At 41.5% G+C, this 63,490-nt stretch overlaps 1 protein-coding gene across 1 annotated transcript; it reads right to left on the minus strand.

Annotated features, from left to right (window-relative positions):
• Positions 1-28,514: 28,514 nt before the first annotated feature.
• On the minus strand, positions 28,515-59,766 carry sf3b3 (splicing factor 3b, subunit 3). Its single transcript, XM_039808894.1, has 27 exons — positions 59,635-59,766; positions 58,832-58,972; positions 56,534-56,689; positions 56,152-56,322; positions 55,128-55,300; positions 54,043-54,184; positions 52,845-52,957; positions 52,334-52,471; positions 51,997-52,100; positions 51,596-51,761; positions 51,383-51,478; positions 48,853-48,925; positions 47,808-47,959; positions 47,225-47,380; positions 46,656-46,811; positions 45,907-46,050; positions 45,182-45,304; positions 44,652-44,806; positions 44,053-44,227; positions 41,072-41,277; positions 39,644-39,800; positions 36,170-36,295; positions 34,685-34,897; positions 34,379-34,477; positions 30,202-30,345; positions 29,927-30,031; positions 28,515-29,829 (listed from the first exon to the last, which is right to left on the minus strand). The coding sequence occupies exons 2-27, from the start codon at positions 58,899-58,901 to the stop codon at positions 29,689-29,691; spliced, it is 3,654 nt and encodes a 1,217-aa protein (XP_039664828.1). The 5' UTR covers positions 58,902-58,972; positions 59,635-59,766; the 3' UTR covers positions 28,515-29,688.
• Between the last annotated feature and the right edge of the window lie 3,724 nt (positions 59,767-63,490).

Here is a 63,490-nt window from a genome sequence, read left to right on the forward strand (position 1 = left end):
TGTGGCTTTGAATTTCTCGTAATCTGATTTCATTCTTTTCCAAAACCAAGTTTACAATGGCATCTTCTTGTACCCTGGTGAACATTTGGCCCCTTCCTCCACCATGGTTGCGTCTCTCAGTCCTTTAGAAATTGTGTATATATATACACACAGTATATATAGCTTGGACAATGCAGCCCAAATATACTTCCCCAACAGTAGAGTAAATTGTACAGGAAACTTGAACAGTTAGTGTATGACATCAGCCATTCATGAAGTAAACAGGTGTCACCCAACTGATACACTATGAAATGGGGTGTACTACATAGTGTGAAAGAAATTTTGGTAACATACCTGTGCTCCAGTCTAAATGTCCGGATGACAGAGGCGACATTAAAACGGCTCAAGTTGGGCTGCACTCTCTGTCCAGTCTGTCGGATTGTCAGCCCATGGTTAATGACATGATCAACTAAGGTTGCTCTGATTTCATTTGAAAGTTGTTGTCTTCTTTGGCCATGAATTCATCTACCAGCTCTACCCCTACCTCTCACTGTTCCTCCCCCTCTTATTCTTACCCTCCCTCGTCCTCTCTGCAATGTCTTCCATTGTTGTTGTAAAAAACCAAAAGGTGCTCACATGTGGTCTTTTCATAGTGCTTACTTCCTGATTGAAGTGGTAACAATTAACCATTGAGGTGTTTGGCCAGGTGGCACATATATTGGCCAATTAGCTCATGTAGTGTCATTTTGAATGGCGGGGTTTTGAAATGGCATGTGACTTTATGTCAGATTGTTGTGTCTTATGCAGAGAACCGTGTTCAGTGCATTTAAAAAGTGCCACTTTGAATTGCAAAATGTGTGTAAAGCAGAAAATGTGTTTAGACTTTTGGAGACTTGAGAAGAGGTTTTGCTCTCTGTGTCAGTTTAAATAATTGTGCTATGCATGTCATTTTAGTGTGTTAGCAATTGGAAAAAAACTGTAACTAAACTATGACTAAAAAAATCATACCAAGGTTATAAAAAAGTCTCTGTCAAAAACATATAAACTCTTGAGAATGGGGATACCAATACCTAAACATAACCATAAACATGTTGAATCATGCTTTAACTGCTACAAACATGTATTGAAGAGCAGATGTTGTACAATGTCAGTAAACATTTTGCTGATAAGTTCAGTATCAACATTTTGCAACTTGGCAGATATGTTAAAGTGATTGTTCGGAGTAGTTTCGCTGGCGCTGTTAGCAGCCGCTGCTCTGAGGAACATTGAACATTTTAGCTTTTTTGGACTACGGTTTTAGTTCATTGTGTTTATTTACCTGCCTGGACTGCATACAAATTTTGTACGTTTGTGCAAGATTTTGGATTCTCCGAGATCTTGTTGCTACCTGGGACTATTGCCGGCGTTGCTGGATTCCTGCTCACCTGTTAAGTGGTTTGAGGCCCGTGCGTCTGTCCTCCCTCAGCTGCGGCAATGATGATCGTTAAACTGACTGTATGGATTACAGTTGTGTGGATTGTTCTTTGCTCAGTTTTCCATCCTGTGCATTCGCTCTATTACTACTCGGCAGCGGAGTTGTTGCAGCTGCGCGTGCATTACGGCGAGCCTCCGTCTGCCTTAAACTTACATCCGGATATTGCCTTCATTCCACGCCGTAAATATGTTCATCGTGGATCTCGTCGGAGTTTTAAAGTTGTCTCCATCCATTTGGTCCACGAACCCCCGTCCTCCAAGGAAACATTTTCGGACTACTGATCACAGTGTCTTAGCCAAGCCAACCAAGGTGACTACCTCTATAAACGCTAAAAACAACCTTTCATTTGGGCTATGGAATATACGATCAATCTCTGAAAAAGGTCCCTTCGTGAATGATCTGCTGCTTGATCATAAGTTCGATTTTCTCTGTCTTACTGAGACTTGGCAAAAAAGTAATGACTTTTATCATCTGAACCACTCTATTCCTCCTGGATATGCTTTTATCTGTAAACCACGCACTGTTGGCCGGGGTGGGGGGCTTGCAGTACTATATAAGGAAAAATGGAAAGTTACTAATCTCCCTGTAACTGATTTTATTTCCTTTGAATCTGTTGCTTTACAAATCAATGGATTCATACCGACTATCATTGCTACTGTATACAGGCCTCCGAAGGCAAATTCTGTATTCCAACAGGAATTTTCAAAATTTTTAACCTCACTTTGTTCATTGTCTCCAAACGTGGTTTTAGTTGGTGATTTTAATATCCATGTGGATAATACAGAAAATGCATGTACTAGAGAGTTTTTATCATGCCTAGATAGTTTTGGACTACCGCAATTTATCAATGTCCCAACTCATTCAAAAGGTCATACTCTTGATTTGGTCTGCTGTTCAGGTGTGTTTCCTGGAAATTGCACTACTTCTGACTTAACTCTGTCAGACCACTTGCTGGTGTCTTTTAATGTCTTTTTATCTGTGTTTAAGCTTAATGTGAGTCGTCCAATCACATTTCGAAATATAAATAATACTGATCCCTCAATTCTTGGGGAATGTTTGTCCAAAATCCCCTACAAAGACCTTTCATGGAATCTTGATGATTTAATCCAGCATTACAATGACAATCTTCAAATGATCCTTGACACTGAAAACCAGGAATGTTTCGTTTGTCAACTCTGCACCCTGGTTTACACTGGATCTTCGTCAGCTAAAAGTCAAGGGGCGCCGATTAGAACGCTTGTATTCCAAGACTGGACTTGTAGTACATAAAGATTTGTATGCTGATCACATGCAAGTTTATAAGACTGCACTTTCCACAGCGAAATCAGATTATTATGCAGGTTTAATTGGATCTGGTGTAGGAAACATAAAAATCTCTATTCTCTGTGGTTAACACTATTTTAAAGCCTCCTGATTGTTCAAACTGACATACTGATTCTACAGAATTGTGTGAAGCATTTATGCACTTTTTTAATAAGAAAATTGAACATATCCACCAGCAATTGGTCTCACCAAACCCTTATTGTAATATACCTCAGTCTAGCTTTGTTCCATCTCTGTTATCTTTATTTTCTGTTTTTAAAATTCCAACAGTTGAGGACATCGGTCTCATTGTACAAAAATCTAAGTCTGTCACTTGTCAACTAGACCGATTACCGACCCACTTGGTTAAAGCTGGTTTATCATTCCTTTCAACTTTAATCACTGACATTATGCATACATCGCTTCTTTCTGGGACTGTCCCTACTGCACTTAAAACCGCTGTTATAACACCTATTCTTAAGAAACCTGGGACAGACACAAACAATTTTGAAAATTTTCGACCTATTTCAAATCTGCCGTTTTTGTCAAAAATCCTAGAAAAAATTGTTGCTCTTCAGCTCCGCGAACATCTCTCTTGCAATTGTTTATATGAGCAGTTTCAATCAGGGTTTCGTGCTCTTCACAGTGTTGAAACTGCCCTTGTAAAGATTTCTAATGATCTATTACTTGCGGCTGATGCTGGTCTTTTATCAATACTTATACTTCTTGATCTTAGTGCGGCATTTGACACCATTTCACATCCTATACTTTTGAGTAGGTTGGAATCTATTGGAATCACTGGTATGGCTTTAAGCTGGTTTCGTTCCTATCTCACAGATCGCATTCAATTTGTACAACTCAAACAGTTTAAATCAAATCCTACTCCTGTTGTCACTGGTGTTCCCCAGGGCTCTGTTCTAGGACCACTTCTGTTTACTATTTACCTTTTACCTATTGGCACTATTTTTAGGAAATATGATATTAAATTTCATTGTTATGCCGATGACACCCAACTTTACCTGTCTTCTAAACCTTCATCAAAGTTTCCCTGCTCCGCTCTTGGTGAGTGCTTAAGTGAATTAAAAAATTGGTTTTCAAGTAATTTTCTAAAATTGAACAGCAGTAAAACAGAAATTCTTCTAGTTGGTACAAAAAATACGATAAGTAAGTCAAATATTTCTTCGATGGTAATAGATAAATGTTCTGTTCCTCTATCGAATCAGGTCACAAGTTTGGGTGTCATTTTTGACACAACATTGTCTTTTGAAGCTCACATTAATAGAATTACCCGTTCTGCATTCTTTCACATTCGCAATATAAATCGTCTGCGTCCTGTCCTTTCACTCAAGAGTACTGCTACACTGGTGCATGCTCTTGTAACATCACGAATCAACTACTGTAATGCTTTGTTTTATGGGCTTCCTTCGAAATCTCTCCATAAATTACAGTTGGTACAAAACACTGCAGCTCGAGTCATTACCAAAACTCGCATTTTTGAACACATTTCTCCTGTTTTACAGAAGTTGCATTGGCTCCCGGTTAAATTCCGTTTAGATTTTAAAGTTTTGCTTTTAACTTACAAAGCACTTAACAATTTGGCTCCTTCATATCTTCAAGATCTTCTTCATATTCATACTCCTTCCCGCACTCTAAGATCTGCTTCTGTACTTACACTTGTTCTGCCATGCACTAGGACAGCTTCTATGGGGTCACGAGCTTTTGGCTATGCTGCTCCCCATTTATGGAACTCTCTTCCTGTGGAAGTTCGAAACAGTTCTAGTCTCTCAGTTTTTAAATCTCGTCTTAAAACGTATCTGTTTAGGCAGGCTTTTATGTGATTAATGTTTGATGCTGTACTGGTTTGATTTTTCTTTTTCTTCTTTAAATGTTTTCTATAAATTTTGTAAGGCGTCCTTGAGTGTCATGAAAGGCGCCTTTAAATAAAATGTATTATTATTATTTACATACACTTCTGGTGTACTTACAAACTTTCCAATCAATCGTTTTATGAGTACATAACCTATTTGTACTACTGTAGACGTTTGGTATCATTTCGGGCATTATTAGTTGGGTAATGTTAAGAGACACTTCGGATCCATTAGCCCCTGCGCTAAGCTATTCAGCTGATAACGCTACGCTATGCTAACTCGTCCAATGTTAGACCCAGGTGAAAAAAGCTTCTGGGGGCGTGTTTGGCTCGAGGTCATGGTGCAAAGGACCCTAGGGTGAAATTACTCCGAACCATCACTTTAATTAACGACCATTTTTCGTTAGGCTGATAGAAAATGTACTCCGAGCAGCATAACGTTTCTTTCAAACGTACTTGCTGTTGCCAATTAGTTAGCAAATTAGATTAATTATAGAATTATTGTCATCAGTCTTCTGTGCTGAATCGCTGCCGTCACATTAAAAGCACCACTTCGCTGACTGAGTCTGTTTAATGGTGTTGCCTGCAGTTAAAGTTAACATAGCCCTACTGAGTCTACCTGCAGTTATGAATCTAACTCAAATCTCATAGCAAAGGTTAGAAATCTGCCTATGTATTATTCTGCTCTAATTGTTATTTCATTTATATTCATTGGCACAGTGAAACAAAAACTTCAGCGCAGGGCAACTGGTGTCACTGTTTGTGACAAATGCCAAATTTTCACTGCATGGTACCGCTTGTTAACAATACTTTTCTGTTTTCTACTAGTACCCCATCAACGTAGGTGGGATTCTTAGCTAATCGTCATAGCTGTGACATCATCTTCAACACGACACAAACACAGTGTGTTCTGGATCCTCTATCGGCAACCAGACCGAGGAACGTCGGTACCTTGTCACAGCATGGTCTGGTGGGCTGCCACTTTTTTTAAATCTGGGTCGAGTAAATACAAAAATGACTGTCCTGTATATCATGAGCTAGTCTCCCTGACCCTGGGTCCTGTCTATCATGAGCTAGTCTCCCTGACCCTGGGTCCTGTATATCATGAGCTAGTCTCCCTGACCCTGGGTCCTGTATACCATGAGCTAATCTCCCTGACCCTGAGTCCTGTCTATCATGAGCTAGTCTCCCTGACTCTGGGTCCTGTCTATCATGAGCTAGTCTCCCTGACCCTGGGTCCTGTATATCATGAGCTAGTCTCCCTGACCCTGGGTCCTGTATACCATGAGCTAATCTCCCTGACCCTGAGTCCTGTCTATCATGAGCTAGTCTCCTGACCCTGGGTCCTGTCTACCATGAGCTAGTCTCCTGACCCTGGGTCCTGTCTATCATGAGCTAGTCTCCCCCCTGCGGTCCTGTATATCATGAGCTAGTCTCCCTGACCCTGGGTCCTGTATACCATGAGCTAATCTCCCTGACCCTGGGTCCTGTCTATCATGAGCTAGTCTCCCTGACTCTGGGTCCTGTCTATCATGAGCTAGTCTCCCTGACCCTGGGTCCTGTATATCATGAGCTAGTCTCCCTGACCCTGGGTCCTGTATACCATGAGCTAATCTCCCTGACCCTGAGTCCTGTCTATCATGAGCTAGTCTCCCTGACCCTGGGTCCTGTCTACCATGAGCTAGTCTCCCTGACCCTGGGTCCTGTTTACCATGAGCTAGTCTCCCTGACCCTGGGTCCTGTTTACCATGAGCTAGTCTCCCTGACCCTGGGTCCTGTCTACCATGAGCTAGTCTCCCTGACCCTGGGTCCTGTATACCATGAGCTAGTCTCCCTGACCTTGGGTCTTGTATACCATGAGCTAGTCTCCCTGCCTGTCTACCATGAGCTATAATCCCTGACCCTGGGTCCTGTCTACCATGAGCTAGTCTCCCTGACCCTGGGTCCTGTCTACCATGAGCTAGTCTCCCTGACCCTGGGTCCTGTATACCATGAGCTAGTCTCCCTGACCCTGGGTCCTGTATACCATGAGCTAGTCTCCCTGACCCTGGGTCTTGTATACCATGAGCTAGTCTCCCTGACCCTGAGTCCTGTATATCATGAGCTAGTCTCCCTGACCCTGGGTCCTGTATACCATGAGCTAGTCTCCCTGACCCTGGGTCCTGTATACCATGAGCTAATCTCCCTGACCCTGAGTCCTGTCTATCATGAGCTAGTCTCCCTGACCCTGGGTCCTGTCTACCATGAGCTAGTCTCCCTGACACTGGGTCCTGTCTACCATGAGCTAGTCTCCCTGATCCTGGGTCCTGTCTACCATGAGCTAGTCTCCCTGGGTCCTGTCTACCATGAGCTAGTCTCCCTGACCCTGGGTCCTGTATACCATGAGCTAGTCTCCCTGACCCTGGGTCCTGTATACCATGAGCTAGTCTCCCTGCCTGTCTACCATGAGCTAGTCTCCCTGACCCTGGGTCCTGTATACCATGAGCTAGTCTCCCTGCCTGTCTACCATGAGCTATAATCCCTGACCCTGGGTCCTGTCTACCATGAGCTAGTCTCCCTGACCCTGGGTCCTGTATACCATGAGCTAGTCTCCCTGACCCTGGGTCCTGTATACCATGAGCTAGTCTCCCTGACTCTGGGTCTTGTATACCATGAGCTAGTCTCCCTGACCCTGGGTCCTGTATACCATGAGCTAGTCTCCCTGACCCTGGGTCCTGTATACCCTGAGCTAGTCTCCCTGACCCTGTATATACTGAGCTAGTCTCCCTGACCCTGGGTCCTGTATATCATGAGCTAGTCTCCCTGACCCTGGGTCCTGTATATCATGAGCTAGTCTCCCTGACCCTGGGTCCTGTATATCATGAGCTAGTCTCCATGACGCTGGGTCCTGTATATACTGAGCTAGTCTCCATGACGCTGGGTCCTGGGTACCGTTGAGCTTAGTCTCCCTAACCCTGTTGTGTTATGTTTTTTTTTCAGTTTTTCTGGCCCCTCTGTAAGTTATTTGTGCTCCACCCTGCTCTGCCCCTCTTCAAATACCCCAAATACCCCAAAGCTAACACATAAAAGAATACATTGATTTAAACAATAAAACAACTAACATATGTTCTCTAAGGAAAGATTTCCCCAATAAACAACTTTAAACATTTATTACAAAGTAAATTCTATATTTTCACAGTTCACAGTTCAGGAGGCAAATTCAGGTGTCAGGATGGAGACACTTACTGTACAATACAAAACTTCATAGTTATTTTAAGAACTTAAAGCTGCACAAATGTATTGGAGTGTTTATCTACCAGCGGAGTGCATCTGTTTCTGGTGGTCATGCTCTCTTTGCACTCACATGGTTTGGTTTTGTGGGCTCAACATGTCTGCCCTACAGGGATTCGTTATAATGGACTCAACTTGTGTTATTTTGAAATAAAGAAAACCTTAAACATTCAGCAGTTTCTTTGTATTGTTGTAAAACTACTTCTTGCTCCCTTGTTACAATGGCACTGCTGCCATATGTTAATGGTGCTCATAGTTCAGGTCAGCCCTTCACTTGGTCTATCAGACCTTTTCCTTTGTCGCCCTTCTGTTAGCCCCAACATCAGTCAGGCCAGTCTGACTCACTGAGACCACAAAATCATTCCTTTGTTTATCCTTTTTCACAACTAAAAGTCCATAAGTTAAAACTAACAATGGCAGCTATAACACTGAAAGTGGATTATTATATAAAATGATTGCTAGCTTCTGGGTAACACCAATTTTACAACCTAACTTTAATAAAAATAAATGGAACTGGCGCATCACTACCAACCAAAAACACATGTGAAAGGCATTTCAATCCAAAATAATTATGACAGTGGGTGACTGTAACAGATCTCATGCTAGCTGTGTGTGTCTATTTAGTGCATAAAAGAGTGAGTTGTGGGTCCAAGATTGCTATTCTGACCTCAAGCTTTTGAAAATGTTTAGTTTAGTTTATTATGCCTGTGGGGACATTAGGTTGCAGTAAAAATCACATCACAAGGCATTTTGACAATATAAAGACAAGAAAACCAGACAAAGAATTCTGTAATTTTTAGACATATTAGACAATACACTACACATAATATATATAGACCATGGCCCTCATGCATGGAGGGAAGAGGAGGGTTCCAGACCAGCTGGGGGGAAAAAAATTACCTTGTTACCACAGGACCTTCATTAACTATTAACGGTCCCTTGACATGGTGCTCTTTGGATGCTTTTATATAGACCTTAGTGGTCCCCTAATACTGTATCTGAAGTCTCTTTCCCGAAATTCGGCCTTGGTGCAGAATTACAGCCACTAGAGCCAGTCCCACATTGAGCTTTCCTTAGGATGTGCCATTTCTGTGTCTGCAGCTATTGAGGAGAAGAGAGGGGGGTGGGGGGGGGGGGCAAGGTGGAGGGTGGGGGTGTGGCCTTAACCAACTGCCACTTTGCTCGTTTGAAAGCCATGATGTCTCTCTTTCTCATGGTCGGGCCAAATTCTCTGGGCGGGCAAAGCAGAGAAAGGGGAGGTAACCTTGCTCCTTATGACCTCATAAGGAGAAGATTCCAGATCGGCCCATCTGAGCTTTCATTTTCTCAAAGGCAGAGCAGGATACCCAGGGCTCGGTTTACACCTATCACCATTTCTAACCACTGGGGGACCATAGGCAGGCTGGGGGAACGTGCCATGGGACTTTTAAGGTAGTGCAGCAACATCAGAATTAGCCACCTAAAAGCTACATCATCTGGAAAGTAAACTTTTACGGACACTCATACCAGCGTTAACATTTGCCAGATTGTGGTTATGTGCGTGTTGACAGGAGCTGGACTGCTGTGCCTGTCTTAACTCTGCATGTAATGTTTCACTGGAATCCTCGCAGTATTTCGCTGGGTCTGACCCTGGACTAACAGTATGCATGCTCACACATCCCTCCCCTGGGACGTTCGGGTACATGTGGCACGTCCTTAATAAAAGACGCACAACTCTGCTCTAAACCACATGATCTAAGGACAATTGATCAAAGGGGTAATCTATACTGGAGGGAAAGTGCCTTTAACCTGACGAGCCAGATGGTTTGTTACACAGAAACATCTGAGGAGCCGTCGTTGGAAACCGTTTGGAAAAGGGCATGCACTTTAAAAAATGACATGGCAGGTGATTGGATGAACCATCCGTCTTTCATGCCTGCCACTGTTGTTTTGGACGAACAGTCGCGGCCGTCACACACATTGCCAGTAGCTCCTCAACCGGACGCTGATTGGTTCGGTGAGCTGGTAGTTTAAAGTTTTTCTTGAAGCTTGACAAGATGGATTTTCATGTGATATGTGATCCCGCGATTCTCGCGTGATATTGTGAGAATCCAGCTGCGATGCAAGGTGAAAGTCCCTACCAATGTCTGCCAACTTCTCAAGACAAAGTTAGGGTTTCTGCAGATATTTTTCATATTCACATCTGTTTTGACAAAATATCAAAGATTTTTAAAACTTTTGATGTGTTTTCATAAATTGTTGCCAGTGATCGATCAAGGAACTTTAAAGGGAGATTATGATTTGTTATTATAATCAGTTATAAGAAAAAGAAAAATAAGTGAAAGAAATTGAATGTCACGTAAACTGGCTTTACAGGATGCTCCATAGTCCTGAGCAGGGCCTGAAGTTAACTTTTTTGGCCACCAGCCACTGTGGCAGGTGGATATTACTGTAAAATCCACTTTTTACCAGACAATCTTTTTTTAAATACAGCAAACGCACAAGCATTGTTATTTAACTTGTTAAGAATATAAATTGAAGTGCTATCAGGTTATTAATGAAATCAATACTCTAATATAAAAAACCAAACAACTAATGAATCACTCAATTCTCATTGGCTACCCGCATATGTTGCAGGTAGATTGACAGATTCACTCGCCAATGGCAAAATTCACCTGCATTTGGAGCATGGTTGGGTGTTAATTTTAAGGCCCTGGTCCTGAGACAGGCATCTCTCTAATAAATCAGGATATCTTTGTGTGTGTGTGTGTGTGTGTGTGTGTGTGTGTGTGTGTGTGTGTGTGTGTGTGTGTGTGTGTGTGTGTGTGTGTGTGTATATGTGTGTGGTGTGTCTTTGAAATATCTTATGAACCGTTTATTCAATCTACTTCACACTTGGTTTCCTGGGTACTGTCACGGAAGGAGCAGGAGTCAGGATGGAGGTAAGTGAAGTTGAACTTTATTATACAAAATCCAACATGAGGAACAGAGAGCAGGTCCACAGGCAGCACTCCAACAGGTAGGAAATGAGAGCGAGTCTAAAAGTCGTGACACAAGCGTACACATAGACGTACCTCGACATATAGACATACAAGACCAGACAACGAATGAATGTGCCTCTGCTGCTTATAAAGATGGTGGACTGATGAGGTGCAGGTGGTGAACTGATGACGTGGCTTAACAACGTGCAGGTGTGAGTGATCAGTGCCGATGGACTGCAGGTGTGAACAATGAGTGCTGATGACAGTGAATGGGAAAACAAATTGAAAGTCCATGACAACCAACTGAAAATCCATGAAAACCAACTGAAAGTCCATGTAAACCTGACAGGTACACAATAAACTTGGGGTTTGGAATTTGGAGCAGGTTGGACAGCATTGGATATTGGATATTAATAAACTATGAATTAAACTAAACGACCACACAATAAAGGTTGAGGGAAAAAAGTCTTCCATGTCTACCCTTCACAATAAAAATCCAGCTTAAATTCAATCAGAGCATTTCGCTAAGAGGAAACTCAATAAAAAGGCATTTATGCCGACACTAGACATCAAACAAAAGCCAGACACTATATGGTATTAGGTTGCTGTGAGCTTCTAAGCAGACGGCAGAACATAACGTCATCTCTGAGCTGACTGGGTAGAGAGAGCAGTCTTCCTCCGTCTCACTCAGACTCACCCTGGGTCCAGTTGTTTAAGTGTACTGCTAACTTATAACACTAATAACATTAGGCTACATTCGACAAAATACCCCCTGCGAATCAAATCCATACTTCAACGTTAACCGCCAATAAGCCACTTCAACGTTAAGCCTGTATGGAAATGACAACCCGGTCTCACTCCAGGTCGTGAAATAGTCACGTTATTTTGATTCATTGATTGTGTACAGGTCACGATTTTGACGATTATTTTATGTACACGTCATGAATTTTGAACGTGTACAGGTCACGATTTTCGAACCTGCTCTGGGGCCACAACAACAGGATGGACCGCCACGTGTGGGACGCGATCCCCAGGCGCATCCCCAGGCGCAGGGGCACACAACAACGGGGAAACGAAACGCCACACGCTGGCCACAACAACGGGACGGGCCGCCACTCGCGGGAGGCGATCCCAGGGCGCAGGGGCACACAGCAACGGGGAAATGAAACGCCACAACAACGGGATTGGTTGTGGTTAGGAAAAGAACGGGGAAAGGAACCCTCACACGCGGGACACGCCGATAACAGCAGACAGTTGTTAATAAGAGAATAACGAGGAAAGGAACTGCAACACGCGGGACGCGATCGCAGACTTTCGCCTTATCAATACTACTCGTTACCGTCATCGTTCTGTGATCACGAAATATGCTTCCCATTGAAATACATTGCTTTAAAATTCGTAATCACCACACGAAAAAAACGACATTATCGTGTCCTGTCCATGACTCAATAGATTCAATAACATGACCATATCACAAACTGCCAGGAGACCGGGCTGGGAAATGAACACCTAAGCTGAAGTGTAGTTAAACAAATCCAAAAATCTTTATTTTCATTGCCTTTCATTGGGAACTACCAGACAAATCGACACTGCCAAGCCTCCTACTCACCAACACCAGATCGATCACACACAAAATGGATGAGGTACAAATACACACAGAACTGCTGCATGATATTTTGTCTGAACACCACTTATTACGGATGGCAGCTAGCAGCTAGCAGCTAGCAGCTAACAGGGCGAGCTAGCTACCAGCAGAATCGAGACAGGGTAGCTTGGTGAATTAAAACAATGTCTGAGTTGAAAACGCATCTTGTTGTCACAGAAGGGCCCTGTTCATGTTGCACAGACATTTTAATTGCATTTTGTGACTGTTAAGAGGCACAAAGGCACTCTAAAACCTGCCCCGACAACTTTAGCTCAGTGGAAGCTTGTACACGGAGCTGCAGCTACTCCGTGTTGCCTGTCCCAATTCGGGTCGGGTTTTTTTTTCAAACGAAAGTACACGCATATTTATAGCGATCAAGATTAACATAAAAATTTGCCAGAATTCTCCTTTAAAGCCATTCAACAGCTGGGGGAAAAATCCAGCCTCCTGTGTCCTAATAATAATAATAATTGACTAGCCTGTATAATTTTGTGTTTATTTATCTTGTGATTCAGCATGGACAAAATGATATAAAGGCCCAATCTCAGCGAGCTTTAGAACATTTTTGTATCAGAGCATTTGATCTTGGTTGTTTCTACTCCGACTTGACGTTGCAAATAAATAACACATGTATCTACTCAAAGCAACACACACATGCACACAGCTGCAGGGCCGGCTGTCTTCACTTGCATTTCTCAGGAAGGCACAAACTAATCCATCTCTGAAAAGAAAGACCATGTGCAGAAAAAACATGACACGCTTCAACAAGTTTGATTTTTAGACTTTGGTTTTGAAAAGAGTTTTGACCACAAGTCCCTGCAGAGCAGCAAATACTTGTGGTCAATCTTTGATTCCTTCAACCAGAAGAAGTGAACAAAATGTGGCATTCTGTCCTCAAAGGTTGATCTGTTTCAGACCACTAAGTGGTTACTGCTGAAGTGCATTGGATTATTTAAAAAAATAAAAATAAAATAAAAACTCGCTCCCTCCAGAATGAAGTTAAAATTAAATTTTATTAGCTGATCCCCATGCAGTCAGAGCATATTTTGAGGCATCCAGGCACCCATACACACACACACACACACCGTGTGTTACCTAATTTGTTTGCCACCGGTACATTCACTCGTGACCCTGAGCACACAGGTCCATGTGCAAAACATTAGGCAGGTCCAAAACACAATGTTTGATTTCTGTAGGGTGCAGCCATCTGTGGAAATATTATCTGTCAAACAGTGAATGCTCTGACTGCCAGCAACTTTTGATCTTAGCAATTCGGATTCTCAGTGGCAGACTGAAAACTCACAACTGTGAGACATTCTGCACTGCACACAGTGATGAAAATGGATTCGGGTGGCCCGGGTTGGCTCATTGGGTAGCGCAGGCGCACATATACTGAGAGGTTTATGCCTCAACGCAGAGGTCCAGGGTTTGAAGCCGACCTGTGACAATTTCCTGCATGTCTTCCCCCTCTCTCTCCCCTTTCTCACCTAGCTGTCCTGTCAAAATTAAAGGTGGAAAAAGCTAAAAAAAAAAAAGCTTTAAAATGTTTTTATTATTCATTTTAATTAAATTATTATTTATTATGTATTTGGGCCCCCTCAGTTCTTGGTATTTGTTCATTTCCCATTTTCTCATTCTGTTATAAGTTACATACTGTTCACAGACAGTTCCAACTTTCAGTTTGAAATATTGCCATCACTCAGGAGACTGTATACAGTAGTTCTAGATTGACTGAAATGTTTCCTCATGTTGCTTTTCACTTTTGCAAACAGTAAATAAATGTGGGGCGGCCTCTGGCTCGCCTAGTGGGGGCATTCGCTCCATCTTGGCTGGGTCCTGCAGCAGCGCGGGTTTGGGTCTGACCTGCTGCCCTTTGCTGCGTGTCATCCCCCATATCTTTCCCCCTTTCATGTCTATCCACTGTCACTGTCTAAATAAAAGGAAAATGATCTTAAAAATAAAAAAACAGGAAATAAATGTGTTTTTAGTCATCAATACAGTACCACTGATTCCTACGGTGGCTCAGAAGCGCACAACAGAAAACAAAATGATGCTTCATTAAACAGTTTTATAAAAACAGACCTATCACAAACCATAAAACACAGATCAGAAAACATTTTAAAGGGATACGCCACCGTTTGTTGAAATAGGGCTCATCAGGGTCTCCCCTAGCTGTAGATAGGTGGGCCAACGCATTTTTTTGTGCATGCATTGTTTTGGTCAGGTGCACCGTCAGCACCACCACTAGTTAGCTTAGCGTAGTGAATGGAATCCTATGTTGCCGGTTAGAATGTTGTGAGTAAAAGTGAACCAACAAAAGACAAAAAAACAACCTAATTACTTGCACTGAGACAAAAAATGCATTGGCCCACCTATCTACAGCCAGGGTAGACCGTGATAAGCCCTATTTCAACAAACGGTGGCGTATTCCTTTAAATAGGATGAACATAAAAGGGAAACAACCAAGACAACCAATCAATCATCTTTTTAAATGTTAGATAAGATAAGAGATAAGATAAACCTTTATTGTCATTGCACAGAGACCACCGTGTTGATCATCGTCTTCTCCTTCTGCCAGACACAACTTCTTTATCTCTGTTCGTTCTCTCAGTGTGCCTGTCTCTCTCACATGTGGGCCCAGCTCCCTCTTAATCTGTTTGTTATCAGAATGGGACGGTTTTTCTGAGGTTCTGTGCTATAAAGCAAGTTCCACATACCCAGGATATCTTTACGTTATCTGGCTTCACTAAGCCTAAAAACTGCAGTCATGCTATCCCCGATTTTCCACCAGTTGTGTGCTGCGTTCCGGCTGCCCCGTGGTTTTGTTTCCGTCCTCCGCCACGCGGCACACAACAAAAGGAGCGTCTCAGAAGCGGAGCGTCTTGCTGCCCGACTCACAGACTTTATTGTCTCTACAAGTTCAGGGTTCTTATACGGAGCTTGATGAGAAAGAGGTGTGCAAGGTTGTGATTGCTGAGCCACGCCCCTGCTGAGAAGCACGCACACGCACGCACACACACACACACACACACACACATACACACACACAGGGAAACAAACACAAGAAACACTGGGGAAATCTAGGTGACAGAAAAGGCTGTGACAAATCGATTATAAAAATAATCATTAGTTGCATCTCTAATTTAGAACGATCTGTCATGTCATCTTGTCATATCATTCACACTAAGACACATTAAGTGAGGATCTGATGTCACACACGGGGGTGGGGGGGGAATCAAAAGTTACCGAAGATACCGAAACAGAAACAGAAATCCCAAATAAACCAACTTTTATCTGACATGAGTCAATTAACACAGTATCTTCAAAGAAGACAAAGCCGCAGAGGGCTCTGTCCATGGTGCTGACCGTGTCAGAGTGTGGACAGTATGCCATGACAAAGCAACTACAGTATCCAGCGATAGGCTCTTTTCATGACAGCCACCTAGACATGCTACAGCAGGAGAGTAATTAATAATGACTGCGTTCCATGTAGTGTCCCAGGTCCGATGGCTTGTGAATCATGATTAACTCGAAAGGCCTAATGGGACACTTTGATGGAGACAAGCCGTCATTAATTAATTAATTAATTAATTAGCCACGTCAAAGCTGTTCTTGCTCTGATAAGTCAAAATGTCTGCTGTGGAACGTCTTATATAACCTTTATAACATCACCAACTGCATGGAAAGTTGATACAAACAGGGCGAACGCAGAGCAAGAGAGCACTGACAGAAATCCTTATTCAGACTAACAGCAGTTACTGTTCGGGGATCAACATTTGGAATTCTTTACCTACTGAACACAAACTGGATCCTGACTGGGATTTTGAAATAAGGCATGGTTGAATCATGCTGATTGAAGACAGAGGCTATCTTCTGCTGCTGCCACACACACACACACACACATGCAGGGGCACACACACACACACACACACACACTCAGACTTGGTTAATGGCGTGGACCTATACACTGCCTATAAAGTCTATGCTGCATTTAATGTTAAAGGGCAACTATTATGTAGCATTTTCAGGATTATACTTGCATATTGTGTTTGTACTAGAACATATTTACATGCTTGAATGTTGAATGTGGAAGTGCCTTAAACCTGCATACTATCTGAATTCCAGCAGGGGGCAACACTTGCGGTTGCAAAAGGAGTTTGGTTTATGAGAAAGTGACCCACTTCTCACTTGATTTATTACCTCAGTAAACATTTTCATAATGAGTTTATGGTCTCAATCGCTAGTTTTAAGTCTTCTGCAATACAGAATGATGTTCATTTTTTGAATTATGGTCTCGTTGATTTTAAAATCGGCTACAATGCAGGGGGTGTTTCAGGGCGTTATTGCCAGTGAAAGTGTGTACCGTAACGTAGAGTGTAAGGGCTCCTCTCTCACTCCTCCCTCTCGTCTAAAATCGTCACATCCACGACCAGGACGGCTGCGCCCGTAACCGTAAACTCGACGACTCATAGCAGATCTCCACAAACCAATGGGTGACGTCACACATGCTCTGTCCATTTAATATACAGTCTATGCTTAATAGTTAGCAGTATGTTAGCGTTAGATTGTAGTGGAATGAAGCAGCACTTTCTACCGTTAAAAATCACAGATAAAGGCTTCTGAACCAAACACTACAAAATCTGACATGTTTCAGCAGTAATGCGACCCGAAATTGGGGAGAATTTAACAAAAATAGCAGCCAAGGTGACATTGTTTACTGCTGTTAGCATGTTAGTTACATGGGACAATGTTAACTCCAGGCAGATGACCAATCATAGCAGGCCGGCTTAGAGTTTAGACTTAGAGTTGCGTAAGACTTAGCCGAGAGTAGAAAAAACTGTTGATCAGAATAGTTGGAAATCTGAATGTTTTAGCTCACAGGGATTTGTCTAAAATATGTTTATATGAAGTTTTGGCCACGTTTAACATGAAAATCCAACATTATAACATTGTAGATTTGACAGAAGACATGGAAAAGCATAATATGTGACCTTTAAAGTGCTCATATTATGCTTTTGGGCTTTTTCCCTTTCTTTTATATATATAATAAGATTTAATAAAAGAAAGGACTGGCCAAAAACAGAATTTATATATTTGAGAGTGTAAATGAAATAAAAATAAGTTGGAAGATAACCTGTGACAGTGGCATGCTTACGGGTTAATTCTCATACTTACAGGTATTATAATTGAAATTCAATAAATCCCATAGGGCTATAACAGCTCAGTTAAGTTGTCTATGAGCTGCAGCAATCCTGGCTTCCTGGATCTGCTGTTTCTTACTTCTTATTTAATGGATCTTTAGTTTAGCGAGGAGAGACTCTACCCAACGGTAGCCATTATTAAAACAACACAAATTAAGAACCCTGTTGGCTCAGTCAGCCATGGTATGCATGTGTGGTATATTTCTTTTGATGTCCTGAGTTTCAATGCATTCTTGGTTCTTTGTTACATGTCGACTATCTCTTTACCAGATCCTTCTAACGCTGGAAAGCTGTCCAAAAAGAACAAAGATAAGAGGCTGGAATCGGGACAGGGGTTTCATTTTTTTTGTTGAGAGAAATCCACCTTAAAGCGGTTTTGAGCCGTTCCCAGCATGCACAGGGCAGAGAGCAAGGCAACATCTTGGTCACGTTTACCCGTCAATCACAGGATTGCTCACTTTGATATGAGCTTTTGAAAGTCTGACTCAAATTTCTTTGGGGCTGTTGGAGGAAAAGACCCAGCAGGCAAAACACAAAAAGAACACGCTAACTGCACACAGAAACGACCGTTATAATAGCTGTTATAATCTGTCTGTTATAATAGCTTTTATCTGTTATAATAGCTGTTATAATAGCTTTTATCTTCTCTCAGAGGTAGATTCTAAGTGTAGTGCAATACATTTAAATCATCTTAGTATGGAGCCCCACGTGTTTAATATTAACTATATTAATTATATTTTAGAGTTTGGGGTGCACTCATAGACTGTATAATATTAATGGACAGAGCATGTGTGACGTCACCCATTGGTTTGTGGAGATCTGCTATGAGTCGTCGAGTTTGCCGTTACGGGCGCAGCCGTCCTGGTCGCGGATGTGAAGACTTTAGACGAGAGGGAGGAGTGAGAGAGGAGCCCTTACACTCTACGTTACGGTACACACTTTCACTGGCAATCATATCATAGCCACACCCTGAAACACCCCCTGCTTTATCGCTGATTTTAAAATCAACGAGACCATAATTCAAAAAATGAACATCACTCTTTGTTGCAGAAGACTTCAAACTAGCGATTGAGACCATAAACTCATTATGAAAATGTTTACTGGGGTAATAAATCAAGTGAGAAGTGGGTCACTTTCTCCTAGACTTCTACAGAAACCAAACTCCTTTTGCAACCGCACGTGTCGCCCCCTGCTGGAATTCAGATAGTATGCAGGTTTAAGGCACTTCCGCATTTGTAGCACTTCGCTGAACCGGATCCATTAATATTATACAGTCTATGGGTGCACTGCACCCCAAAGAGACACTATCTGGATACTTATCTGAACAACTTGGCCGTGACATTAACTGTCAGCGTATTGTCACCACGAGCAACAGATACAGCTCATTTAAAGTGTGCTCGAGTTGAGTGCAACGAAGTTGCGGAGTTGTATAAACCAGAACTGTGGCCTGAAGGATCTGTTGTGAGGCGACATTATGAGCCATGCAAAGTGGGAGTGATGGGGGCTAGCACAGTTAGGCCTATTTTCTGCTATAAGAGCACAGAATGCAGATACAACAGCACTGCCCAACTAAATTGTATGTGGGTTGGTTCATATAACTGTTGCGGCCTGCGTATGGGCAATTGTGCAGGTGACAGAAGCCGGCATATAGTGGTGGATAACCTGTTGCAAAACTGTGACATTTTATGTTTACAAGAAACTTTTTTACCAAAAGAATGATTTGGGGAAACTGAACTCTTATAGTGACGGTGAGTCCACTACAGACCTATGTATGGGAAATGTAAGAGGAAGGATAGCAGGAGGCGTGGCTATCCTTTGGCATGAAAAACTGGACTCTGTGATTACAGTAGTGTCATCAGGGTGGAAGTTGACTGGTTTATTGCCGTCCAGATAACAATTAACAATAAGGAGGTTAGTATTCTGAATGTATATACACCATACGAGTCACATCAAAATGAAGATGAATCCTTGAGTAGACTGGCTTTCATAAACTTTTATTTCCGATAACCATCCTACAAGTTGTTTATGTGGTGGGAGATATGAATGCTGACCTTTCAGCCAGGAGTTCACTCTTTGCTAAGCATTTGCTACAGTTCTGTGACGATAATAATCTATTATGATGATGAATAACCTATTATTTTCCCATTTTCTTTTCATATGTCAGGGCAAGTGCTATCTGATAACGGATCAAATGTCAGATGATGATGACATGTACAAGCAGCGCCGCATGTTATATATACAAGCGAACATGCTCGCCAGGAAGTTGTCATGGTGTTCTGATACTGTCAAGATAAACCTCTTTAGAGCGCATTGTACTGCTTTTTACACTGCCCCCTTGTGGGTCAAGTTTAAAAAGGCAAGCTTCAATAATCTACGGGTTGCTTATAATGATTGGTTGCGCATACTACCCAAGCTGGAGTCAATACTATCTCTGCTTTACTGAGGAATCTAATGTATAAGTGCTGTGCGATACCAGTCACCCTCATGGAATACTGGTATAGCTGTCTTTTTTTAATTTGTGTCTGTTCTTTTGTATCTATTAATAAAAAGCTATCTATCTATTTAACACCCTGCTGCCCCCATGCTCATACTAACAAACCTGCATACTGTAAGGCAATTTATGGTTTTAGTAACAGTAGTTACGTTTTTTTTCTTCTTATTTCTCTTTTTATAATTTGTTTGATTTATACTGTCTCCTCCTGTTGCTCTCTATGCCCTCCATATTTGTCACATAGAAAGCCCCTTCTCACACACACACACACACACACACACACACACACACACACACAAACACACACACACACACACACACACACACACATGTAACAGGTAAAAACAATAGTAGTGTCTCTGACACGGCTGGTAAAAATGGGATCCTGGGTGGTTGATGAAATGCCATCAATTATCAGAGTTACAGGTGCTTGAATAGTTATGTAATCATGTCTTCTCATTTGCATAAAGGTGGATTTATTTGGTAGAAATGTCATTCATTCACATAATGATTGGTTCCTCCTGAAACAGGGCAGTTTGAGCCCAGCGGTAGCTCCACCACGTTGTGTTCATGTGTGTCGAACTGTTGGAAAGAGCAGAACTGAACATGTAATGTGACTGGAGCACTTTAATGCACATTGAGGCCTGTTTGCAGGGCTCTCCTTTGTTACTTCTGATATAGAAATGTAGCTTAAACGTTACCATGTTAGATCAGTCCCTTCTGCTCTGTCCAGTTTGTGTGTCCAGTCTGACTACAAGCCCATAGGAAAACCCAAAATTTCAATTCAATTTTATTTATAGTATCAAAGCATAACAAGTTATCTCAAGACACTTTACAGATAGAATAGGTCAAGACCACACAACAATTTACAACAATTTACAACAATTCCAGTAATTCCCCCAAGAGCAAGCATTTAGTGCGACAGTGGTGAGGAAAAACTCCCTTTTAGGGAGAAACCTGGGACAGCCCCAGGCTCTTGGTAGGCGGTGTCTGACGGTGCCAGTTGGGGGTTTGATGAACAGTGGCAGTAATAGTCACAATAAAGATTACAGAACTATGACTAGAAATAGTAGTTGTTGTAGTTCATGGTGTAGCAGGGCACTGCAGGGCGTTACAGGGCGTAGCAGGGCACTGCAGGGCATAGCAGGACGTAGCAGGGCTTAGCAGGACGTAGCAGGGCATCCTCCCAATGCGGGGGTATTTTGTATCGCTCTAATTGTTAGTCAAGGTGAGGGTTATGGTCAAGTGTGGTCTGGATCAACAGAAGCACATTTCCAGGATAATTGCCTGACAAACGGCGTGTGAGCCACGTGCCAGACGTCCCTCACTTTACGCTCTCTGAAAAATGGCAAGTGCTGAAGAAAATTTTGGATCGTGCAACAAGGCAGGTCTGCTTGGTTGTTTCAGGGGAATGAATGATCGTAAAGATTTAAAAAGTCAAATGTTTACGGCATTTACTAACTACGACGTTTTTGGGGACCGATTGGTGGCATTGCTGTGGACAAAGTTACACACTGCGATACACTAGTAAGAGCAAATGAAGTTAAACCATGTATCCAGCTAATTTGATGTAATGCTATTTTTGAGGGTTACAAATTTAGTCTTTCCTCATTAATATCTTGGTTTCTTTGTTTTCTTTTCCCTTTTGTGAAGCAGTTTTTGAGGGTTACAAATGTGGGTCATTTCTTTGTTTCTTTACTTATATTTAGTTTTTATTTAATTCTTCTTTGAGGTGGATAGATTTAATCGATAGGAACATAGGCTAGACATATTTAAGATTTTGCTTCAGCCTAAGCCTTTTCAGTCACTATTTACTTTCTTAGTTGACTTCTAAATAGCTCCACCAAAACAAGTTCCTTCCAGAGACCATTTTGCCGAGCCACCGTCGCTGTGCGGAGCTTTAGACGATTGTGATTGGTTTAAAGAAAAGCTAACAGGGGCGCTCTGGTAGCTCACCTGGTTGAGCATGCGCCCCGTGTACCAAGGCTCAGTCCTTACACAGCGGTCCAGGGTTGGATTGCAACCTGTGGCCCTTTGCTGCATGTTGTCCCCCCTCTCCCCCCTATTTTCCTGTCTTAAGCTGTCCTATGCCCTAGGCCAGGGGTCTTCGTTTTTTTAAGCCAAGGACCCCTTAACTGAAATAGAGACGGCTCAGAGACCCCCTACTACATATATTGTATAAAATGAAGTTGCATATTAATCTGGTCCTACAATAACTTTCAGGGTAGCCTAAAGCATTTATAGATACCTTTTTTTCATAGAATACTAAGCTATTCAAATAGCCTTAAAATTGTTGGCATGATTTTATAAATCATGTTTTAATGTTAGGCCGTGTTTACACGAAGGGAAGACGCAGATATTTTCCTGAGGTTTGGCCTCTCATTTACACGAAAAACCAGGTTTTATCACAGAAAACGATTATTTCTAAAAACTCCAGCCAAAATGGAGATTTTGGAAAACTTAGTTTGCACGTTTGCATGTAAACTGAGACAAACAGAGGTTTAGGCAGCCGAGAGAGAGAAAGAGGACGTGATTGGTTGCTGTTGTCGCTATTTTTGGGATTCTGATTGGCTAACGTGGGCTTGAGCTTCTCGTTACACTGCCACCTACAGGTCTGGCGTGCTCTTGACTGCATTGCCGGCATATATACACAGGTACATGTAAACGAACACTTTTCTGAACGCGGAGAGGTTGAAATGTCCATTTATGAAAATAGCCGGCCACGTGTAAACGTAGCATTAAACACACATGTAGAACAGTCAATCCTTTGGGATGAACTGTATCTGTGGATGGCTACCTTAGTGACTACATTATTGGCCAGTAAGCCTATCATCAGTGGAGATTTATATTTTCTAATAATATGTTGGAATCATGTTAAGACTTTTTCTTTTTTCTTTTTTTACTTTCAAAAATGAACAATAATTTGGAGACTCTGAGGACCCCCTAGGGGTCCCGGACCCCCTGTTGAAGATCCCTGCCCTAGGCCAAAAAATAATAATAAAAAAGAACCAGAACAACCCAGAACAGTTTCTCTCCTACCCCAGAATGTATGTGTGGTGTATCTCCAAAGTGCTGGGGACATACTGTAGGTCTGGCAATGTGAGACTAGGGCAAGGGTCATGGGCTAAAAGTCCCAACCCTGGCCAAAAGTTCCAAACACAACAGGGAGTCTTAGTGGGACATCTCACATGCAAAACTCGTTGTAACAACAGGGCTGTTGGGCAAATGCTCCTTTCAAACAGATCCATCCAAGTTGTAGGACAATTTGATGAATTGTAATTGTGTCAGCCGTGTATATTGGTATTTTTTGCATCACGTGTCAGTACTCCATTTTAGTCATCGCTTCATAACTTGAGCATTTTCAAACCGTGTGACACTTGCCATTAATGTTAGCGGTTTCTGTTGATGATTATGACAAGGTGAACTAACAGCAAACACCATGGTGGGGCCACAATGCCAAATGTCATTTAAAATGTTATGTGCTCAAGAAATATTGTTGAAAATACACATTTTGAATGCGTAAGAAGGTCATTTGTGTTACTTAGTCGGTGATGACCAATAGTGTAATTCCATTCTGAGCTGCTGATTTAATAATAATGTTTTATAGCACTTTCCAAAATCCACATTACAAAAGTGCTTCACAAAACAGCAAAATAAAATAAAATAAACAGGTTTTTAAAACAAAAAACATAAAGACTATTAGGTGTATAAAACCCGTACAGTGCAGGTAAGAATGGTAAAACATTTAAAAAAGAAATAAAATGTTTATCTGATGTATTATCTTGCTAGCAGGCACATTTTGTTAGAAATTAATGTATTGGGTGCCTGGGTAGCTCACCTGGTAGAGCATGTGCCCACATATAGAGGTTTACTCCTCGACGCAGCGGCCATGGGTTCGACTCTGACCTGTGGCCTTTTGCTGCGTGTCATTTCCCCTTTCATCTCTCTGTCCGTGCTATAAAAATAAAGGCCTAAAAAATGCCCCAAAAATAATCTTAAAAAAAAAAGATTTATTAGCTGACTACAGCCTTGCTAGCCACTCTGTGAGGCTTTAATTGGGCACAGCGTTGCCTTGAGTTAAATGGTAACACTAGATGAAAGTTGAGGGATCACCAAAGTTACTTTTTTTTAGACATGCATGATATTACTGCCAACAATTAAATCTGAGAGTGGAGGTACAATAGCGCTCGATGGTGTTTTTTGCCTCCAATGGTGCCTTCCAGGCAGCTAACCCTAACCTTAACCTTAAACATAACCATTGCCGCGCTGCCTGGAAGGAGACGTTGGGGGGGCAAAAAACACCAAAGACCTACAATAGCCTAGAAATCTAGACGCACCCTAGCGGCAGCAAATTTTATTTGCAGCCAGGGTCAGTCTAGCAACTCTCCGTTGGCTTGCGAGCTGGAAAAACCAAACTCCGGTCAGGCCAATCACATCGTGTATAGAGTCGGTGGGCGGGATTATGGCTGCTGCTGCTGGCGAACAGCGGTCTTCTGGAAGACTTGGAGTTAAAGGAATACGCCACCGTTTGTTGAAATAGTTCTTATCACGGTCTACCCTGGCTGTAGATAGGTGGGCCAACGCATTTTTTGTCTCAGTGCAAGTAATTAGGTGTTTTTTTGTCTTTTGTCTAACTGGCAACATAGGATTCCATTCACTACGCTAAGCTAACTAGCGGCGGCGCTGCCGGTGTTGCACCGGACTAAAACAGTGCATGCGCAAAAAATGCGTTGGCCCACCTATCTACAGCCAGGGGAGACCGTGATAAGCCCTATTTCAACAAACGGTGGCGTATCCCTTTAAGCTTTTCTTTGAGAAAAGAACAAAGAACGGCACTGATGTCATTATTAAAAAAAAGGAAGATGTGTTCAGAGTTTTGCCGACCGGATACAGCAAAAGTTTAATCTAACAACTAGCTCTGCTACCTTCTTCGTTGCTCTGGTTGGTTGTAGTGCTATCCTATTGCGTGCAGAGGGAATTTGAAAGCCAACCGTTTATCCCGCCCCTCGGATTGAGCCCTGCCAATGTTGAGTTCCCAGACCCAACATCTTGATGTGGGTCTGGCCTGTCAGGCTAGCGGTACAATAGTCCTATTTGTGATATTTTTTATTTAAGCACTGGCCAATTTGACTGATGTTTTTGGTCACTGATGTAACTTGATTGTATATTGCTGGTGTCCAGTAAAAATCAGGGTTGACAATGAATCTCCTCAACCCATAAAGAAGCATTTTATCTATCAGTTTGTCTGAACACTTATTGACAAGCCCCAAATATGGAAATACACGTCTTTCACTGGCCGACAATAAGTAAAAAAAATCCACGCTACCACCTCCCTTGCTTTCAGGCAGAATTCACTAGTCACAATTGTAAGTTAGAAAAAAAATAATCCTTAAATTAAGCAATAGCTCCTCAAAAAGCACAAACAAGCAGAAGGCAAAAGAGTATAATTATATTTCATCATAATCAAGTTATGCAGACATTGCAACTTAAGCAGAAACCAAAGTAGAACCAAGATTTCATCAACCCTCACTTGGTGGGAAAAGTACGTAGGAAGTACTGAAGCACAGACACTGTCGTAACGATAAAGCCACAGTCAAGATGAAATGCTTTGAGCATCTGTAAAAAAAAATAAATAAATAAAGATTTATGTAGGTGTCAGAGGAATGTGTGACAAATGAGCTACTGAAATGGACTATGGAGTCATGACCCCTGATGGTCATGCAGTTTAAATGAGTAACACATCTGAAGTGGATAGCAGCGATGGTGGCACCAACTTCTCTGATCAAGATGTAGTAGCATCACCACGGAAGTTCCCTTTTGCCATGCTGTGTACCGAAACCTATATTAATTTAAAAAAGTTGCAGTGTGGCTTTAAAAATAATTCATGTTTGGACAAGGAATTGCACAGCACAAGCAGAGAGTTTGTTATTCCGTTATTCTACTGTGTGACAAAAACCAAACCATTAGTTAAATCAGTTTAGAGTCAGAGCAGAGGCAACACAGTTAGTAGCCAACATTGGCTCATTATTACCGATAAATCATTGCTGGTGTATATATGGCCAGATATGCAATAAAAGTATAAATTGCTGTTTCTACTGTGAAGGTTTTAGAGGCTGTCTTCTTAGGTGTTTGACTTTTTAAATGTAACATGTACTTTAACTGTCATCTCTGATACTCTTCCATTGTTTACATGAGTAAAAGCTATTTGGCCGGTATGTTATCAGATTTTTTTTTAAATTGATACTTTTGATATGTTAGGTGGAAAAGTTATGTTCATTTTATATATATATATATATATATATATATATATATATATATATATATGGCTTATTTTTCACATTTTGCAATAAAAAAAAAAGTAAATAAAAACCAATCCATCCACTTACCTCCTCACATCACAAGGTTGTACACTACTGCAATTTTTAGGACGGTCATACCCTCCAAAATAAAGTAGTTTTGAATTGAACTGCTAAGTTAGCATGTGAAACCAGTCATTTCCCTGGATGGGTATTCTTATAGATGCAGATGTCTTTTTTTTTTCTGTGCCCTATCGACTTCTCTCCTCAAATTAGCAGCACGTCCTCTGGAAATTCACTGCAGGGCACCATGTTGTTGTTTTTAAAAAGCTGCCCATGTGGTTGTTGTTCTATAAAACAATGCCATTGTTCTAAGAGGGATGGTTTAGTCTGACAAGTTCTCTGCTATTCTCCCACAGCAGCAAAACCTGCTGTGCAGAAGCACTGAGCCAGATGAAGCTGAGTGTTTGTCAGTGTGACAAATCACTATCCTCGTCTTTAGGCCTTAAAACGTTGTGGGGTCTGCATCTCACCAAATGTGGGAAAGTGAGAGAGAAAGTGAGAGAGCGAGCACATCAGTGATCGAGGGAACTAGAGTGAATGATGACGGAGGGAGCCCCGAACACAGCAGTGAATCAGAGAAATAGAACATTATTTCTGGATTGTTTCACGATGGTTATGCTCTAAAGCACAAATTAAAACCACCCACACCTCAGCGGGAAGGTATTATGAGCTAACACAGAGCTTCATCTGTCCATTTAAACTTCTGAGAAGCTGATGGGCAAAGTGGAAGTTAGGAATAAGAATAGGGTGCACAACCTGCCCACTGTTGGGGGTTACACACCCACACGGGGCCCCCCCAACGCTCTTAGCTGACACACAAACATCCCACGCTCAGCAAAATAAGAAAACATCCAGGCAGAGGGCAGGGTCCACCACACCACCACACACTTTTAGTGGGTCATAAGTGTTGATTGAGAGGGATTATTTGCGTATTAGTCTATACATTATACCTTTAAAGTGGCCATATTATGCTAATTTTCAGGTTCATAATTGTATTTAGAGGTTGTATCAGAATAAGTTTACATGGTTTAATTTTCAAAAAACACCATATTTTTGTTGTACTGCACATTACGTTACTTAGCTGACACTTTTATCCAAAGAGACTTACAATTGCTATTTATGTCAGAGGTTGCACGCCTCTGGAGCAACTAGGAGTTAAGTGTCTTGCTCAGGGACACATTGGTTTATGTATCGCAGTGGGAATTGAACCCAGATCTCCCACACCAAAGGCATAGGTCATATCCACTGCGCCGTCACCACCCACATTGCTGCAGCTCCTCTTTTCACCCTGTGTGTTGAGCTCTGTTTTAGCTACAGAGTGAGACATCTCACTGCTGTAACATCTTTGTTGGCAGTCGCACATGCGCAGTAGCTAGGTAAGGATCACATCAGCTAGCGGTTTGTTTCTCCAACTTCGGTCAGTACAAGGCAGGATTAGCCGGGAAACTTCTAAACGAGGGCGCACTTCCAACTTTGTGTGGAATACCTGCAGAACAGGGACATGGAAGTAGTTCTTTTATAGATTATGGTGAACTAGTGTGTGTTGTAGCAGTGTTTTGCCATTCAGAACGAGCTAGCATGCTACGGTTAGCCACCTGATTTCGGGTAGTGACGTAAAAAGCCCTGCCGATTTTGACCAGCTCACCCGGAGACTGAAAGCAGGACACATTCAGAAACCGTATCTCACTTGGGTTTTCCCCCCCAAGTTTGTATGCGTGTGAAAGCACCAGAGACACAAAATAATAATAATAATAATAATAATAATAATAATAATAATAATAATAATAATAATATGGGCACTTTAAGCTATATAACGTTTATTCCTATGCTAACACCATGACAAAATCACAAAACCTAATACTGGACCTCTGATGTGTTAATTATTGAGAAAAATGCAGTCATGAATCCTTTGGCTGAGTGATGGTTCTGCACACACACAGTGGCAGGAAATGACACAAACACATGGTATTATAAAGCACAAAAAACAACTTTATTTACAAAAACAGACCACTGCCCCCATCCCAAAAACCCCGAAATTCAGTGACTACTGAGGAATGCTATGTCTGTGCCTGTGGCTGAGGTTGGGAATTTACAGGACTGAGAAGAACACCACCCAGTGCAAACCTTCAGTGTTCTTCCACCCACTTATTTAGTCTGAGTTCAGCCGGCGTCTAATGCCACAGTGTGGCAACACTGCTTCGACTGTGGCCTGAGGCTTCGAGTGGGTTAGTCGGTGGCTTCTGTTTGCTTCCCAGTTGCAAGTAAGCAATATGCTTTAATGAGCCTGGGGCCAACATGTTGTCAGACAGACAGGTAGGGCGAGGGGCTAGGATTTAACAATACCATTGTGGACTATGGTATATGCATCATAACATAATCGTAATCAATACACATTAAACAAATCATACCATACAAAAACATGCTCATTTAATTTAGCTAAGATCAAAGATAGAGGACACACAAACTGAAATACACCTTCTTACTAAATAAAAACACTAAAAATATTCTCAGCCTCAAGTGTCTTCTGTCCAGGAAGCCTGACTTCTACCGTCCGTAACTACCCTCCCCTTCTTGGGGTCAGCATGTGTGTGTTCTCTTAGGGTGCAGAGTTATTCGTCACACATTTTGGTGTGCGTGTGAATTCTGTTCACACAGCTGCAATCTTGCAATGTAAGAGCGCTGAACTGCCATGTTTCCATGTAATGCTGTCGCTGTGTGTGTGCGGTTTCTGCTGAAAACAGCACAGGGGAGGTGTGAAAAATGTAAGAAAATTCTCAGTAAGTGAGTCGGCAAGTACGTACGGGGGATTACGGCAATGTTGTGTGGGTGTATGTTCACACACTTAGTTTTGATTCCAGGTATTTACGTTGGCAAAGAGGCGCATGTGACTTGCATCATAACTGGGCAACGTATGGGAAATAACAAGCATGTGACAGCTTGTGGTATGTTTCCATGTATTAAGGATTGTGTCTGCCCACAGTCAACCATATAACAATCCATAAGTGTTCGTCAATCTGTGTCCTGAACAGAGGCATACTGCGGAAAAGAAGGATTTGTATATGTGTGTGTGTGTGTTTGCATGTGTGAAATATTACTCATGAGTGTGTCTCCGTGCACCCCTGCTGCATGAAGGTGTACGCCTAGAAGGCGTAGCGAGTGCGAATGTCCTCCAGTTTCTTAGAGACCTCGGGTGGCGTTCTGTCCAGCTCTTCCGCCACACTTTTCTGCTTGTGAGGGTCCATACTGTTAAACTGCTCACAGAGATCTCCGTCAATCACATTCTGGAGAGAAAAAACCGAGACGACAAAAAACAAATTTATGAAATATTGATTTCTAATAGTCTGCGATGCTAAATATCCACATCTGAAAAATACCAACCTTCACTGGGAAGTAGTAGGATCTAAAGCTGAGATGGTCTCTGCCGCACAGTGGAGGGAACTCAGAGCGCATATGCATCTCTAAATGCTGGAAGAAGTCATGGTCCTGAACAAAAAGACAAGGAATAGAGCGAGACATGAGGAAAAACGAAATTGAGAGGTGTGTGTGTGTGTGTGTGTGTGTGTGTGTCTGTCTCTGTGTGTGTGTGTGTGTGTGTGTGTGTGTGTGTGTGTGTGTGTGTGTGTGTGTGTGTGTGTGTGTGTGTGTGTGTTTACCTCATGCGAGGTGAATGGGACCAGTATGCCGATGCCTCCAGACAGAGTGGTGTAGACCATGGACTCTGAACCCCCGGGGATCAGAGTGGTTTTCTGGAGGGACAACACCGTCTCTCCTACGTGGTAGTTCATTATCACCTCAGCCTGGAGAGACAGTGAGGGGAGAGAAAGACGTCAGCCAGACACAAACAGATGATATATCTATATAGATAATAGTTTAGTGTGTAATGGTAACTGTATTTGTATATTTAGGACACTAAGTACGCCATGACCCAAACAATTACTGTCAAAGTAGTCTATGTCTAGTATTCACCCTCACGGAACAGAAATTCCTGAGCGCCCATTTTAAAGAACATCTAACTGCGTGTCAATCACTGCTCATGCACACACACATGTCTTCTGATCGGGCCGGTCACTTCCGGATGAGGTGGTTAGAGGCATTTTTATTCTGATTGGGCTATTATTCTGATTAGTGGAATATGAGGGCCTGTGGCAGCCTAATGGAAAATCTCAAGGAGCTCAGTGAAGGAGGAATCAGGTCAGATCATATGATAAGACAGCAGATGGGTCATTGAAGCCATGCAGGTCCCAAGATCCTCCTAACAGCTGCATGTACGTATAAAGTACATGAACAGTGGCCTCTGTACACAGGTCACAAAGAAGACACAGTCATACTCTGCTTAGAGGAAATTTGTCCGGATTGTCAAATCTAATAATCATCAAAAAACCGTTTTGCCAATAATTAGAGGTCATATGGGAGGTCAGGATGTACCCTGGATACAAAGGCAGCATTCGGGGGCAATAAAACCACAGTACTGGTCTGAGTAAACCGCATTCAGGACATACATGACACTGATGCCATGAGACCAAGAATACACGCCAGAAAGACAACTGAGTAGAGCTTAGATCGGGCCCAAAAAAATCAAGCCCGACCCTAACCGAGCCTGTGCACGTTGCGTCCAAGCCCCGCCCGACACATTAACTGGAATTATGAGTCCGATTTAAACCCGACATTTTTTTTAATACATGTGCTGTTATAACTGACGTTCTCAACTACAATTCAGAATAGTTTGAACTACAGAAATCTGTTTAGAAGGGGTATACTTGGAGAAGTAACAAAAGAGGACATTGATGCTGACTATCATCTTTTCTGCCATGGCGAGCCTGCTTCATGTGTCCGTTCATCGTCCCCGTTTTTTTTTGCTGTCATAGGCGAGCAGCGTGCTGCACTTAATGCGCTCGACGAAGCCAACACATGTTGTCACTGCCCACGACTTGTTTAAAATGTTTCCATACCTCCGACTTTCCTCCAAACTTGCTCAAAAGGTAGGCTAATTCTCCTGGTTTTCTTTTTTTTCTTTACATCTTCAAGCTCCATGGTGCACTTAAGCTCAAGCAGCCCAAGCAGGCCCGGTGTGATGCGTGCTAGTGGAGGAGACGCTGTGCATGATTATGGCATTGCTTTCTCCTCGACCAATTAGGCTAATAAAGTAAGGTTTAAAAAACAAAACAAAAACACAAATGCTTGATCAAGGGCCCGGCCCAAGGATAGTGGCGGGAAATGTCCAGTTCGGGCTTGGGCTGAGAATCTAACCTCTACAACTGAGACAGAAATGTACAGAACTCCGCTTCCCTCTGGTGTGAAACAACAGGTCTGGATGAGAGCAACAACGTCGTCTCCTGAGAGGGATTAATGAGCCCTTCTCAAGATTAAACATAAACCCCATAGCACAGATATGAGACAAAGGGCTGAACCGAATGCCACTTTTTTACATTCAAAGCATCTATAAAAGTATTTTTTTTCCCTGAATCAAGGTTCATACGCATTTTAACCAATACCTTTCCATGACTTTTTGGCAAATTTCCATGGCTATGTGTTCTTGAAAATGTCAGTCGACATTATACAATAAGAATAAAAATCTGTGTTAAAGTTTACCCTCAGTAACTATAAAATGATTGACAATTTATGTAGTTCATAGTGGGATTCATAATATCGCTCCCCAAATAGATGTGAAAATACATTTATTAATGACATATTATTATGCTGTGTTAAAAAGAAATTCCATGAACTTTTCCAAAACTTTCTGGGTCTATTTATCTTTCCAAAACCTTTCCAGGCCTGGAATTTGCATTTTTCAAATTCCATAACTTTTCCAGGTTTTTTCAAATAAGGCTTTGAATGTCTGTCATCATGTTTTATGACATCACCCGAAATGTTTGTTTTTTTTAAACCTCAATTTGGTTATAGAAATGTCATTTATGGTGCCGTTAGATTGCTTCTAGACCAGCCCGTTAATACAGGTGCGTGCCTCTCTCTGTGTGAGGCAAGCAGGAGAGCAAACGCTTTTTTTGACCGCAGTGAAAATGTTGTTTATGATTGGCTAAAACGCCAACAAATGTGGGTTGAAGCAGAATAATTCGTTAGATAGAAATACGTTGAGAATTTTGGAAATGATTACGTCTATCTTTTTTCCCTACATTTTGAGTTTTGGACTTTACACTCTGGAGTTATTGGAAATGTTTTGATCACAAGAGTCGGAAATGAATGAATAGACATGCGATAAAGAAAAAAGAGAAGCTGGCCAGCATTTAAATGTTAATTTAGAAGTTGAATGTCAATGTTATGAATGAAGCTTTTTGTTTCCTAAGTGCTGAGGAAAGTAAGGCTAATGGAGCCTTGGGGAAGGGAAGGACTCCCCGTTAGACAGCTTAAAACATCATGACAGAAATCACTTACACACACACACAGATGTTTGGGGTTAAGACAGTCAGTCTTTGCCTTTTACTCAACAGACAGCTCTGTCTCCCTGACCTTGATCTTTTGAGATACATTAATCAAATAAAAGTGGAATGCATCTAATTTAATTTAAGACCGCATTTAGCTCACAGCAATGTATGGATAATTAAGTTCATCCAGCCAGATCTCTCTCTCTCTCTTTTTTTTTTTTTTTTTTTTTTTTTTTTTTTTTTTTTTTTTTTTTTTTTTTTCGAATTCTCAATCAACGTGCACTGAGACAGAAATAGCTGACAAACATTGTATCACAATGACAACTGGGAGCAACTCATGTCTAAATTTGAGGGACTTTCCCAGTCTATCTGCTACCTAAACAGTTTTTGACCAGAATTTAAATATGGGATGAGTGTGTGTGTGTGTGTATACACACTTGCATCTGTGAGTAGGTTAAACTTGTGGTTGAGGATGTTATGCACTTTGTGTATGTGCATGTGTGTTGTGTCTCTGTGTGTCGGCAGTTGGAGGTCAGAACAGTGGAGGAGGCAGAAGAGTGCACAGGCCTGACTTTTTTGGCGGTAGCAGGAGCCGGCCTGAATCATTCAAACCAGCGCCGCCTGGGCTCAACATCAAAACTCACTTTTGTTCTCTACATTCCTGTCGCGCACAAAAACGCTGAGGAATAGACCATTGGTGGCCTAGTCTCGTGCTTGATTGGCTTTTATATCATCATTAGGTCCAAAATTGTGTTTGTGATCTGTACTTTTTGTAATCAATGCATCCTTACATAATGTTTGATTTTCATGGTGATTTTTCTATTTCTGGCCCCAACCCTCAGCACTGGCCTGAACCTGGACAAAACATGCTAAGGCTGACATGTTCTGTCAGGATGATGTCAAGTTGAAGACCTCTACACCGCAACAACATATGCTGGCATGACCGGTGAAATAGAGAAAGCATTTTATTCGGGGAATCTGTATCTCTGGTTCCTACAGTATGCTAGAGGTTTCTTTTTATGTTGTTAAAAACCACAGACTAGAGCTGGGCAATATATCGATATTGTGATATGAGACTAGATAGTCATATCGTAATATGGCATATGTAAGTGTTGTCTTTTCCTGGTTTTAAAGGCTGCATTACAGCAAAGTGATGTCATTTTCTGAACTTACCAGACTGTTGTAAATGTCCACATTACTGATGATTATTTAGCAAAAATCTCATTGTGTAAATATTTTGTGAAAGCACCAATAGTCAACACTACAATATTGTTACGGTATTGATAGAGGTATTTGGTCAAAAATATCGTGATATTTGATTTTCTCCGTATCACCCAGCCCTACCACAGACAAATAAAAGGGAAAAAAATTTAGATTGATGTAAGCGTGACCTGTTTGCAGAATTTCGGAAGCCTCACAGGGCAGACGGTTTGACGAATGACGGTTTTACCTTCTGTGATGCTCCATTAAGGAGGCCTCTGTCCCATAAAGCTTTGTTCCCTGTGGGGTCTTCATCCACATCATCGCTGGTGTTGGGGGGAAGACGCACCTGAGAAAATGAAATAGAAAATGAAGACATGAAGACATGAATTTCTTTAGCTCGTCAGTCCTACTGGGCTCCAGAAGTTGTTTTTTTGGGGTTACGATCACTGTTGATGTTTTTGAGTCAAATGCTACAAAGAGGTAATTGTGCCTACTCTCTGCAGTTTAAGTCAGGTATTCGCACACACCCAACACTTCGTGTCCCCAGACTTACGATGCTGATGTTCCCAAACTTGTCAGCAGAGGCCATGGTGTCGTAGTCGAGCAGACAGGCCGTGGTCACCCAGCGGGGATAGGTGTCATCGGCAAAGATGATGAGCTGGTTCTCGTTGCGTCGGTAACGAACCCAGAACAGGCTCTCCTGAACGTCCGTCACAATCACACGCTGGCCAATGGTATAGATGCCAGTCACCAGGTTGGGAACGTGCTAAATAGGAGAGCAATAAAGTCCACTCAAAAGTCATGACACATGTATACTGTGGAGGGAAATTTCATTTGTTTGGACAAAGGAAAACACAATGTGATGTAGCCCTGTTCGGCGAGCTGCAGTTTGCAGCACTGTTCATTGTTCCTGTTGGTTATTTTTGAAGGACATAACCAATAAGGGAGGAACCAAACCGGTAAGAAAAACAAGTACAAGCCTCAGCTGGGTACAGTCCACCCAGTCCACAACTGCCGCACATACACGTGTGTGTATGTGGGATCAATTAAAATGCCAATCATGAATCTGGTTTACAATAGAACAGTTGGGCAGAAAGAGAGCTGTACATCAACCATGCTTTTACAGGTAGCCTGCTCAGTTTTCTTTGTATAACAAAATAAATAAAAAAAATATCCGTAAGACCTCAAAAACATGGCAAAATCACATCTTGCCTCAAATATTTGCAAAGCCTGTTTATTTTTATTAAACAGACCATAAACCAGCAATGTCAACGTCACATTGCTATATCTTTATTTTTTAACAGCACATTTTCACCACCAGCTCAGAAACTCTAAAATGTATATCTTGACAACTGTGTCAACTATGTCAATGACATAACCGTTAACTCCTAAACACAAAGCCTCAGCAAACAAAAAGGGACACACCCTTACACTGATGCACATGGATGTGACCTTCAGTTATCATACTGATATTTGGAGAAAAAAATACCCAGGCTGAAGGTAGTTTATTCTTTGTAGAAAAGCAGGCACTTTGATAGACAGATCATTATTTCTGTCCTTACAGGACCGTGCACCTTCGCTGCGATTCATTTTAAATTGACATGCTGCAGAATTAAGGAAGAGGCGGAAGAGCAGGAGACTCATTATTTAATTAAACAATTCAACTTATTGAAACCAGGGCGGCCGTGCATGGTCAGAAAAGCACATCTTTGCAGAAGGGAAAAGCCAGAGTTCCAGGTTATTTATCTACAAATGAACTGAGGTTACCCACAGACTGTAGTTTACTGGCTTAAATAGCTTCTTAAAAAAAAAAGAAGTAGTACAGCTTTGGATTTACCTGTAATAGAGTTTCTTTTATCACATTAAGTTAAGAGAAATGTGGTTAATACAGGTAGATTTGAGATTGAGAAACCTAATTTGACCACACTGGCTTCTGAGCAGCTTTGCTTAACACACAATGTGACTGTCACATTCACATCAAGACCTCACAGAACACATTAGGTGCCTAGAATTGTGTGTGTTTGGGTTCTGGTCTTACCTTGTTTTCACACTTGCGAAGCAGCTTCTTTTTGCCCAGGTCGTAGATTCTCAGCAGTTTCCCAACTCCCACCAGGACTCGTCCCTGGAACGGAGCAATGGCCAAAGGCACGTCCTCTACTGGGGTCTGCCAATCAAAACACAGAAATAATTAACCCCAGCTAATCAGATCATTTTAGGTAACACTTACACTTACTTGTATTAGGTTGAGATGCAGCAGCTTTGATTAAACAGTAACTGATCACATTTCTTAAGAGGTAGAAGAGCCCCCCCACCACCACCCTTAAGGTCATAACTGTGATTCAAGAAGGCGTTAATGCCCTGACACACCAAGCCGATGGCCCGACGCTAGTGGCGGCTGACAGTGGCTCTGCCTCTCTTCGGCCCACGTCGCCTTTGTCTTTGCCAAAAAATTAGCACTGGAACTCACCGCAGAGACTACAGCCGACGGCCAAGTACCACGTACCTTCTGCGCCTGCGTGAGAGGATATCATTCTCCATACCAGCAGGCGGCTGTAATCTATTTGTCATTCTACAAGGGAAACCGGATTACTCTGCTATGATACCCACAACAAAGACAGTTTGCTCAAGCAGCAGCAGAACCGAACAGAGCCTGCGGTCCCTCTTCTTCACTCCCCGCTGGGAAGACTTTAAGGTAATTTGTAATAGAAGTTAAACGGACAAACATGCAGCAATCTTTTTTTAATTATGTGAGTCTCAGACTGTGGCAACAAATTTCTTTGGAAAAGGACAATAAAGAATCCGTCTATGTACCAAATTATACTAAATTACTAAATTCTTAAAATCAGATTTTAAAGAAAGAAATGAAAATCAAAAAGCAAAGGTGAAATTTAATTTAAAAACCATTACCTTGAATTTTAGACATAAATATAAAAGATTGGATATCATGACAATTACCATAGATCTTAACAAATCCAGCAGTTTATTTTTAAGGTAGGTATTAAAAAAGCATTTGCCACATTTTAGTAAATATTTTTTAAACAAGATTACTGTGGTCACAAGTTCAAATGTGTCTGGAGAATCACTTAGAGTGCCTTGTTACAGTAGGTTTTGCCTTGTCTAAGTGTCTATTGATCAATATGGATGAGGTCCAGGTGAGCAGAGAAGCCCATTCAAGACCGCACTCTTTGCTTTTTTCTAAGGCCTTTACACAGGCCCGACATAACCGGCATGTTTAGAGGTGAAAAGAAAGATGGTGAAAAGATGGTAAGACGGTAAAAAAGGATGGTACTCCATTTTGGTCACTGTGTAGCTGATCCCTTACAACCTACTCACTTCAGATTGGAGGTTAACCTTTTCACATTAGCTCCGATTCAACAGTGAAGAAGACATTCTTCCGGTTGGCAAAAGTAACATTTTGGATCTTGTTTAGGGCATGCAAATCTTTTGAGTTATCTGTGAAGAGGGTTTAAAAAAATAAATAAATAAAAATTAAAAAAAATACTCTTCCATTAAGGCTGCAGTGGGAGGTCTTTCAAATGTACTTTTTTACTGATGCAAATGCTGTTCTGTCTGAGAGAGGTTAACTTTTAAAAATGTTTTGACACGTTTCGACCTTTATCAGACAGATGACAGGGTGAGGCATACTGGAAACGGGGCAGGAGAGAGAGGGGTATGACATACAACTAAGGTCACAAGATATGATGATTTAAGGTTGCCTACTTCTGTAGACTTTTACTGCCCCATTACCAAAAGTCGCCTCAGTGACAGTTTGACACTGGGATAATTTTTCGGCCATCAGATCGCAAACTGAGTCACGGTTTCTTTTTTTCCTTTTACATCCGTTTAACACAATAATAATCAACAATAGCTCTCTACACATCGCCAGTGTCTGCCAATGTTGACTGTAGCATGCACACGAAAATACATGTGTATTCTGTGTGACAGTGTTTGTGGTCAGATATTGGTCTGTAGTCATAAATGTGTTAACATATTGTACCCGAGTGTGTCAATGTGGGTATGAATGATTTGGGTAAAAAAAGTTTAGACCAGATAGACTCATCTAAAATATCTGATCTGGTTAAGTGGTTGGGAAATTCCTCTAACGTAAAAAGAAGTGGCTGACACCACTCATGACTCACTTCCCTTGTTAATCCACATCAGGTAACAAACGCATGTGGGCGGATTCACCCTGATGGCGTCCACCCTGTTTGAGTTTCTGGGGAATTGCCCGGAGAGAAGAGCGTGGTGCCAGGGGCAGTAACATCTGTGTTTAAAGGTGCAATATGTAATACTGACAGCTAGTGTTTAAAATAGTTACTGCAGTACAAATTCAGAATACCGGAGAGAGTCGTCGCCCCCAGCCCCCTCCTCCCCAGACGGGAAGTTCACGGAGGTTGCCAGGCTGAGACAGCAGCATCCACAACAATGTTGCTAGACGCTTGTCTCACATAGCCAGACATGACTCTACAGCACAGCCGAGTAGCTAACGTTAGACGCTGGCTATACTGACAGTCATAAAAGCCTGTGCTCACGTGGAGCTCTGTACCCAACTGACGCACTTTTTTTGCCTTAGAATTATGGTAGGAACCGCTTAAAACAACAACCTCGCCGTCCTCTCAACCCGACGGACAGACACACTTCCTCGACTCAGAGTTACGGTAGGAACAGCTAAAAATAACACTACCTTGCCGTCCTCTCCACCCGACTTTATTGGCTTAGAATTACGGCAACAATCGCTAAACACACGGCAAACTCACGATCCTCTCTTCACGATTTACAGCCCACCCATCCCTTGACTTAAAATAAATCACCATTGTCAGCTATGGCCGCTGAACAGGCTACACGTTGTAAACAGCCGTGGCCCGCATGCCTGGTCCTCCGGTAACATTAGCAGGGTTATCATGGCGGCGTTAGCCAGGACCAGTCGGGATCACTTTACTGGCTGTGTCTCAATTGTTTTTGCAAATAACGAACTCGGGTAATCTAGCTAGCTATATAATTCAATGTGAGTCCACCAAAGAAACATTTATAAACAGGTGTCTGACATCAGTATGTCAGTCACATTGGCTACATTTAATGTTCACGCCCTTGCACTGTGCAGTTTTTGCTTTAAATCACAGAACTGTCACTTTAACTTTGAAACCAGGATTAGCTGAAATCGCCCAGTTGCAGATCTACAGGTTGTGGATCTGCAGTACCAGTCCAACCTGCTTCACCTATTAGCAAGATACATAATAACAACGTATAAGCATGCACTTCAGGCAAAGAAAGAACAGCAGCTGCGATTGTTTTGCACTTGCGCCATCTGCAGTCAATAAATGTTAAGTTGTCCACTTTGTGTTGCCGGCTGTATGTGAATGAGTGAGTTTGAAAGTAACTTTGTAAGTAAGTTGCAATCTAGTGGTTTGCATGTAAAAATTATTGTATACAAGAAAAAATATTGACAAAAAGAGAAGTTCTCTTTACAGCAGCGTACAGATTTCATTCAAGTTCAGTTTAGTGTCAAACCTACTTTGTGAACGAACTCCAGTTTCTCCCCTCCACTGATGAGCCGATAGGTGTAGATAAAGCCGCCGCTCACTGATCTAGGGTTGAGAATCATGTCTCTGGCAACACCCACCAGAACATACCAATCATCTCCTGTGTTGGGGAAACGACACACCGCAACGCTGAAAAATATCAAACGCATGAAAGGTAAAGACAGGAGTTGTGAGATATGGGCTCGTGCCATTTTTTGAAAAACAGTTAAAAAGATAGAGAATTAAGAACAAATGATAAAAGATGTCCCACACAGAAATGAAACGACAGAAATATTTCCTCAGAGCATCAGTACCACTAAAACGTTACACATTTGATGTTCAACATGTATAAGAAATTAAAGGGATAATTATAATAATACGCTATTTCTGTTGCAACTATGTTTAGTGTGCTTGCTGTCAGTGCAGGGAGGCAGTTACTGCAGGAAAGGAAAATGATAAAGTCGTGCAACTGTATGATCGACTGACTATTAGGGATGTAACGGTGAACCAGGATACACCACAAACGCACCACAGCTGTGCCTCTCCAGACGAGCTTTTGCCGCGCTGCCCACTTAGGCAGCCGCCGGGATGAGACAATAGGATGATAACCAATTGGGCGGCTCAGACCATAATTGCGGAGATAAATGGTCCTCTGGCGATCTAGTTTCTGGTCTATCTTCTCCACGAGCAAATCGGGCAAGAAAACACACTGAAATCTATAATAAACTATATAAATATATAATGACATAAATCATCCGATTCTGCACTTTTGCTTTTTACTTTGATACCAAATCCTCCGCCATCATCCTGTCAGTCTTGGCCTGCTACTCTGTGCTGTGACTCTGCTGTACAGAGCAGAGCAGACACTTTCACGTGGGCACTGATCAAGGGGGTAAGCGAGTCTCCATAACGCATACCTCCTATGGAGCCATTGTTCACTGTCACTTTGACAGCGAATAACTTTACATCTGAAGCGTTTAAAGACTATTTGTCCATTGTTTATTTCTAAAGAAACACGACAATGCGTAAAAGGCTCCATTACCTTGTATCTCACGTTATGGCTCCGTAGCAGACGCTTTTGTAAAAATAGGCTAACAATTGTGTCATAACCACGCAACTTACTGTCTCATAATAGACAAATTACCGTACAGTACAGGAGAAGCTCGCAGGCAGTTTCGACTTACATTACCTGTTTTAGTTTAATTACTAATGTTAACTAGCATTTTAGTTATAAAATTTATATAAATTTGTGAAAATGAGTTGGAAACCCCTGCCCTAGACGATATGGCAACGAGCCTTATTTTTGGTTTGATTTACACCCTTTCCTTTTTGCTACCCATCTGCCTTTTCATTTATTGATCATCTGACCGTGATTATGTACTTTTCCAGTTGTACAGAGCCATGGAAATGAACCTGCTTACCTGAAGGCGGCTTCATTCTGTTCCAGCTGCACCTGGTCCAGTGTTGAACCCTGTATGGGATTGACCAGACGCACCAGCGAGGCCCACTGTCCCGCTCCAGCTTTAGGTGCACCAAATATGGCTTCTGGGAGATTCTCGTTGAGAAAGGCAGCGGCCATCTCAGCAGCCAATTCTCTTTCATCCTCACCAGCGGCCTCCACCATCTCCTACAAAGGCAGCAGCAACAAAGAACACAGCAGGTTAGCTGAAAGGGATACCACAGCATTTTGACCAACAGCGTGCTCGTAAAGTCTTTGGCGCATGTGGTGACCCCCAAGCGCGACAGACAGCCTTTATAAGTTAGAGATTTTCAGAGGGAAGAAAAGCAATGACAGAGTCAGCAGGAAAAGTTTTAGGCTATGTGATTAATACAATCAAACTGTAACCTGACCTTGGTTTTTCAGCATTTTTAAAACTATGATTCAATGGTTGGTGCTTTTGCTTCAGCCTAAGCCTTTTCAGTCACTATTTACTGTTTGAGTTTACCACGATATGTTTATAATTATTGTTTTATGACTACTGAATGAACAACAACTACTACTACTGCTGCTGCTTTTGAGGATGCCCCTGACCGTAACACTTCCCAGGAGTGTATAAATGTCTGGCTAAGCAGGTTATTGAAGGGGACGTGGACAGAGTCATGTCTCGTCATGCCATGCACGCGGCTACACTGCTACACACAGATCCTGGATCCTTGAAATTAAACTTGCAGGTAAAAAACTAAAATCGTTAACTTAAACACGGTATCTCTTTTCTTCAAACATTGATTTGGTAATAACAATGGTGAGATAGAATACTTCTATCCATTTGTCTTTTTAAACCCCATTTTCATTACTGTTCTTTTGTTTTGAGTGACATGTTTTTTTCCTTCCGCCTTGCTGAATTAGCCTGATCAAGCAGTTAATGACAGTCCAATTCTGTTTAAACTCTTGGTTTAGGTTTACAGCGGCTACAGGTCTTAAGTGGGCTACTGCGCACACCATGACTCACACTGAAACTATGGCAGGCACCAAAAAGAATTACCAGTTTCAAAAATCTGAATTTTTGAGGTTCATATAAAAATAAAACAGGGAAACACCCTCAACAATACAAAACACATAGGCCAGTGTCTTTTCCCTACTTATGTAAACTTGTGTAATACCGCAAAGAACAGTGTTAAAAAAAACTGGCCCTATCTGCTGACCCCTACTCTTAGCCCAATCAATCTTCATAAAGGAGGTCTGGCTTACAGCATGCATCAAAGGCCCTGCCACAGACACTAGGCCATTTATTGGCCATTATTACTTTGTGTCGTCTGACTCCGTTAACCCTCTGGGGTCTGAGGGTATTTTGAGAGACACAGATGATTTGGCATGCTCTGATATTATTAACTCAATTTGAACAAATGTAAGCAGTACCATTTATTTATTTTTTTTATTAAGCACAAGTTCGGCAACAATGATATCCAAGTAGAATGTATTTCATGATTGTACTTTTTTTTAATAACTAGTAAAGTGTAAGTGTGCTGGAATTTGTGAAAAAAACATTATCTTAAACAATGTGACAAACAGTTTTGGTCACTTGAGGTGATTTTGTGAATGTACAAACCACATACACTTTTATCCGCTCCATTGCTTAATACAACAAATTTGCAATCTAAAAATCTATGTCTGTTGTTTAGTGACCAAGAGTTGGCGGTGGGAGGGGTAATGGCTCGTTTCACTGAATATGCAAAAGGGGCAAACGGAAGACGCCATTGAAGCCATTCATCAATCTACAGACTTTTGCCGGCGGGTGAGTGAGGATTTAGTTCAATTAACTTTAACTTGAGTTTAGTAAACTGCTGTCTGTGTATCGGTCAGTTAGGGCTGGGCAATATATCGAAATGATAGATATCATAATAGGAGACTAGATACCCTCTTAGATTTTGAATGTCGTAATATGTCTTTTCCTGGTTTTAAAGGCTGCATTACTGTAAAGTAATACACTTTTCTAAAATTACCAGTCTGTTCTAGCTGTTCTATTATTTTGCCTTTACCCACTTAGTCATTTTATCTACATTATTGATGATTATTTATTCTAAAATATGTAAATATTTTGTAACAGCACCTATTGTCAACGCTACAATATTCTCGCAATGTCGATATCGAGGTATTTGGTAAAAACAATTGTGATATCGGATTTTCTTCATATTGCCCAGCCCGACACTCAGCCAGCCGCTATGCACTCTGCTGCTGCTGACAGACGGCAGAGACGTTTACAGAAAATAGTTGCAGCAGAGTTGCTAGCCCTCACATGGTCAAACTTTCCATTTCGATGCTGATAAGGTTAGGTGATAGTTCAGGCCAGGCGCCAGGATGAAGTCAGGGAGGCCATGACATGTTTTTCTGTCTATTGATTTCAGTACCTGGGACAGTGCCACACCTCGGCCTACGCACACGCACCCCCAGCCCCTCCCTCCCTTACCTTCTCAATCATTCTATCCACATTACTGGTGATTATTTATCTCAACTCTCATTGTGTAAATATTTTTTGAAAGCACCAATTGTCAACCCTACAATATCGCCACAACATCGGTAGGGGTATTTGGTCAAAATTATTATATTTGATTTTTTCCAAATCGCTCAGCTCTAATTTGAATACTGGTTGGACGTAGTTTACCATGGCAACGATCAAAGCTTCAAAGCATCCAGGTCAGCCCTAGTATAGTTTGATAGAACCAAGCATGCCTCACAGGAAACTCACAGAATGATAGTGGACCACTCTTCAAAAAAGGGACAAAAGCAAAGTGTCTGCTACAAATGATCAAGTCCTTCTTTTTAAGCTTTAAACTGGGAGCATAATAATAGCTCTGACAACAGATCATCTCTCTGCTCTAATAAATGTATTACTGTCAGATACCAGAGTTCAGTTTTGCTAGTAGGATCATTACACCATAATTCCCCTGGCATTGCACTTCATACCTCAGCCATTTGTTGCTTTCTCTGGGCTTTGGTTGCCTCAGTGTATGCATTGTGGTCCGTCTCGATCAAAATGAGGTTGTTGGTCTCCGGATGGATTACAAATTTCCTGGGAGTGTACTGCAGAGGAAAGGCCACCTGGTTGAAGACGGCTCCTAATTTCTCCAAAGCCAAGATTCTGCCAGACAGATAATGGGAAGAAAAAGAGGAGAAGGGAGAGACGGTTACAAATCATTTTTAACTTGGAGGGGTACAGCTGAGCTGCGAAGTTGGATCTATGCTTCTCCACTGAGCTGAACTGTCTGTTCCAGACATTTAACTTGTTGTTGACTGTAAGACCAACATCATGACAGAAGGTGTAGTACAATATAAGGAAATGTGGTGCATTCATTATATACAGCTTTATTTGTATTATATAACACAAGTTTGTATTTACTGATGCGAATACAGAGCAAATGCTGGAAGGTTTGCACTTGAAATGGCTTTACTACAAAAGTACTACTGAACAGCCACTGCACAGCTGAAATAATTGTGTTTATATTTTTCACTATAAATTCATGGCTGAGGATCACAATTACAATGTGTATTTACAGTATCCATACCTCAGTGTGTTGGTAGAAATGGCCACTATGCCCTCAGGGCACTGCTCGGAGGCAAAGCCAGAGGCGTACTCCAGAGTCTCATATGACAGAGGGGTCAGATGGAAACGAGACTGGTAAGAGTAGCTCAGCCAGGAGCGACTGGACATTGCCAGCACCTGTCAGTGAGTAGAGACACCGACAATTCCTGATTAATTACATGATTATTTGACGTTTAAAAAGGGAACACCACCTAAATGGGGATTTTTGTCTTTATGGACTTGGCCTTAGACCATAGGAATAACATTTGTGAATGTGGAAAACTGGCGTAGTTCCCCTTTAAAATGACAAAAACTACAATGTCCTTAGAGCTTAAAATTTTAAGATTCCGTTCTTTGTCTGATCACCAGCTAAAAATAATTGTATTATCATACTTATGAGAGCAAACTGATGATGTATCATTTTGTAAATAAGTTGGTGTTATTTCAGCATTATTTGAAATAATTTGTGTTTGTGTATTAATTGTATAAAAATGTTGACTATGAGTTACATACAGCTTCCTGTCCCTGCATCCGGACTCTGAAGAGTTTGACAGGTCGCGACCCCAGGTAGCGCGTTCTGGTATCTGACAGATCACCTGTCACTGGGTCCAGCACAGTCCTCAGCAGCACACCGTTCTGAGAAAGTGGATCAAAACACACACACACACTAGTTGATGAGTTAATTTAAATAAATAAAAAAATTTTAAAAAATGGACATCCGGCCGAAAGCAATCTTGGAAGTGGAAGGTCGTGGATATAGGCTACTCTGTTTATGATATTTCAGCTGTGCTATCAAACATGCTGTCATTGTGCTAACAGAGTACGGTTACCTTTTTCAACAGAGCTGCTTCACTACACTTGTTAGATAATGTGACAAACGTATAACAATAACCACACGCTGATAGTGGCATTGGCAATGCATAAGCCCAAGTAGTGTAGTAAATATTAATAAGCTGAAATTGAGCATTAAATATTCAAATATATCATAAATAAAAAAAAACGGATAAAAATTCTAATGGTATTATAGAAGTAGATTAATGGCTCTTCATTGTAATGACCAAGCGTGCTTGTGTTACATGCATTTACTCTAAGATAGTAGTAGTAGATTAGATCTATCAGAGTAAGTAGTAGATCAATCTGAGCCGATGCAAACATTTAGTGTGGCTATATCTGTCTTATGTGCGCATTTACAGGGGTGTGATTTAAAAACAATCAGTTAGGTGAATGACAAAGAATACCTGAAGCCCTATGTTGAGGTAAAGGAAGCCGATGGTTCCCTTTTCTCCAAGTTCATCCTGTTTCTCGACCCCTCCCATCTCAACAATACACAGACTCTCTGGCTGGGCTGGCAAGGCCTGCATACTCAGCGGCTGCAGGCAGTCCTAAACGTGATAGAGATTCAGAGGGAAGACTATTTCAACGTACAGAAAGTTGCCAACAACCAAAACAGTCTCACTTACACATATACACATGATTATGTAGTTTAGTTATAACAGGTTCTCTCCCTTTAATACATTAAGTGGTATGGACATTGGAAATCAACCATCTACTTGCTTTGGTTAATTAAAAGCTTTTTGGAACAATCAACCAGTGAATGTCAGTACCGATTCCACATGATTAAGTAGATGTGGTATTTACTGAAGCCGTCTGATGGAATTTCCATCCAACATTCAAGTGCACCTCTTTTTTTTTACCTAAACATTAAGCTGCACCTCACGAGTCCTAACTTAATCCTTGTTTGCAGCAAAATTGTCATATATTTTGAAAATAGGTTATATTATCATTCAATTAATTCTGTATTTTTTTTCACTTGAAAAGGACAACACCACTAGCAAGACTGCTAAGTCTGAGGCAATAGTATGAATACAACAGTACTTCAACTGACAGTAACATTACATTCCCCACATTGTAATGTGTCAGGGTGCTGGCTGTTGGTTTATGTGCTGAGTGGTCTATTTAATTTACAAACTAGTGTTTCTTTTCATACCGAAGGGTCCAGGGAGATGATTCGGACAGTGTTGTCAACAAGTCCCACGGCCAGGAATCGCGAGCGTTGCTCGCCAGGTGGAACATTGGCCAGGCTCATACAAACCACATCTGCAGACATCTCCTTTCGCTCTGTGTACTCATTCAGCTGGCCAGACTAGAGAGGAAGGAGACAAAGAAAGGAGCAGTATTACTAATACTGTCCTGTGTTTATTATGGTACCAGAGATTGATTTAGTTTGTCTTTAATATTCCTTTTGTCACATTTAAATGTGTCACTTTGTTCTGCAAATACAAATTATGTAAAGCTCAATGTTTCATTTTTGCAGAGCGTGTTGTAGACCTTACTTTAATTGTGCAGTTATATCTAAGGTTGTAGTTTTTCAAGTATTGAGTGTTTCATGTGACTCACTAAATGAAGACATTCCGTTCACCGGTGTGAAAATGTTGTAAAAACACAGACAGACCCTGAAATTCTTTTTGAGATTCCATTGATTCCATCTGTGACTTGTAAAAAAATGAAGTTGAAGTTACATAAGATATGAAATACTGTAACTATCTACTTTCTTACCGGGTCCATCTCAAAGTAGACCAGCTCCCCTCCAGTGAGTGCAATAACAACCTGACGCTGGTTCACAGCGCAGCGGACAATGGTTTTTTTGCCAGGAGTCTTCCACTCATTCACACGCTTGTCAGCTCGGATGTGGCGAATACCGTCTGGGTACACCTGTATAGAGAAGCAGAGGGAAAATGGGTTAGAAAGTAAGTAGTAGGATGGTGTAATTGTTGATTGCTTTATTATAATCTTATATAATAGGTCTTAGTAAATAGGGGAGGGAAACAACTTGGCTGAATAAGATTCCATAGAAAACATTTGAATGGCATGAGAGCTATGGCGCTTGTAGCCTACTACTATAATGCACCACTTTCTCACACTTTGAAAAGATCCAATCCAGAGAAAGTTTCAGAGCGAGCGTGTCAACGTAACCATAAAAACTCACTACAACTGAACTCCCACCACTGCGGCGTCCTCCTGCCTGCCCCATACCTACTGACGAGAGGAGAGGGAGAGACCCCGTGCTGTGGGCGCAAAAACGCTTAGGGGCTGCGCCTAGGCTTTATAATGGCAGGGAAAACCCTGACATTGCACCCACCTGCACTAGGGCGTCTTCACCGAGCAGTGAGCAGGAGAGAGTAGGCGTTGTTCCCAGAAATCCAGAATCTGTCACTTCCTCTACAGTCTCCCCGATGGACAGAACCAGAGTAGCGTTAACGAAAGATACGATGATGTAGGCATCAAACTCATCTGATGAAAAAAAGGAATAGACAAACAAAGACAAAGAAGCACTGATTAGAAAAATAACGCTGATGGGAGTTGTGCTGAGGCTGAATTTGATGAATAAAGTAAGCAATGAGCAGAGATGGGCCTAATTTCCACTGCATGGTTTGGCTCAACATCATCTTCAACGCAACATTGACTGTTGCTCCATGAATCCTTTCATTGCCACATAAACAGAGGAACATCTGCACTTTATCAATTGACCACGCCAGGGTTTTGCGGGCTGCCATATTTAACATCTGGGTCGAGCGTATAAAAAAAATTGCAGGTGCTATTGGCAGGAGCTTGACTATGAGTCATAACATGCCGGTAACATGCAGTGGAAATGAGCCAATAGAGACCGCAAAGACAAACTCATGGTAAAGACACTACATAAGCAGGTTGATTTTGTAGGAAATTAGCACTGGCCACTAAAAGCATAATTCACATTAATAAAGTAAAACTTGTAATACACACCTACTTTCGGTGACATTTATCTAAAAAAAACCTTTAATGTGTTTCCCACAGTCAGATGGGGTCTTGCACATCTGCTTAAAGCCTTGCACAGGTTTATATTTATGACAATGGGAAAGTTGTTCAACCAGAGGAGAATTGAGCAGCATTGTTTAAATACAAGGCGTAGTACTATGTGTGATTTCACAGTTTAAACAAAGTGAAGTTGATGTGACTAAATTGGTTTGCACTCAATACATAACATATGCTGAATTATTACATTTAACAAAAGTAACATGACCTGAAGATTCTTGTCCCGATGCATGGTTTGAACCTGAACTGCAAAATGTAAATTTGCTTTAAGAGAGGTTGGAAAAAAACAACCTCTCTTAAAGCAAATTTACATTTTGAAACAGGAAAAGCATTACCTTCCACATGTCTGCGTACTGTCCACACAGCGTTGGGGTTACCGGGCAGCTCAGACACAGCCATCTCGGATACCTGATCGAGACGGATAGGGAAGGAAGTAGAGAAAGAACAAAATACAAAAAAAAGGAAGAAAAGAGGATTTAATGTTTATAAAATATCACATTTAATGCAATAATTAAAACAGCTTATCCCTACAGTAGGGATGGAACGTTTTGCGTAAAAAATAAATAAAAACATAAATAATAATAATAATAATAATAATAATAATTAGGGATGAGCGAGTACAGCATTATCTGTATCTGTTTACCATATGAATTATCTGTATCTGTATCTGTACTCGGACTGAGCGGGGCCTAACCCGGAAGTGGGCGGGATTTAACCCGGAAGTGGGTCGGGTTGTCTTGAAATGGGCGGGGCTTTGATCGGTATGTTATTTTAAGCATGCAATTGATATGGGTTGATCAGAAATTGTTATATTTATTGCTGATTAGAAAACTATTTACATGACAGCATCAGCATTGAGCTTCAGATCAATGGTTTTGATCACAATAACAAACGAACTATATACAGAACAAGTTTTGCAACAATGAATACAACACATGCATTTGCAATTATGAAGTAAAATGTAATGAACAAGAGTTTTCATACTCAACATAACTTTCTTTTTTAACTTTTAATTGTTTTATGATCAGTGTGATTATTTTTTTTTTTTGGTTCTTTTTTTTAATTTTTTTATTTCCACACCAGGTATGTGTGTGTGTGTGTGTGTGAGAGTAAGAGAGAGACAGAGAGAGAGAGAGAGAGAGAGAGAGAGAGAGAGAGAGAGAGAGAGAGAGAGAGAGAGAGAGAAAGAGAGAGAGAGAAAGAGAGAGAGTTTGTGTGTGTGTGTGAGTGTGTAGCTTAATTTGTAAAATTATTTATACAACTACCTTTATTTTTTTTATAAAATACAGCAAGAAAGTGTCAGACACTCAGTGCGTAAAGTCAAAAAAACTGGTTAGAACCAGCTGACGGTTTAAAAAAAAACAACCTCCGATGACAGGCAGAGAGAGGGAGAGAGAGTGTGCATGTGTGTTTAGCGAATTAATTTGTAATATAATTTTATACCACTACTTCCTTTTCTTATGAAATACAGCAAGAAAGTGTCAGACACTGTGCGTGAAGTAAAAAAAAAACTCCGCCAGCTGACGGTTTAAAAAAGAACAAAAATCTCCGACAGGCAGAGACACAACGCGAGACACATTCTACCAAGCACCATGTCTGAACAAACCCCACGTTTACCAGAACTCTACTGGTTAATAAGTAAGTACTACAAACCGAAGTAAAAAACAGAGAGAGCGATCTGTTCTCTTCTCAGTGTTCAGTGTGTGAGTGAGCAGAGCGGGACACACAGCAACACAATAAATCTGTATGTGTGTAGGGGAGGGGCGCTGTGACTACTAGCATATCACAGAACGCAGAGACAGTCAGCTACCCAATGAGGATTTTTATTCAATCCGAGCACAGATATTGACTCGTATTACTCGTATAATACTCGTACTCGGCAAAAGTGCTTTATCCGTACCGGATACTCGTTTCAGCCGAGTATCCGGCTCAACTCTAATAATAATAATAATAATAATAATAATAATAAAAAGTCCGAACTGTTGGTTCGGGCACATATGGTTCAGTTTAGCATCACATATTTCAGTCAAAAATGCTTGCTTAGGGAAAAGACGTTATTGGGGGGAAAAAGCCTAGCACTGATAAGCCAGTAAAACTTCTCAGTCCCTCCGTCGCTCCGAAACGGACATAAAAATTAGGTGACTTAGTTACTTATTATATATTTAAGTACTTTAAAAACGTTAATATATTGTTAAATTTAAATAATTTTCAATTTAAAAAAATAAAAAAATATAAAAAAACTATAAAAGAGCCTCTCTTTGATGCCATTTTTTTGTTTTTCAATCATCGGTTTAGGACTCTGAATTTTTTTTTTAAAGTACCGGTTCGGCATCGGAATCGTAAAAATCCAAATGATACCCAACCCTGTCAGTCAGTCTTGGTCTGCTGTATGGGAGCATTACATTATGCATACGCATTACACATATATTTAGTGTTACACATGAAACTGATTGCAGATTGTCATTCGTGTGTGTCCATATTGACATTTGATAGTGTTTCCTTGAGTATATAAACATAATCTAACTGAAGCATTTTGAGCTCAGAACACCTAACTGGAGAAAAACCATTTTCTCTAAAAGCTCTGCTGCAGGTCTTGTAGGATCTGTACTGTACCAGAAATGTCTACCAACCAGGCATACAACCAGTAATTGTTTGGTGCCATGACTGCAAGCAGCGAGTGACGAAAGCTTAAAGTGGTTGACGGTGTGTGATATGAAAACACCAGATTCTGTTTGTGCTGAAATCAGAGTGATTGACAGAATCTTCAGCTTTTATTCAGAGAAGAGACATGAACAAACTCATCACTTTTCAGCCAGCAGTGTCTTTGCCTGCATGCATGTTATGTTGTTAAGTGCGTGTGTGTACCTCCAATCCATGTCTAAGGACCCTCAGAGTAGACCGGGGTCCTCGTCCGCAGGCAACATACAACTGTGGTGTATCTTCATTGGCCAAATCAGCAATCTGTTCAAAACATAAAGATAAATCAAATTAGGCTTTTTTTATTACAGAAATACTGCTCCCAGGTATATGGGAGGCCCAATTGTTTGGGCACAGGTGCACGCAAACACACACACTGACCTGACAGGACATGATGGGTGATAAGTTCTCCTGTTCGTCCACCAGCACAAGATTTTTGAGGGGGCGGGGCTGGAAGAAGAAGGTGTCTCCCTCTTCCAGTGGCATTGCAGAGGAGAACTCAGGCTCCTCGTCATCATCACCCAAGTGGGCGATCTGGTAAAGGTAACTAAGGGAAACAAAGTAGGTAGAACTCCATGAGGAAAAAAAGAACAGAAGAAATAAAAGCAGGCAGGAATTCTGAGCAGGGCTTTGGAGATATTTTTACACCAATTGAAGGTTTTGAAGCCCAGAAAGAAACGTACAAAATGGTTGAAAGTTGTATTCCCTCAAATAGAAATTACAAATACAAAATAACATAAGGATGGAAGAAGATTTGATGCTGACAAATGACAAAGACTTACTGGTTTCCAAATTCTGAAGACACAAACAAGAAGCCCGTCTTCAGGACACACATGGCTGTTGCCACAGGGATCGTGTCAAAGTATTTCAGCCTGATTTCTGTGACCTGTGAAACAACACACCACTTTTAAATACACAATTTCAACTATGACATTAAGTTGATAAATAATCCACAGAACATTAACCAATGCATGGCTGCTTTTCTGTTTTACATTAGAACTGGGTGCTATTACCAGTACACAGCACTGTTTCAATGTGAACTTAATAAAGAATTGTCATGTCACATAAAGACAATACCACAGAGGCAGGACCCTCCACCCAGCTTTTAGTTTTGCTCACCATTTCTTCATCCGTTTCCAGGGTAACCTTAAAGATGTCTCCCTGCTCAGTTTGGGCCAGGAAGAAGAACATGGACTTGGTCTTGTGAGTAGCTGAGCAGACAAATATCATGCCACGCTCCGGGTCATCCAGGTCATTCTGCAGGATGGGATAGATAAGGAAAGGGAGCAGTATTAACATAAACGTGCAGAGAAAAAAGTGACCCGACACAAACGCACATTAAAAAAAGTGGAGTGGGTGTAATGACTAATTGTAACGCAGCTTCCAAATAAAAAAAAAAAAAACACTTCCATTTTAAATCATAGTACTGGATTAAAACATTTATGCTCATTAAATTATAGCTTAAATCCTTATAGCCAAGAGAAGTGTCACATTTTGTTGCCATGCTCGTAGGAAGCTGGAGTTAAAGACACTCAGAATGCCAGCGTGGGAAGTGTGCGGTAAATTTGACTGTGTGAAACAAGTATAAAGCTTTGTTTTTCCATGCTGTATTTCTGTATCAAGGACTTACCCTGCGCCGTGGGATGGGACAGCGAATGTCAGGCTGGTCTCCAAAATTCTTGTAAGTGATGTAGTTTTCAGAACAGATCAGAACGCCACTCGGCCCATCTGCACCACCAGGAACTAGACAGAGAGGAGCGTTTAATGGGATGGTTTTTTTTAGAATTATGACTGCAGTGAAAGGAGTTGCTATCCAAATGCGAGATGGGTTCTTGTTTTCCAAACCAAGGTTCCCCCTTTCTACTTTATCTTGCTCTTCATTGTGTGTTTCTGCGTTGGTAAACTTGTGATCAGAGGTGTTCATCTTTCTCCATTGTTAGTCAGAGAAGAGACATGACAAACTCATCATATCAACAACACTTTGATGTGGGTAATTATGCTTTATAATCTAGAGGGCTGCATTGGGATTGGGTCCGGAGCTCTGAGGCTCCGTCCACCATCCTCCAGCTCCTTCCTCCCCCTCTCACAGCAGCAAGCACCTGCCTTCTTTTTCTGCATCTTTTCCCTATTAGCCTAAAATTACGCGTTTTCTCATGCAGGACGGGAGAAGACACAAAAATCAATGCATCTCTATTATTGTGCGGGCATAAATTCTCAGAGTTTTGCGGGTGTGGGCGGGAGTGGACATACACATTGCGGGAGCGGGCGGTAATGGTCAGAAATTCGGTGGGATGAAGAAAACAGTCCGGCGCAGGGCTCTATTATAATCTAACAAACCATTCTGTGTTACCTTACCATGTATATAGGTTCTTCTGAAAACTAATTCAATCCTTAAAACATAGCTTATTTTAAATTTAATTTTCACTGTTCATTACATTACATGTCATTTAGCTGACGCATTTATCCAAAGCGACTTACAATTGCTATATATGTCAGAGCACGCCTCCGGAGCAACTATGGGTTAAGTGTCTTGCTCAGGGACACATTGGTTGATGTATCGTAGTGGGAATCGAACCCAGGTCTCCCACACCAAAGGCATGTCTCATATCCACTGCGCCATCACCACCCAAATACACTGTCAAAATACAATTAGTATCTTGACATACCAGCCTCTGCTCTGCTCCACTTTTGACAGTCTCCAACCAATGAGTGAAAGCTGTGTACTTGCCAGTTTTCGTTCCCGACAACTACCGGAGCAACTAATAACTGATGCATGCAACTATTGTCCCACCCTTGGAGTGTGCGACCACATGTGCCCAACTGCTTACCAGTGATGAGGAAATTCCCATGCTCTTCCAAAGCCTCGCTGTACTTGCGGACCACGTGATTCAAGCCGAGGTCCAGCTCGTAAAAGGTGAGCGTCTGTTGCGTGTTGGCGGCAGCTTCTCCTGTCGGGTCATTGTCGGCTTCCTGGAAAGAGCCAAGTGTCAACAAATAGGATCAGAGGTTTTCAAAACGAGTCTCATGTTAGGTACAGCATAACCTAAGGCCGGCTGCACACTGGCTGTGTGGCATGAGTGTGTCAGCTGCGTGGCGTGTCCGTGTTTATTTCGGCTCCCATGTTAACAGGTTAGAGCTTGCACACTGCCTGCGTGACACGCTTGTCTCAGGCGGGGCTCAAGCCGCGCCAAAAACGGGTGTATGCTATAAATAGAACCGACGCCTATTTTTCACGTGACACACAAGCGTGTTGGAAGCGTTTCCAGGAAAAATAGAAGAGGAAAAGTTGTTTATGTCATTTTGACATAAATTTATATTAATAAATGACATTTTGATGTTTGAAAGTCTCTAGGTTTTGAGATAAATGCAGATATACTTATCGATTTTCAAATACTGTACCTGTCAATACAGAACAAAATATTCTGTAGCCTATTTGCCGTCAATACTGCCAACGTTGTCTTTGCTGTAATCAAATCAGTATATATTTATGTTTAACATGAAATATACTACTGCTTGAGTGCAGTAATCAATGGGAAACATACATATGCGCAGACAAGGCTAGCAGCAGACACGTTTCTGGTGTGTAAAGACATAGAAAATGCCACGCAGCCGCAGGCAACAGAAACACCACGCTCAGACCACGCAGCCAGCTCCCATCTTGCCTAAGACACGATGGGAGTGGTGGCAACTTTAAACTAATTAAACAATAACAAAAAAGGTAAAAAAATAAAAAAAATGCTTACAGCATCAGGTTTGACAACATTTGTTACCTATGCTGCTTGAAAATGTTACTTATGTGCTGAGATCAGAGAGGTTAAATCTTTCTCCAGTGATAGTCAGAGAAGAGACATGACAAACTCATCACATCTCCGACACAAGCCCCTGTGCATCGTCTTAAAGGCATAACCCTTACCTCATAGTCCATCTCGAGGCAGGCAAACATGGGATTTTCAAAGCCGACATCGACTCCCACTACATGGTAGACCAACGTGTTTGCTTTATGGGCTTCCAGTGGAGAGGAGATGGTCAATCTTGCAGCTGCATCTCTGTTCAGAATATAAACCAGCTTCTGTTTCTCAATGGCTCCTAAACCGGGACAAAATGCATTCAAAATACTTAATTTCATCTCACTTGTGGTAATGTCATTTTAATATACATGGCTGTCCTTTAAGTATAAAACATTTAAAGGATACAATATACATAATATATTAATAATAGACTTTTTTTAAGATTGCATCATCATTCTTAGGAATTCTGGAAAGGCCTGATGCAGTCTGCAATAAATCCTACCTTCATATTTTTAAAATTTACAGCAAAACAACTACTCAAACTGTACCTGCACTAATATCCAAATTCACTTTAGCAACATTAGCACATCAAAGTGGGTTGCAATACACATTAGTCTTCAACCCTTTCTTAAGGTCCACATGCCTCTACTTACAATTCCTGTTTCTGTAAAAGAAAAACAGAGACCCAGCCCAATACAAAATATTTGTAATGAATAATTAAAAGTACTTAATGTTAAGCACATCTTAGCGCAATTACATACATTTTGTGCATTCAGAGTGTACTAAACTGCACTACATACAATAAACTGTTTCTAACGTATGTAAGAAAAAGGCGTTGGACAAAAGATCAGAGTAAGGGCGCCCGGGTGGCTCGGTTGGTGGAGCGGGTGCCCATATATAGAGGTTTACTCCTCGACGCAGCGGGCCCAGGTTCGACTCCGACCTGCGGCCCTTTGCAGCATGTCATTCCCCATCTATCTCCCCTTTCATTTCTTCAGCTGTCCTGTCAATAAAGCCACCCCTCCCAAAAAAAAGGATCAGAGTAAAATGGCGAAACATTTTATGGTGTTCTGGAGGTGTACGAATGGGACGTCATCAGTTTTTCGGGGCAGCTGGATTCATACAACCATTTCAACTCTTTGACATTACCTATCATAACAGCTCTGCCTTTTGGGTCGACAGCAAGGAACTGTCCGGGGACGATTCGCCGGCAGCCGCTCTTTCCAAACGTTTCCTGATGGATCTTCTCAAACATGTTTTTGGATGGATGATATTCCAGGATGACAATACGGCCACTGTCACTTCCAACAACAATGTAGTCTACACAAACATACAAGGACATAGGAAAATTGTGGTTAAACACCAGCTCTCAGGGAAACCTTTCCCCCAGGAATGTGAAACCAGTAGCTAACTCTGCACGCACTCTTTCATTATTTTATGAAAGTCAATCATCTGAGGGGAACGTACATTTAGAAAGGTGTCTTTAACTATATCATCCATGTTTGTAGTGCATGCACCCTTGGCTACGTACCTTTGGTTCCTCCAGTGAGTCTGAATGCCATCAGGGACCTAACGATGCCAAACACCTCCACTGTAAGCAGAGTGTGCACCTTTCCTGTGTTGGCATCTGGCCGCAATAATTCCAAGATCTTTCCCCTGGAAACGACAATCTCCTGCATCTTGGTTCCTAACAAGACACAAACATCTCTTTTTAACATTGATCACATGTCAGCTATCAACTGAAAAGAAACATTGTATATTTATTGATTTTTTTCTCAGATAGGTGTATTATGGTTCAACGCCAGCAATTGAATGCCTTATATTTAACAGGATTTTTAACATAAAATCTGCCCCCCTTTCACAGAAATAAAAGTGCAGTCAGAATGTATTTCTTAGTTAAGAACTGTTATATTATTACATTTAAAAATAAATTTTTCAGCAAACTAAAGTGAGTATATAATTTTCTGCAGTTGTGCGTTTTACAAATCGAACTTTATATCATAACTTTAATCATTTTAATCATTGGTTTTTGGCGTTATATTCATAGGTTTTGCATTCTCTCCCCTGATTTAGGTCAGAGAAAAGCCATAATGAACATGATAAAAACTTACAATCACACATGCATCTGATAAATAGACCCAACATACAAACACAAATGGAACACAAAAGCGTGCATTTGGATGGGCATAGAGAATAGGTACAGAATGCTGGCCAGGCCAATTACTAGGGATGGGGGGAATAATTGAGTATTAGATGCATCGTGATTCTGTCTTTAAGGTTATAGCTCGATGCAGAAAGTCAATGATTGGAAATTTAACGACGGCATCACCTGAATGTGTGAATTAACAGAACGAGACAAAAACAGATAGGAAGGCGAATCGTTCTCCCCACAGCGCTCAGGCAGCCTCCTGCTGCAGATTGTGCAAAAGTGTTAATCGCTGTGCATATATGCAACTGCCCCGTACGTCATAGAGAATACAGGAGTGAAACGCGTGGTCAAGTGCTTGAGCCGCGCTACGATTTGCCTTCATATGCACATAACTGGTTTTCATTCCCAACTCGTCACATAAGGACGCTTGGTCAGGACCCTTTAGCGTCATGGCCTGGTGTATTTTAATCAGTCTGATGTGTCTGTCCTGTATTAACAAGCGCACGCTGCAGATCAGAAATTATCAACGGGTCAGTCTTATGATAGAGCTTTACAGATTTATTTTTTATTATTGACAATATGCCAGTATTTGAGTGCCCTAACTCTTACAGCAAGAATGATGGCCAATGAGCCATCATTGAATGTTTAATTTTTCTGTAAATGTGAGTAGATATAATTTTTGCATTTACAGTCCTAATGCAAGTTGTGTCAAACTAAACGATAATGGAAGTAAATTAATCTGTTTATTTTAATTAGGGATCATTACACATTTCACTATGTTTCCAAAGTAGCAAGTAATCACACAGCCAAAAAAAATGAATCATGTATAGAAAAACTAAGTGATGCATCGATAACCATATCATCAGATTCCAACCCTTACCAATTACCCTAACAGACAAGGAGGACGGACAATGCAATGAACTAAGAACCATCTTATAAAATGCAAAAAGACTGATGAAAAGACAGGTGTACGTTACACAGATTACAATACATTTATTTAGCACAATTCTATTTCAAGCAACTTTTTCAACATGTAGGCTACACGCAGCTTCTGCAATTTCAGGCTAGGTGTTTTGCTCAAGGACACTTTGCCATGTGGAAAGGAGATGCCAGGTATTGTAACACCAGGCACCAGCCTCCCAATTAATGGACATCCGTTTCTTACACCTGAGTTACCCCACAATTAGGGTTGCACAATGTTTAGGGAAATATCTAATTGCGATTATTTTGACTGATATTGCAATATGATTCACGATATTGGAGGGAATGATCATTTGTGTATCATTATTCTCATTTTCATTGAAAAATATATATTAATAAAAATGATTGAAGTGTGATTTTTTTGCGAGGATCTGTACCAAACAAAGATTTTTTTTTTTCGTCTTTAGGATACGATTTGTAGGCCGGGACATCTCTGCAGCACCACAATACTTTATGGTTTGACACATATTTTGCCTTTAACAATTTGGATATTGCACTAGTTCATATTGCAATTTCGATAAAATTGCGATTAATTGTTCAGCCCTACCCACAATGCACTCTGACCATCCAATTCCAAAGCAGTGGTCTTACCCCCTACTCTAGCTTTAAACACATTTGACAAAAGAGGTAGAAAATAGCCAGACAGACTAATGATAAACCCAATTAAACAAGAAAAGAAGACACAGGCAGCGATCTTACCTGAGAAGTTTCCATGGATGGCATGACTGATGCCCGTGGCACGCTGTAGGGTGATGTTGTAAAGAAACATGGCTCCCTTTCTGTGGCTTCCCCACAAAGTTCTTCAGGGGCTATGAACGGAGCACTTGGCCCAGCTCAAAACTGTAGAGAAATAAAGAAAGATGTATGAACAGTAATATCTCTGTTAGTAATATGAACAATTTATTCCCCATGACCAGTCTTTTAAATGTTTCCGTGCCCAACGGTGTGTTATAATAATAAGAGGGATATTCAAACTGAACCGAGCTGTACCGTTAAGGAAGTAGCACTGTGGTAAAATTAGTTAACGTTACCTTGCAAAAACGAATAAACTCCTCGCAACATAGCCATTAAGAGTTAGGGTTAACATGCTGGCTGGACACACAAACGTAACTTGTGGTGTAGTTTACGTGACAATAACCGACGAACATTGCTAACGTTAGCTTAGCAGTTAGAAGACGAACTTTACGCGTAGCAAGTCCAAATAACCAATAATGACGTGTGTTGCAAACTTAGCTCCTTTGTTGCAAAGCCATGGTCGCACAACGTTACTTATCCTTAGCCTTGACAATTCAAGTTGGTCAAAAGTGAGCACAGTTAGCCTATACAGCTCACTTAGTAACTTGTATTCTGCGGACTGAGAGCCCATTCATAGAAAGCGCCACTTTTGCCGGACGCTATCCCATTTTTCCGTGCTCTATTACTTAAGCCCGTGCACAGTTTACATGCATACAACGTTCATTTGATTACGAAGAAGATGTAGATTTGTACAATAAAATATTTACCGGCGTGTTAGATAAGATGATTCTGATTTCAGATGGATAAAGTTTCATTTACACAAACAATCTCCATGGAACTCCGTGAAGCCAACGATCAGACGCCGTTGGTAGGTCCTTCGTCAGCCAATACGCCGTCATGTGAGGTGACCGACACAGTGCCTGACAGAAATCTGACACATACTGTAGTAGCGCCCAATCTCCAGCAGATGTCGACAAAGACCTAAATAACGGTTATACATACATGCTCTTTCTCTCTTTCTCTTTCTCTTTCTCTCTCTCTCTCTCTCTCTCTCTCAGTGTATGCAATGCAGTTTATTGTACGCACAGACGCGTACACACATGCGCGCACACACACACACACACACACACACACACACACACACACACACACACACACACACACACACACACACACACCATTATAGTAGTGCAAAGTAAAGTGTAATCACTTTTTTACTGCATGGCTGGCCTTACTTATGTTTGGATTGGATGCAGTACTCTAGACTGCAGTCTTTTTGACATTACTTAATATCAGCTCTGATGGATTATCAGTTCCATGGGCCATTTAATGTGCTCAGGTGAACCAGAAAAGGAAAACTGAGCAGAAGTATTTTGGCAACCTGGTTTCTTTTTCTTTTTCGTGTTGTGAGTGAACATGTCTATGTGTCCCATTTTAAGAGTTTTGTTTTTGTTTTTCAACCCAATTTAACAGTCCCTGATAATGCAGTAACCTACAGTAGCCTACTTGTAAAAACTACACATTCCCAAATGTTTTGCATGCATCAGGACTGCAGAGAGGGGGGGGGGGACATCATTACCACAACATAGCCCAGAGATGGGTGAACTCTTTCCAGAAAATACAATGAGGATGAAGAGAGTCCAAGTGGGTTTGTTTGATTGGTGTGGATCAGAGAGGCAGCGGTTAGTTTCTCAGCCAAGTCAGTGCAACCCATAATTAGAGTTTCCAGCCTGTTTGTGCAGCCGTGGAGTCAGAACTGTCAGAAAGACAGCAAATTTGCTCTCAGAATGAGAGATGGGACAGATCATTATGTGACCAAATAGACTGGACTTTTGAAGTACAGTAGTGCTATGAATTGATGTGTTGCTGCAATTAAAAAAAAGTAAAGTAAAAATGATATTAAAGGTAAATAAAAGAAGAAGTAGGCCTAGTATACTATTGGATCACAGGTATCTTTGGAAAGCAGCAGGACATAACATATTAACACACAATCTCTCTCACACACAGACACGCATGCACGCACACCCACACACACACACACACACGCACGCACACACACACACACACACACACACACACACACACACACACACAGCTTCATAATATAACTGGCAAAAGTAAGGTGCGCTTTTTTCAACCCAAAAATTATCATCGTTTGTTTAAAGATTTACACAAACTCTCTCTCACACACAGACACGCATGCACACACACACACACACACACACACACACACACACACACACACACACACACACACACACACACACACACACACACACACATACACATACACACACAGCTCCATAATATAACTGGCAAAAGTAAGATGCGCATTTTTTCACCCCTAAAATTATCGTTTGTTTACAGATTTACACAAACTCTCTCTCACACAGACATGCATGCATGCATGCACACACACACACACACACACACACACACACACACACACACACACACACACACACACACACACACACACACACACAGGCCTATATGCTTGAGGGGTATGCATTGTATTAATTTAGTCAATATATTGTTTTTTTTATTAATATCATTTGGTTTATACAGCAACATTTAATAGAACAAAACAAAATATTAAATATGTTCTGCATATAGGCCTATCTAACGTTATATAAGCCTTTTGCCTATGGTTTTAAAGTATGTTATTTTCCTTAATAACATGATTTTATAGGTTTAAAACACACCCAATATTTTAATTGTGAAAAGATAACAGGAAGTTGTAGATGTAGCGGTTCCCACCCGTTCCCACCGGGGTTTACGAGGACCGTCCCCGTCCCTCCACCGACGCCGCCTCTTGCTCCTTCTGCCCATGCTCCATGCCTCATCGCTGAGGGCCGTCCGGGGAGAACAGTCCACGGTCTTCTTCTTGTATTGGACACTTCCCAGTCATCACTCATTACTATTCAGCGAGCGGGTTAGCAGGTTTTAGCCGTTTCAGCATCTGGTACGTTAACGTTCACCGTTGCCTTTGCGTAGCTAGGTTGAAACCGCTAGCGTATTTTGCTTTTCTTTTCGTTATCCGAGGTCCATTTAAATTACGTTGCTCGTTTGGCATTTCCACCAAAGAGAGGGGGGGGGAAACACATTTAGGTTCAGACAACGCGACTGCATGCCACGAACGACGAGAACCGCTAGATGTCTGAGATAAGCAGCAGCAGCAGCAGCAGCGGCGGCGGCGAGCCATGCTGAAAAGGACCGGTGGTTGAAAATAACGCAGATTTGGGATTTCACCCAGAAATACAACTGGCACAGCAAGGTGAGCCTTTTAAGAACAAAATTCTTATACAGCCACATTGTCTCTACATAGGGTATGTTGGGGGCAAACAAACCGCTCGGTTAAAGTGCTTTGGGGGTAACGTTAATGATGGAGAAGCAGGCATCGTTCTCCTCCTCCAGTGTGTGCTGCTGGTGTCGGAGGCCATCGGCTCTGTACATCTCCCTCTGCCCGGCCGGTGATGCATTGTAGTCGCTGACCTGCCTGACACAATGCTGAAAATAATTGTTTCCGTCCCATGGGCACCAGTTGAGTAACACAAAGTATGGGCACTTAGACAAACGGCGGACACTTGTTTTACCCAATTCTTATTTGAGTTGCAAATTTGTTTGAGTTGCAAGTTACAGTAAAGATGTCTGACATCTACTTTGATGTCAGATCGTATTCAGGGAGTATTCTGTCGGCCTAGCCTATATATAACCAAACTCTTAGAGAATAATTTTCCAAGAAAAGTTTTTTTTAACGTTTTATTCATTTATTTGCAAATTAAGTCCCAAAACAAAATACATACAGCACAGTTCGTCATTGGTTACTGAAGCGTTTTCCCCTTTTAGAGGCATTATCTTCTTTTTGTGCAATATAGTTGTAGTCAAAACACAGCAGAGGGCTCAGCTGAGACTTTATCGTTTTGACATTTTGGTTAAATGCAGTGACTTGGTTGTTTGACATTTAAGCATCCCTCCCTAGTTTCTTTCTGATAGTGTTTCCTCTTTCTCCCTCCCCTCTTCCTAATCTTCCCCGTCCTATCTATCTATTCTATCCCCTATCTTCCTCCAGTCACCTTTCCCCCCTGTGCTTTTTTTTTTAAACCTCTCCCCCTTTCTCCCTCCCAACATCTACACTTTACTCACCATCTCTTCTCCTTTTCTTTGTACACTTGACACTCATTTGCCCTTCTCCCCACTTCTATCCACTTCTTTCTTGCCTTTTGTCCTCTCACCCCCCCCCCCATTCATCTCTCTGTCGCTCTCTTATTCCCTCCATCGATTTGGCTGGTGTTGCTAAGAGACAACAGCAATGAGTGCCGTGAAGGAAAGATCAGATGGAGGGGCTGCTTTGCCTGCTCAGTAAAAGAGTTGAAGATTGTAAGGGGAGATTCTCTTCTCTTCTCTCTGCACATGGACACTAAGATAATATCAGTGTCTCCCTAACATTTCAATGTAAATGTATTTCCTAATAGATGCAGTTAAGGCTGTCTGATAAACTTTCATCTTCCCATCTGATTTTGTGGAGGAGTCGGAAACTGTCTGTACAGGTGTAGAGGTTAGGCCAACAGTAGTCTCGCTTTGCCAGACCCTCCTCCAAAGCGCGCTGAAGGAGGGTCTGGT

Source organism: Perca fluviatilis, chromosome 8, assembly GCF_010015445.1.
Source record: "Perca fluviatilis chromosome 8, GENO_Pfluv_1.0, whole genome shotgun sequence".
Taxonomy (NCBI): Eukaryota; Metazoa; Chordata; class Actinopteri; order Perciformes; family Percidae; genus Perca; species Perca fluviatilis.

Bases quoted from the DNA above. Each gene is read 5' to 3' on its own strand.
- sf3b3 (XM_039808894.1), bottom strand. From the start codon at position 58,901: ATGTTTCTTTACAACATCACCCTACAGCGTGCCACGGGCATCAGTCAT. The intron at 52,101-52,333 runs GTGAGCAAAACT...GTTGTTTCACAG, and splicing joins TGGAAACGGATGAAGAAATG to GTCACAGAAATCAGGCTGAA. The intron at 36,296-39,643 runs GTAGGTTTGACA...TTTGATTGGCAG, and splicing joins AACTGGAGTTCGTTCACAAA to ACCCCAGTAGAGGACGTGCC.